The sequence below is a fragment of the Acinonyx jubatus genome, chromosome B2, assembly GCF_027475565.1.
Source record: "Acinonyx jubatus isolate Ajub_Pintada_27869175 chromosome B2, VMU_Ajub_asm_v1.0, whole genome shotgun sequence".
NCBI classification, from domain to species: domain Eukaryota; kingdom Metazoa; phylum Chordata; class Mammalia; order Carnivora; family Felidae; genus Acinonyx; species Acinonyx jubatus.
The window spans coordinates 58,472,456-58,544,544 of record NC_069385.1 but is presented as its reverse complement, the minus strand read 5'-3'; the positions used below and the strand labels follow the sequence as shown (position 1 = coordinate 58,544,544).

Sequence of the window (72,089 nt, the reverse complement as noted above, 5' to 3'; positions counted from 1 at the left end):
GTGAAAAAGACACAGCTGATAATGAGCTCTTATGGATACATACTTAAACTCAACAATAAAAAACAACATGACTAAAAATTGGGCCAAGGACTTTAACAGACACCTCACCAAAGAAGTATATGCAGTTAGAAATAAGCATTTGAAAATATCCTACCCATCATATGTCATCAGAGATATACAATCAAAACAGAAATGAGATACCACTACACATTTATTAGAAAGACCAGATTCCAGAACACTGACAACATCAAAACCTGGAGAGCATGTGTAGCAACAGGTATACTCATTCATTACTGGTGGTAATTTAAAATGGTACAGCAACTTTGGGAGACAGCTTACCAGTTTCTTACAAAACCAAATATAATATTTTTTTAAGCTTATTTATTTATTGTGAGAGAGACAGAGACAGCACAATCAGTGGAGGGGCAGAGAGAGAAGGAGAAAGAGAATCCCAAGCAGGCTCCGCACTGCCAGCTGCAGAGCCCAAGGCCGGGTTCAAACTCATGAACCGTGAGATCATGACCTGAGCTGAAACCAAGAGTCAGTCACTAACCAACTGAGCCACCCAGGCACCCCAAAACTAAATATATTCTTAAATGATCCATCAATCATACTTTTTGTTATTTATTCAAAAGAGTTGAAAATGTATGTCCACACAAAATCCTGCACACAGATGTTTTTAGCAGATTTATTTATACTTGCCTAAACCTGTAAGCATCCAAAATGCCCTGTAGTAGATAAATGGCTTAAGAAAATTTGGTTGGTACTTCCTGACAATGGAATATTATTCAGTGCTATCAGGCTATTAAAATAAATGGAAGAAAGTTAAATGCATAAAACTATGTGAAAGAAGCCAACATGAGAAGGCTACATACTGTATGATTCCAACCATATGATATTCTGGAAAAGGCAGAACTATGTAGACAGTAAAAAATATCAGTGGTGACGGGTGTTGGGGGACATAGGGAGGGATAGGTAGTGCATAGATATTTTAAGGCATTGAAACCACTCTGTATGATATTCTAATGGTGAATATGTATCATTACACATTTGTCTAAATCTATGCAATGTATACCAAGAGTGAACCCTAATGTAAACTATGGAGTTTGACTGAAAATGAGGTGTCAGTATAGGTTCATCAAATGTAACAACTACTACTCTGGTGAGGGACACTGATAATGCTGAGATGCTATGAATGAGTAGGGGCAGGGCTATATGTGAAAATCTCAGTACCTCCTGTTGAATTTTCTGTGAGCCTAAAACTACTCTAAAAAGTATACAGAGATACAGAGAAAAATATGTTAGATTCACTTATATTCTAGAACTGAAAAAGATTTAACTTTCTTTATCAATTTTAATGATTTTTATATCAAGACCCTTACAGATATATAGAATAAAATGTACAAAAATGTTAATGGTATCATTCATGTAACAACAAACACTGGAAGGGTCCTAAGTTCTCTTGTAATGCTAATTATATGCTACATAGTTATTTAATAGGTTTCCATTGAGCAACAAAAAGAAATATGTTAGGTCATTTGTTTTATAAGTTTATAATTGGATGATTCTCACAGTATTAAGTATAAAATATTTCAAACAAGAGACAGAAAAAAATTAAGAGATTGAATAATTTTATACGTATGCACATGTTTTGACAATCATTTATAGAAGCAAGAAAATGTACAGACATTCAAGGAGAATGATAAATAGTATCTTTTTAGCAGTTACTTTTGGGAAGTTTAGGGGGTAAAATAATTGGAAAGGGTTTCATAGTATTACCGATTTTTTTTCTTAGATGTTTTTGTTGTATTATATGTTGCATTTTGTGTAGTTCATAAGCGTTATAAGCTATGTTTTAATATGAGTATTTTAGTTTTGCAATGTTTCCTTTGATGTGGATGCTTCGACAGCAAATCATGTCTTAAATATTTAAAAATCAGAAATTGGATATAGAAAATCAGAAATAAAATGCAAACAAAATATTTAAAGAGGGAGGTGGAAGAAGGAGGTAGGAAAAGGCAAAGAGGAGGAGAGAAAGACAAAGAGGGAGAAGGGAAGGGAGAAAGTGTGGAGAGGGAGAGGGAAAGAGAATAAGAGAGAGATTGAGAGAATCGTGAGGAATTAAGCAATAGTATCTTTTTCATTACTCATAGAAGAAAAAAAAAACAATTTACTACTTGAAAGGATGTCCTTAAAGGAAGTCTTGCATAAAACAAACATGTTTAATTGGAATTGCCAGAATAATGCCAGGAGATGAAGAAACAGTTGCAATCTTGACAGAACCAAAATTATAGAGCTAAAGTTAAATTCCTTAGCTGTAAAATAGTAAAATGGTACAGTAGTAAGCCGTTACGCAAATACTATGTTATTCTGAAGCAATGGAATGGGAAATTGGTGCCAAGGAAAAACTGAAAGGATCATTGCATACAACCTATTTTGGCTTTGAAAACTCCATTAAAGTACTCCTGTAAAATATCTAAATGAAAATACTTATTAATTCAAACCCAGCATGAATAGCTAAAATGATAATATAATGGGCCAAATAATATTGCAACTCCTGAAAACATTTGGAATGGCATGCATTAAAATGAGTGTTGATAAGCAGTTAAAGTTTTAACTACCCTCCTGGCATGATACAAGAGGGTTGAGTTTAGCATTTGGATGCCCTAGAATTGAAGGTTGTATAGAGGCAAAAGAAAGAATGACCCAGGAGTATCTGTTCTTCTTCATTGTTGGCAGCCTCAAGAAAAAAATTTACATCCATCTTTAAAATAAAAGATGTGAGACAGATACCATATGTTTTCACTCTTATGTGGATCCTGAGAAACTTAACAGAAGACCATGGGGGAGAGGAAGGAAAAAAAAAAAAAGGTTAGAGAGGGAGGGAGCCAAAATATAAGAGACTCTTAAAAACTGAGAAAACACTGAGGGTTGATGGAGGGTGGGAGGGAGGGGAAGGTGGGTGATGGGTATTGAGGAGGGCACCTGTTGGGATGAGCACTGGGTGTTGTATGGAAACCAATTTGACAATAAATTTCATATAAAATAAAATAAAATAATATAAAATAATAAACTAAAATAAAATAAATAAAATAAAAAATAAAATAAAATAAAATAATAAAATAAAATAAAATAAAATAAAATAAAATAAAATAAAAGTGTAGGGGTGCCTGGGTGGTTCAGTAGTTTAAGCGTCAGACTTTGGCTCAGATCAAGATCTCACAGTTTCTGGGTTTGAGCCCCATGTCGAGCTCTGTGCTGACAGCTCAGAGCCTGGAGCCTGCTTAGGGTTCTGTGTCTCCCTCTCTCTGCCCCTCCCCCACTCACACTCTGTCACTGTCTCTCTCTGTCTCTCTGTCTCTCTCAAGAAAATAAATAAGCATTAAAAAGTAATAAAATAACCCTCCCCCATTCATGCTCTGTCTCTCTCTGTCTCAAAAATAAATAAACGTTAAAAAAATTTTTAAAAAAAAGTAATAAAATAAAAGATGTGTACAACTGAAATAGGAAAATGAGGATAGTTTAACTCTGGATGTTAAACCCACACTACACACAGTCTTAATAATATACATACAACATGTATATTTGTGTATGTCTCTGTGTGTGTGTGTGTGTGTGTGTGTGTGTGTGTGTTTACATTTGGATTTTAATTTTGAAAGTAAACTTGCAGGTAGACTAAATGAATTGGGCAAATAGAAGTTAAAACAAGAGCCTTACTTCTCCCTGCTGAAAATGAAGGAAGAGACTTTCCTACTTTCCTTTTTCTTAGAGCACTTACTTCAAAAATATGTGATTGTATTCTTTCTTTGTATCTTTGAAATTTTTGTGGGGCGCCTGGGTGGCTCAGTCGGTTAAGCATCCGACTTCAGCCAGGTCACGATCACACGGTCCGTGAGTTCGAGCCCTGCGTCAGGCTCTGGGCTGATGGCTCAGAGCCTGGAGCCTGCTTCCGATTCTGTTGTCTCCCTCTCTCTCTGCGTCCTCCCCTGTTCATGCTCTGTCTCTCTCTGTCTCAAAAATAAATAAACATTAAAAAAAAATTCCACAAAAAAAAAAGAAATTTTTGTAACTCTTTTTAAAAGCTAAATATGACTCTTCCCAGTTTTAAGAGACGTTTTTCTGAAGGACCTTGGAATTCTCTTTTTGAAATGTACTCATAAGGAACACAGCACCCCATCTCCAAGTTCCTGTGGAAGAATAGGAGCCTAGGTCTGCAGGGCCTTGCTCCAAGTTGCAAAATTACCTCTTGTCATAAACATAGGACAAGTTGACTTTCCTTTGGATAAAGTCAATTAGCTAATGCAGATGGTCACTGCACTTATCAAGTGAACTTAGGATGAACTGCCTATGACAAATGGTGCTTCATGTCATTTTGCTTGAGGACTAGTTATTGTTTAACTTGAGAACATGTATGTGATGGCAACCCATATTGGCAACATGTATCGTATCTGCTTGGCTATGCAAAATGGTGAAATTTCTTTCTGTCTTTGCAATTGCTTAGCAGATTGACTATGATGCACATCGCCTGCTGGTTTAATGCTTATTCAATAATAAACCTGTTTCCTTTCTCTTCTACCTTTGTGGGGAGATTTTCTGGGTTGAAAGGAGATCTTGTCTTGTTTTTAATTATATTATCCCAATAATCACCATCATTGAGTATATACTCTGCAATTAATTAAGAAATTTTAAAAAATCTCCAGTAGTCAAATTTCTAATTCTAACACTTATTGTGAACATTAAGAATGAAACAAAATTTAATCATGACTTATTTCCTATAATACCACAGGGCATTGATGTAGGAGGCACTTGTTAAAAAGCCATCTGTCTTTATTGAAATCCAACTTGTAAAAACTTCTAGCCTATAAAAATTACAAATAGTACTGTTTTTTTTTCCTAAAAGTAGGTCGAGTAATATTTCAAAAAATTTTAATTACATTCTGTTAACAGAAACTATGTTTTCCTTTCACAATCAGTGTGTATGGCAGGAAAACAACTAGGGACTGATGTGTCACTTTTTTATTCCCCATCTCCAATCAGAATGACCATAAAGTAGTAAGAGGCTACTCTCTCTAATGCAGCAGAATTGTAGGCTGATACTTATATGATTATAACTGTGTTTATCTTTCTGGGTACAACCCTCATAAAAGAAGGATATTATTCCCTATCACTGTAAGTAGGAATCTGGAGAGAAGGAGAATGAAAGAACAGACATGAATATTCCATTATATGATTAAAAGTAGACTTTGGTGTTCAGCTTTCTCCAGAGGATGACCATAACAATTAGCAAATTTTTTAAAAGACTGGTTTTAACTGGTTTTAACTGGTTGCCCAAATCCATCACAATGTATTTTGGTTGCTTAAACTAAGGATATTCTTTCATATACAAAAGCAATATATAAGATATCAAATTATAATTTAAAATATTTGAACTTGCTATCATTCTCCCTGTTATTTCCCTTGTTCAAATTATTTTTAAATTATTTAGCTTATTTCTAATGATTTCAATCTCTGGGTAATGAAAATAGCAAAAGCACAGATACAAGGAGCACATATGAATGAATTATATAGCTTTTGTTATTGAATGTTAAAACTAGTCTATCTTCAGGTAAAATAGCAAAAAATAAAAAAAAAAGAAGGAAGTAAAAATGTATTGTGGTAAACAATTATTTTTAATTTACACAAATATACAATTAAATTTCATGAAAAAGTATACTTATACACCAGAATCTGAGACACTAATTTGTTTTCTAATAAATTTTCTATCATCTAATTGTGTGACTCGTGTAATTGTGTGACTAGTGTAATTGTGTCTGTAACTGTGTACTGAAAAATCCCAAAACTCTTAAAATAACATCTTCTGAAAAGAGAAGCTGTTTATATCAAATAATCTCTACTCCTATGCAGTCAGACAATATTTAAAAAATCAGAATCTTCACATTTCTATTATCTTTGACACAGAAAGTTCTCTAAAATATATCTGAACACTACTTATGTTGCTATTTTACCTTCAAGCAGTTGTATCAATTCAGAATAAAATGCTATTTCTGAAACATCTACATGGGAACAGTGGTAGAACTTAGGTGCCAAATTGTTGCACTATTTCTAGCAATGGAGTAAAATGAATGGCTTCCATATATTTTATGATTCTTTTTTTCTTTAGCTTTGTCTAAGATTAACTTTACACAAAATAAAAGTTGGGATCAGACTTTATAAAGGTAAATCAGTATAAATAAGATTTAATGTTAAATGATAGGAGAGATTTAATTAGATAAATGAAGATTAAATGTAAAATAGCAAGGAAGTTTTGGGTTTTTTTTCCATTTAAAAGCCCATCTGTCATTCCTGTTGCCAACACTAAAATATATCACAAAAAAAGATTAAAAGTCCAGCATCTTATTTTTTTTTATTTAAAAAAAATTTTTTTTTAATGTTTATTCATTTTAGAGAGACAGAGCACAAGCAGGGGTGGGGCAGAGAGAGGGGAAGGACACAGAATCTGAAGCAGGCACCAGGCTCTGAGCTGTCAGCACAGAGTCCAACAGCATCTTATTTTTAAAATATAAATTATCAGGGCACCTGGGTGGCTAAGTCAGTTGAGCATCTGACATAGGGTCAGGTCATTATCTTAAGTTTGTGGGTTTTAGCCCTGCATCAGGCTCTGTGCTGACAGCTCAGAGCCTGGGGCCTGCTTTGGATTCAGTGTCTCCCTCTCTCTGCCCCTCCCCAACTCATGCTCTGTCTCTCTCTCTCAAAAATAAATAAACATTAAAATAATTAAAATATAAATTATCTTATGATCTAAATACCAGAAAATTTTAGTAATCACAAAACTACAAAACTTGTTAAAAGGTTCTGATGATTTAATAGAAGACACAACCATGAAATAACATTGTTTTTTTTTGTTTTTTATTTTAATTCTTCAACAATTAATTTCACTATTACTTTTATGTTACTCACACATATATACATATATGCATCCTTATTTTGATATACTAATGAATACATTTGTGGTGAAATTAATATATCCTCTACATTCAACTAGTACGATAGATACTAAGCTAGCAATTTTATTTAAAAAATAAATCTTATAAAATTAATATTGAGACCCAAATGTGCATGGATCTTTTAGTTATTTTATGAATTATAGTTCCCAATTTTCCCCTTCCTCTCTGAGACTCAAATCCTTTGCTTTAAAGATGATGTATGCTAAATAATTTTAGAAATATCAAAATTTTAACTTCTGTCTCAGAGGGATTCTGTTTACCAAATATCTCCTCATTATATAGCAATGCATTCATCATTCATTCATTCGTTTAACGTTTATTGAGAGCCTACTATGTGTCAGGCATTCTTCTAGATGCTTATAATGTATCAGTAAACAAGGGAGACAAAGATGCCTACCTTCATGGAGCTGCTTTCCAGTGAGAGCACACCAAAGATATGCAATGTATATAATTAATAAATAAGCACCACGGAAGAGTGTTAGAAGATGAAAACAGTTAAGGGGAAAAAAAAAACAAGAAGAGCAATATCAGTGGAGGTTGGGATAAGAGTACTTGCAATTTTAAATAGATGATCAGGTGAGCTCTTATTGATACAACATTTAAGCCAAAACTTGAAGGAGGTGGGTAATTAGCTACATAAATAATTAAAGAAAGAATATTCCAGGCAGAGGACCTGATATTACAAGCAAAAAAAGATCACTCTTTGTGTTGCATGGGTAATATGTTATAGGAAAATAAGAGTGGAAACTGGTATAAAGCAGTGTCACTATGCAGCTAGGTGGAACAGGAGAGCTAAAAGAGACCTTCCACGCCTTACCTAGGTTCAGTTGAGTAGGACTTGATAACTTTTGTGTGCAATCCACACATCTTTTATATATAATAAAAGTGTGTGGACACACATAGTCTGAGTCCTGCTAAAAGAGTGGATTTTTTTTAATCCTATTTTGCCCTCAAATAAGCCTGTGATGAACTGAATCCATTAAAGCAACAAAAATTTTGTTCCCAGTTTAAAATACAGACTAGCCTGACAGAAGAGGCATGTCTTTCACTGAATTATTGGTCTCAATAGCCTATATAGTCCCTTTTCACACAATTGCTAATGTTTAGTTAAAAAATAAAAGCTGCAAGACATAGAAGAGGCAAAAAAAAAATTGACACTGTTAAGAGATTAAAATACTCAAAAAGATCAGACTGAGAGAGCTCACATATGTTAGAGTAATCAGACAGGGATTTTCTTTTAAGTATGAAAAATCTGCCAAAGGATATAGTGGAAAAGGCATGAAAAATGTATGAACAAATGGAAAATTGCAGGAAAAAAGATAGAAAAATTAAAAGGAGCCCAATAGAAGTAGAAATGTTGCAGTAACAGAAATGAAGATATTTTGATGGTTTTATCAGAAGACTGGAAAGAATAGAGAAAATGAAAAATGAAAAAAAATTGAAGAGGAGAGGAGAGAAGAAAAGAGAAGGAAAGAAGAAAGAAAGAAAGAAAGAAGGAAAGAAAGAAAGAAAGAAAGAAAGAAAGAAAGAAAGAAAAGAAAAGAAAAGAGAGAGGAGGGAGGAAGGGAGGAAGGAAAAGAAAAAAAAGCCTGAGATCTGTGAATCAAGATCAAATGTGAAACATGTAACTGGAGAAGAGAGGACAAAAAGAAAGCATAAGGGAGAAACAATAGGGCAGCATAAAAATTTGAAGAGAGAACATTTTCCCAATAGTTGAGTAAATTCCTTTATTTTATACACATTTTTTTTTCTTTTCATTTTGAGAGAGACAGAGATCACAAGCTGGGGATAGGGGCAGAGGGAGGGAGAGAAAGAGAGAGAGAGAGAGAGAGAATATCATAAGCAGGCTCCAAGCTCAGCATGAAGTCTGACATGAGGTTTAATTCCATGACCCTAGGATCATGACCTCAGCTGAAATCAAGAGCTAAACCAACTGAGCCACCCAGCTTCCCCAGAGTAAGTTCCTTTCATACCGTCTTTCACACACATAAGAACTATAAACTCTGGATAAAAATACAATCAATCAATATTTGTTTTTCATATGCTACTCAAGGCTTTACTAATCTAGGGGCATGGCATGAAAGTGGAGTCTATGTTTTTCTATCTGGATTTCAACTACATTTATTGAAATGTGTGTATTTTGCCAATTGTTCTGTAGTGCCATTTTACTATAAATAATATGTTTATATTCATGAATCTCTTTAAAGATTTTCAATTTGGTTTGATTACTTGTCTGCTTTGTATATTTTTGTGCCACTACTGCACTGTTTTAAATATTGCATTTATATTGTATTTATCTCTATATTTCCATACAATTATATAAGCAATTCAATGTTATCAATTCTAACCAAAAAAGAAAGAAAGAAAGAAAGAAAGAAAGAAAGAAAGAAAGAAAGAAAGAAAGAAAAAGTGGGATTTTCATTTGGACTGCATTGCATCTAACGATCCATATGAAGGAGAATTATCATCTCTATAACAGTGAGTTGTAATTCTGAGAAGGTTAAAAAAAAAAGAAAGGCAGATGGAATTACTGGGATGGAAGAATAGTAATTGTGTAAAAAAAGGAAGAGATGTTTAAATTTGAGATCACAGATTTGGAACAACTATCAGTGAAGACACATCCTGGATATGACCGTTGGAGTGAATGGATAGGTGGAATTTAGGTAAAGGTAGTTAAAATTCAGGACTACCAAAAAAGAGAGGCAGAGGGTGAGAGAATTTGAACAAATTCTGAATGGATTATATATTGAGAATACTTTCACCAAGAAAAATAGAAAATAGAAGACCTGGTTTGGAAGCACCTGAGCTAATTTCAAAGTCTTCGGTAGATGAGAGGCTATGAATGGGAGATTCATTGTTTGTAGTTACAAGAAGTGTTGTAACATGAATGGAGTTGGTGTCAAAGCAAAATGATGTTTCACAGAAGGGCAAAGGGGTATTTGAATATAAGAAGGACAGTGAGTATCAGCTGTATAGGAGTGTGGGAAAGAAAGTAATAATTCCTTTAAAACTTCATTTTTTGTTCAGTAAGGCAAAAAGATTAAAGGACTGTTCAGGTAAACGTTTGAAGAGGTAGAAAGTATATGTACCATGAAATAAAGGATACAGTGAAAAGTTTTGTCAGAGGGCAGACTAGTGTGAGAATAGCTCAGAAGACCAAAAGCAGTTGTTAATGAGAGTATGAGACAAGTGTTAACTTTAAACAGAGTCAAGAGCTATTTCATTTAAGTAAAAACCAAAAAACAAAACAAAAAAAAAACAAAAAAGAAAGAAAGAAACAAACAAAAGTTTAGTTGGGAAGAGCAGAGGAATTAAAATCAGGACAAGCAAGCTATGGTGAACCACAGGCCAGTCTGAAGAGACAAAAGAACTGTTTTATTAGGGGGAAAATGGGGAGTGTTATTCTAAACAAAGTTTATTGAAGAAGAACAAAAGTTTGATGCTATGAAAATTTCTCATTGCCTTCAGGCTGTGGTTAGTATGTTGTTGGGACAGGGAAGGATCTCCCTTCCTTAAAGGCAGGAGATAAATTCCCATGTGAAAAGTATCCACCTTGAAGAAAGTATCCACCCTTCCGTTTTTCCTGCTGGTTATGTGAGCTGCAATGAGTAAGAACTTTCCCTTTGGGGCTTACCAACTCCATTTTAAATGAGGTTTCCTTTGTTTGTTTGTTTTCACATAAGAGTATGAAACTCGGGTTTGAGAACAGGTTACCAGGAAAGGGAGAGAGACATCTTGGTTTGAGTTGGCATAAACTCTGGGGCATGCTGAACGTCTCAGCTACCCTAAGGATTCTGTGTTGTCTAGGATTCATTTGTTCTGCGAAAACTCTACTTTCAGTGAACAGATCAAACACTAGCCTCCCAGGAATAATAGTGAATTAAAGCCATTGTGCTTGAACTTGAAACCTGAAGCAATTTGTGCTTAACTTGATGTTATAAGCCTTTCAATGTTAAATTTTTAGAGGAAGATCGTTGTATATATACATTAACCTAAAGGTGAAATAATTAACAAAAATATACTTCTATTTATAAAAAATGTACTTGAGTCTTATGAGTATCGAACTGAAAACCTAGATTTTGAGATGAGGTTTCACATGAGGTAAAACAATATATTCAAACGTGTATCGCTCATCATAATTGAAGTTTTTTTTTAAAGTGTTGTTTCAACAAGTGCTGGGCTGTTAACAGCTTAGTTGAACTAACAATTCTGACTGCTTACCAACTTGACGGTGTTGAAGCTCAAACTAAAAATAAAGTAGTGTATTATTTTACAAATTAAAAAAATTAGAAAAATAAAAGACACAAGGATGATCTAGAGATAGAAAAGTATATTATGTGATATTTTGACTCAGGCTTTTCTTAAACAATAGAATAGTTAAACGAAGGTGATCTAGGAAATAGAATATACCAAGGAGCCAACAAGAGATAAAGATGAATGAAAGGAAGTGTAAAGTAAATTTTTTAAATGGTGGAAATAGCTATTGAAATGAGCAGATTTCATAAAAGGAAAGAAAAATAAGAAGACAAAAGAATTGCTGATTTGGGTAAAAGCTTGTTTTAAATACAGTGAGTCATTAAACTGAATCTGTAAAAGAAGATTATACTGGAGAGGTGATAATTAAAAATAGGCTGTTCCTTTTTTCCCCTATTAATTCAGATACCAGCATTGTCCTCATTTGCAAGTTTATGAATTTCTAGTCACTTAACCTAAGTTCTGCCTAGTTCCATCTTTAGTTATTTTGTCAAAAACTTCTGGTTCACTGAGACTTCAAAGTAAATATGTGTACACACACCCACCCACCCATGCTACGTCACACATACAGCATATGCATGTTTAACGAGTTCTGAAATTTTGTTAATTAGTTTCAAACCACCATATTTGAGGTATAGAAATAGAACATATGATTAAAATAGGCAGTTTTTTTTCATTTACTTTATAAAGTAGAAGTGTGGTTACCTAAATTTCAGAAGACTTGTATTATAAGATCATTCTATTCATACAAGTTTAACCACATGCTTGAAAAGGAGAGAATATGAAAGATGGGCAAACAGATTGATTTAAACACTGTGTGAGATGCCACTTAGTATTTAACTCAATAAATTTATGTTCTAGATAGAATTTGATCTCTATTGGTCTAGTTGCTTTGTTCCTCTAATACTACCCCACTTTGAAGACTCTGGTGTCTAAATATGTCTAATTTTAATAAGAGATTCTTAAATGCAAGGCAACTACATCTGGTGCTCAAAGAAACAGGGACATAACAGGATAATGTTGATCATGTGCTAACCTATTACCTATTTCAAATGTGGGTGCATGGTCCATAGCAGAAATAAAGCAAATGTTTACTTCATGTTCTTTCTTCTTTTCTTTCTGCAATTAAAGTATTAAATATTCACGAAGAAAACATATTCAAACACTGTCAACTCATTATAATACATTATTACCATGATGATAACATATGATGCTTTTAATGTATATTCCAGCAATTCTGAGGGCCCAGGGAGTAGCCTCTAGTCACCCCAAGGAAAAAAACAGAAGAGAGAGGAGATATGACTCTCATTTTCCTATATGCCTGCTTCAACCAGAATACTTCTTTCATCTTTCTTCATATATTTCATTTACAATTTTGTTTTTAAAAAGGATATTTCTACATAACAAAATAAAAATGAATGAAAAAATAGAAGACTGTTTTTCGTGAATTCAGGTCCAGACTTCCTAAACGTTTCCTTTCTTTTTTTTTTCAACTTAGAAGCAAATAAACAAGTGATTTTGTTACTTTCTATATGTAACTTCAATTTTGCCTGTTTGTAAGTGATATGAAAATAACATTTTCTGTATTCTCTTTACTTATTTTTTTCAGATGTTTAATTAGCTGGATGTTTTATCCACATGTACATGGAAAACTTCTGTACCATCAGTGTCTGCCCCTATGTTCCCCACACCATCATAAAATAGCTACTTGCCCTTACCTAAATTCTGTCCTCATCCTTTATTTCCGTGGTCCAGCCTGTTCAGTTTCACAAAATCAAAGACCTCTAGGATGATACTTTCATTTTTCCCAGGATCTCTGCCTCTTTCCTGGTTTTTGCATCCTTTTACAAATTCATGGAACCTTTGCCTTTGTCTTTGTAATATATCCCGAACATACTCCAATCTTAGTAGTTTTTCCCTTACCTCATTGCCTAATCCCTAAATTTGTCATACTGCTAAGTATTCCACTCTTTGTTGAGTGGGGATACTAATGGTGAGTTTTGTTACTTCAAACTCACCTTGAACAGCTGACTAGGTTTCTACATCATACACATACCTACAGTCATCTTGCTAGTCATCATGATACTGATCATATGCCTCCTAATCTACTCTCTGCTGCTGCTGCTGGAGCCTCCAGATTATCTTTCTGCAGGTGCAAATGCTTTTTTTCTCTCTGCTTTTTTTTTTAACGTTTCATTTTTCCATGCCCTATTATAATTTTGTAGTCTCATTGTTTTACTTTCAGTGACCCCTAGCACCCATCTGAAATCCTGGTCTTAACATTTCCCCAAATTTGAAACACCCAGGAATTTCATGTGCTTGCCTATTACTCATTGTTAAGGCTAACTTTACTGTTATTGTCACTCTCTGCCGGTCAATGTCCTTGCCAACTGTGGATCCTAATATTTTCTACTTTTAAGTACACATAACAAGTGTGAGTTCAATAATAAGAGACCATACTCCCTCAGCAATCTGGATAACCTACTTTGAAAATATAGAGAGAATGTTACTCTCTCTAACTTTAACTGTTACTACCCAGACCTACTCTGCCATTTCTCTTTTTACCTGGGTTAACATAATAGCCTCTGAAGTGGAAAAACTCAGTTTTCCTTTCTGTATAGGAAGCAAGAAAAACAAATCAGTTCTTTTCTACTGTGTTTCTTTATCCTGTGAGTCTTCCTTTACCCTCACACAGGACACTTTACTTCTGACATTTCTGGTCACCAAATGTGTGTGGATTTTTTCCCACAACAATAAGCAGGTCTCAGGCACCAGACAAACATCCTACAATATCTCAGTACAGACACTGCCCAGATATGGTATCAGATCCCACCAGTAAGGACTCAGCCCCTCAAGGCTCTTCCCAACTGTTGCTAGACCAAAGTAGGTCTGCTTTTTAGAGAGTTATAGACAGAGACTGTACCAAGTGGAGTTGCTTCACAAAGTCATCTTTATTTGCAGCAAATAAGGAGATCACAGGGAATAGGTTTCAAAGCTGTGACTTCCCAACAGGGATAAGCAGGCTCCTTTTATTGGGGCCTAAGAGGGACATTCACAGGGGTTTTTAACATTATAAGGAAACTGAAGTAACGGTCTTGAACTTTCTGATTCATCTGTGCAGGTGTTGGGTCCTCAAATGTTTATTTTCCTGTTCCAGCAATTTGTTAGTTTCTAAAAAATAAAACTGACAGGCAGAATCTTCTAGATGTTTCCTGAGTTCAGGAGTCATTTCTGAGACCAGGGGGTCAAGGGGTCTCATTGTTGACATCTCCACCCCTACTTTGGATCCAGTTGCAAACCTAGGTTATCACCTGTACTTCTATCTAACTCTTTCCTCAAGTTTGATTACTTTGCTGGAGTAGCTCACAGAACTCAGGGGAATATTTACTTACATTTACCAATTTATTAAAGAATATGATAAAAGATACAAATGAACAGCCAGATAACGTGATACATAGGTTGAACTCTGGAAGGGTCCAAGTGCAGGAGCCTCGAACCCTATGGAGTTGTGGTGTGAGTGTGTTTGCCCACCTGGAGTCCCTCACTATTGGGATTTTATGGAGGCTTCCTCATATAGGCATGATCAGTTAACTCCATTTCCAGCCCCTCTTCCCTTTCTGGAGAATAGAGGGGTGGAGTTGAAAATTCCAGGCTTCTAATCATGGTTTAGTCTCTCTGGTGATTATCCAGCAGCCCATCCAGAGTCACCTCATTAAAACAAAAGATGCTTCTATCACTCTTCCCACTTAGGAAATTACGCGTGTTTTGGGAACTCTGTATGGAGAATCAGGGTCAAAGACCTATATATATTCTATTTCTCACACCCCTTACCTGGTCTTCCTGCTTCTGCTCTTGCCACACAGTTTCTTACAGAACAAATTCCAGAGACCCCGGTGTAAGCCAGATTACGTCATTCCTCTGTGCAGAACCCTTCAATGTCTTCCCATCTCACTCAAAGGAAAAGTCCAAGATCGCTAATGTGATTTATGATCTGGATCCATTACCTCTCTTACCTTACCTCTCCTGGTCTCCACATTGTACCACTTCAGCCATACTGTCTTCTACTGATTCCCAAAACTGCCAGTCATTCTCTTCAGTATGTCCCTTGAGTGGGAAAAGGGTAGCATCTTTTCACATTCTTTAAAGTGCATCTTATTAAAAGAAAAAAAGATGCACCTTATAAATAATTACATGGCTAAGTTGACTCAATTTTTCTATACGTGATTCATCCACTTTTAGTGTTATGTGAGAAAACTAAAAATTATTCCTATTTAAAAATGGCAACACCATATGAACTTTTGACTTTGTTTCCTCCTATCAGCTGACAGGTATTTGGAGGATTAAAATTAATTGTAAAATATGCATTAGCAAAGTGTAATTAAAGTGGTAAACCTGTTTCTGAAGAAAAAAAGTCACAAAATCTGTTTCATGGACAGAAATTATTTTTGTATTACCTGTTGTCAGACTACTTCCAATCACTTATTGCAACTGAAGTAAGATGAGAATGAATTACACATATAATTATTTAAATGGTCCATTTTATTCTTTCCATATGGATAAAATTAGTATTAGGTTGCTATAACTATTTAGTAACTGATTATGTTAACATTCATAGATAAGACCTTCATTTTCCATTTTCTGTGTTACTCAGGAAGTAAATGAACATAGAGAGGACACGTGCTTTGTGGGAAATCTTTATAACTCTTTTGAGAAAATGATGATTCTCTTCCATTATAAATGAAGAGAATTACTTTTGTCAAAATGAAAAATCCTTTGCCTGTTTTCTACAGGGGCTTTCAATGTCACTACATGTATAGAATTATCCACTTATAAAATAGCAGAAAATTTATCTCATCAGAGGGCAGAAAAAAAAATGTTATAGATGCAGTGTTATGTAAGTGCCCAAGAAAAAATGTATTCCAGCTAGCAATAAAAACTTTTTTCGGTGGCATTTTTGTTCTTCTTGTGACACATCACATACTACCTTGAATTAAATATCTGGAACTGATTCTTTTCACATAATAACCTATCCATATTATAAGTCAGTATTTGATAGTGACAGAATATTCATTCCACTATATAAATATGCCCTTACTTATTTGAAACCATTTATCAGTGGAAGGACAATTAGTCCTTCTATATTTTGTTATACAAAGAATTCTGCTATCTATATTTTGTTATACAAATAATTCTGTACTGAACATTCATTTATACATAAACTTTCACAATATTTTGTAGTTACAGTTTTAGAATCAGCATTGTAAATCAGGGATGACACAGATATGAATAAATCACCTTCCAAAAGGATATTACTATATATATTCCCATGAGCAATGAGCAATGAATGGTATAAGTCCAGTTCTCTAGCACTTTATCCAGGTTTTATCTTTTATGGATTATCCTTGGTGTACATATCTTCTTATATTTTTCTTTGTCAATTTGTTCATCTTTTGTTAATTATCCCTTAAGAATTAATTATCAGTTTTCAAAAATGTGTTATTATATATGTGAATACTTTTTTGTTATATGTTTTGCAAATATTTAATTCTGGTCAGTCACTGTTTTAAAAATGTGTTATGGTATCTTGAATCTTACATTTTTATAATGTGTTATACCTTATAGATGTATTAATTTATCCAATTCTGTGTAATATATTGCCTCAAAACTTAGTGGCTTAAAACAAATAAACAAAAAGAGTAATATTCTCTCAGTTTCTCTGGGTCAGGAGTCTGGACACAGTTCAGTTGGTCCACTGATCCAGGTTCTCATACAAGGCTCAAATCAAGGTGATGGCTAGGGCCACAGTTTTATCTTCAGGAAAAACTCAGAGAGGACCTACTTCTATACTCTTTTGCAAGGTTGTTAGCAAGATTCAGTTCTACCCACATTGTTGGATAGAAGACTTCCATTTTACACTGGCTGCTGACTAGAGGCCATCTATGACTTGGGGTTCTCTCCATGGGGCACCTCACTTGGTGATGGCTTCCCTTTGAGTGTGCAAGTGAGAAAGCAAGAGATGGTGGGCAAGGCAAAGCCAGAGTCTTTTTGTAACCTAATCTCAAAGGTGACATGACATTATTTTTGTCATTACTATTCCTTTGAAGCAAGTCACTAGGGCCAGCTCACACTGCTAGAGAAGAGATTATACACACTATTAGAGAAGGGAATGAATATCAGGAGGCAAGGATCTCCCTAAGAGGCATCAGAAGTTGTGTAACACAGATGTTTAAAATTTTAGGTAAGCAAATTTGTCTGAATTTCCCTTTATTATTTATAGCTTTGACAGAAAAATGTTTGCAGTTTACCGACAATTCCTTTACTAGGCAAGAATATTGTTTGGATTGTAACAAAGACTCACTAATATTTGTTGAATATATGCATGAATAAGTAGATATAGCACTAAAATATTGAATACATCCTAAAAATATTGCTTTAGTGTCCTATCCAATAGAATGAAAAGATAGCCATAATTTCCACTCCTCCCTAGGTCCATGGCACTTGTAATGTGATTTCATAGATCTTTCCATCAGGAGGTGGGTGTTCTCCCTCCGCACCCAGAATCTGAGTTAGTTTCATGATTTGCTTTTGGAAACAGAAAGTGGCATCGATGACAGTGTGTTAGCTCGCAGTTAGGGTAGAAAAAGGCTTTTATGATTCTACTCTGTCTCTTTGAACTCTACTACTACCATGTGACCAAGCCTGAGCCAACTTGCTGGAAAATTAAAATTCATGTGGATAAGACACAAACTGTCCAATTTTAGGAATCCACCACCAACCAGAGCAGCAGCCACCTGATTATCAGAAAGTTATTAAAACACAAAACTGTGTCCATCCAACAACATAAGGACCACTAGCTGAACCTGAACTACAATGTTGCACCATGGAATCATGAGCCAAATAAATGTTATTTGGAGGTGGTTTATCAAAAAGCAAAATCTAAATAATATATTCTCATGAATACTTTTTAATTTCTTTTTATTGTTACTTGGTAAAATTCACCAGTGAAGGCATCTAGTCCTGGACTTCGGGTTGTTGGGAAGTGTTTGATTACTGATTCAATCTCCTTACTAGTAATCAGTCTGAGCAGATTTTCTATTTCATCACGATTTAATCTTGGTGGGCTGTATGTTTCTAGGTATTTACCCATTTCTTCTAGGTTGTCCAATTTGTGGGCATATAATTGTTCATAGTAGTCTTTTATGATCCTATGTATTTCTATAGCATCACTCGTAATGTCCTCCCTTTTATTTCTAATTCAATTTATATACATAACATTTCTTGATACATAAACATTTCACAGAGTGTTTAAAAAAAATTCTGCCTTGTTGTTTCGCTTTTATATGTTGCTTGTAAACAGTGTGAGGCTAGGCTAATTATCTTATCTTTGTAAGTTATTTGATTTGATTTTTTTCTGGAAACTTTGAGGATTTAATCTTTGGTTTGATATTTAATAGGTTTACTAGAATATCTCTCGGAGTTGATTATTCTCAGATAACATTTTCAGTCAACTAGTAAGATCTTCAGACACTCCAATAAGTTGTATTTCTTTCTCTATCTTCCATGTTCACTAGTTTCTGACTCTTTACTTCTTTATGTCATTTTTATTCTCTTGGTTGTTTTCCTGTTTTTTACAATATTCTTTATTAAATTTTTATTTGGATTTATTCTGTTTTGGGAAAGTTATAATAGAATATTTATGAGATAAGTTTGCATTTCTTCCATTTCTTTCTCCTTTTTGTCCATTTCTAAGTTTTACTTTGAATTTCTGATTAGTTTTTTTTTGTATCTCAAATGCTTTTTCACTATAGTAATTTTTTAAAGTATTAATATAGTTTTCCTTAGTTTCATGAACTCCTTATGCTTTTTATATCTTTTATAGGATCAATTTCCTTTAATTGACATGTAAGCAACTTTGTTTCATGATTTCCTGTATTAGTTTAATAAGGACTTTAGGTTTTTTCTGGGTTTTTTTGATTTTATGATATTGTGGCATTTTATGTTATTTTCTTGTTTAACCTTGTCCAAATATATCCCTTTTATATACAATTTTGCAGCCTCAGCATTCTGTCCTCAACCAATGCTTATGGTGTGATTTTCTATAAAATTTCCATAGGTGTGAGGTTATTTTTTATCAGTTGAGGAGGAAATTTTGAGGAAGTATTTACTATGGTAACAACATTATCTGTAGTTCCTCAGAATTCCTACCACAGATATTTTACATTTATTTTTGGTTCTTGATTTGTCTTGTTTATTCTTATAATCAGCATTCTTAAGTTGTAAAAGTTAAGTTCTTTTATGTTTATGATTTAAGGCATTCTTTAAACTCTTGATAATTTAAGGAAGAACAGGATGTAGTTCTAAACTACTACACCTTCAGGAAACACCAACAACTTCACTAGCTATAAACGTCTAAAAGTTTAGGGATGCATGGGTAGCTCAGTCGTTGATCATCCAACTTTGGCTCAGGTCATAGTCTTGCAGTTTGTGGGTTCAGGCCCAGTATTGTGCTCTGTGCTGATAGCTCAGTGAACTGGAACCTGCTTCCAATGCTATGTCTCTCTCTGTCCCTCTTCCACTCATGCTCTCTGTCTCTCTCAAAATAAGTAAATAAACATTTTTTTAAAAAATTTAAGTTTGATAATTGTTTCTGGAGACATTTTACTAAAGGTTTAGAAGGTAAAGGAATATTGCTGTCTTTGTTGCAAATAAAAGCAAATTATTTCTCTTAAAAATATTAACAGGGGCATGTGGGTGGCTCAGTGAGTTAAGCCTCCAACTCTTGGTTTCAGCTCAGGTCATGATCTCATGGTTTGTGAGATCAAGCCCCACATAAGCCTCTGCACTGACAGCACAGAGCCTGCATGAGATTCTCTCCTTCCCCCTCTCTCTCCCTCACTCTCTCCCTCTCCAACCTTCTCTCTCTCTCTCTCTCTCTCTCTCTCTCTCTCTCTTGCTACCCCTCCTGAGCATGTGTGTTGTCTCTCTTATCACTCAAAATAAATAAATAAACCTTAAAAAAGTCAGAAGGGGCACCTGGGTGGCTCAGTTTGTAAGGCATCTGACTTCGGCTCAGGTCATCATCTCGTGGTTTGTGAGTTCCAGCCCTGCATTGGGCTCTGTGCTGACAGCTCAGAGTCTGGAACTAGCTTCAGGTTCTGTGTCTCCAACTCTCTCTGTCCCTCCCCAACTCAGGTTCTGTCTCTCTCTCAAAAATAGACATTAAAAAATTAAAAAAATACAAAAACAACAATATTAAGTTCACATATGAAAATTTTCAAAATCATCAGTCTAGGAATAGTCTTGTGAAATATCTCATAATCTGATTCCCAGGCTAAGCTACCACCATACAATGTCTTTAATATACAAGTTAAAACTCATGTTGAAACCCTTAAATTCCAAATGTACTTTCACATATTTTACCTAAAATACCACTGTAAAAAGACAGTTAAAGATATACAGTAGAATGTGAGGAGGGGATTCCCCAAACCTACATTTAAATAAAAATATTTAGCTCTACTGTAAGACTTTGTGCCAGAAAAGGGTAAAATAATGCAGCAGGTGGTGTTTTATTTTCTTTAAAAGCAAAGTACTTAATTTGTTGAAATAAGTCATGAACACATAAGAAGTTAATGAAAAATTATAACAATTTCAAATGTGTAGATTGAATTGTAATCCCTTGATATTAAACCTTGGATCTCTGCTTTATCTTTTATTCTCAGGAATTGACATATTTGGGCACATTGTAAGTTCTCAACATATTTATTTATCAGATGATGGGGCCAATAATCACAATCTAAGGTCTAATAAATGCAAGCAAATCCAACTAGGGAGACTTAAGGTGCAGGTATTATTCAAATTGGATCATGAAAAATAGGTCGGAATTACAGAAAGAAAGGAACAGGAGGAACACACCTGGTATGAGAAATAATGTGCAATGGTAGAGAGAACTAGGTTGACATCAAAATCTTTCTACTCCTTCTCTATAGAACAGAACTGTAGCTGACCATACAGACACCCATATTGAAAGTACACTTTAGGTCCTTCTTTCAGGAAGGTGCAGTCACATTACTAACTTCTTGTCAATGAAATATAAACAGAAGTTAAATAAGTCACTCTCAGCATTAACCCACCATGGGACTGGGTTCCTCTATAGTCTTTTCTCTTCCAGTAACTTAGATGTTGGAAACTGTGATGTGACCATGAAGATGAAAACAAAAATCTTAGTAAATGATAGAGGAACAACACTGAAGGAACTGCATCATTGAGTGAGTTTGCAAAGATGTCCAGCCTATTCAGACTACTTACTTTGAGGCTGGTACATGTGAGAACTAGATTTTATCATCTTTAAGCCACTGTGTTTTAGGGATCTCATGTTTACAATGCTTCAAACTCTTAACTAATGTTAACTAATCTTAAATAATATAGCGAACACAAGTATAAAAGGGAGGAAGCACCATAAAACTTTGTTGCTTTGATTGGATTAGTTGATTATAAGCTTGAAAAAAAGAATGTGATGGAGGGAAATTCATACAGATAGGTATATCATCACTTCTGAGAAGTATATTTACAAAAGAAGGATGAACAAGTATACTTTTCTAATTGTAGAAAAGTTACTTAAGAGCAGTGGATAAAGATGTACAGATTCCTATATGTGGAGTCTGTTACTATAAGGCTGAGGAGTCTGGAATTTCTCTCTTCAGACTTTGGTTCATAAACTTGCAAGCATAACTGAAGAAGGTAGGGTGTAGTTAGCAAATTAGAAACATAATTCACTTTCACTTCCATAAATTAACAAACTTGACACATTTGTTCAAAAAATAACATTATCAGTCTGTTTTTCTTTGCTTTCTCTTCTTGTATACAGACACAAAGCAGGAAACATTTCACTTTATTCCTAACTTTTCTTAAGGAAAATAATGTAAATGTTACTATGAGTAATAATTGATATACACTATTATTGCTAAAAAGATAATAGCACAGCATATGCTCTATCCAAAGGAAGTGATTATCTATTAATACTCACTGACTCTGGCAATATACAAATCCAGCCTTAAGTTTCTCTATCTTCTGTCATTTGTTTGTTTGTTTGTTTGTTTGTTTGTTTTTCAAGGTAAGCCAGGATTCTGGCCTTTTAAACATAAAATTTCCTCATCTTAAATGTTGGTACAAAATTATAGCTTATAATGCTGGGCTAACCTTTACTGTGACAACTAAACTGACCATGTCTGTAGGCCACATTTGGTCGATAGTCTACCAGCCTATGCTTTTTGAGAACGTTCCAGCATGGGATAAATCATGAAAATGCCATCATTTGTATTTGAATTTGATTTTGATATTATTTGAATTTGTGTTTGAATTGATACCTAGATGATTTGCAGTAAGCTGATATTATTTGTGGTGAAAGAAAAGAAAGGAAATAGTATTTTTGTGCTCAAAATAGTTATTATGTAAAATGCTTCACATAATTTATTTCAGTATGCTGACAAAAATCCTGCAGTTCAATATTTTCTGTGGTAAGTAAATTGAACATGAAGGAATTCAAATAATATAGCTTTGGTTTGAGTAACCCAAGAAGCAGAGGTTGAGTAAATATATTTGAGTGCAAATAGTTATTTTTGGAAGGTGATCTCATGAAGCACTGGTAAGGAGGTGATACAGAGGAGGAAAGGAAAAGAAGTCAATATAGTCTGGGCTAATGAACATATTACCAGGGTAGGCTATAATATGCCTCAGAATTGGTACACCCTGCCCCTATCCTCCCAAAGGACAAGGAAGCTGGGTTATGTGTCCACCATACCTACCTGTCATTTGTTGAGGACTGTTTCTAAGAATGTTGATTGTCTGGCTCTTCTGACATGCCTCATGCTGCTGCTGGAGAACAACCCTGTGGCCAGAGATCATCCTCAGGGCCAGTGTTGCAGGTGCTGCAGAATAAAGCTGCAGGCATGGATAGATACCCTGAATGTTGAGGGGATGTGGAGTCCCAACCTTATCCACCACACGACCAAATTTGCATAAGTGTTTAATGTAGGGATGGGAACCTAAACTGGCAAAGGAACAAATGAAAGAGATAAAGAAGAAATATTAAGATCATAGGTAAAAACTAGAACAATATGGCATTATAGAATTGAAGGGTGATTGGAATGAGAGATTTATAAAAATTAATAAAATCAAATAACTTATCAATTAGTGCATAAAATACACATTATATTCTCTGGGAAATTATCAAAAGTTCAAATATTCCATACCCACATGGAAATGTGAAACATAGACCAAATGATAATTTTTGTCTTCAGAGAACTTGAAATTACACAAAAGCATGGTCAATAGAAGACAGTATAGATTGTCCTACTCTTAGCTATGGGTTTTAACTTTTTAAGGTAATTTTATTTTCCTCCATAGAAAGTCAGGTCTATTTTTATTTGAAGTTTTTAGATACTTACTTAAGCTGGTATTCAGTGCAAACTGACCTGGCCTATCTATTACTTTGTCGCGGTGCACAAATCCATAAGTTTTCTCTGACATCCCTTTTCAAATATTCAAATCTGCTCAGGTAATATTTCTTAATTAAGTCCACTGATTGGCTAACTCCTTGTTTTTTTCTGCAAAATATTTCTGAAACTTTTGTTCTGTTTTATTTTTATTTTATTTTATTATTTTAGTTAGGGACTCCAGTTGAGAGAAGAAATAGTGTTCACATAGCTAGATATGTATTGATTCTATGATAATCATCGTAACAATCAAATATAAATAAAACTAATTTTTCCAGGTCAACTTCAGAAACACCAGAACCAATATAGCAGAGTCTGGTTGTACGTTGCTAACTAGCACAGGAGGGAATAAATCTTGCCAAGCAGCAAAACAACAGTGCTATTTGCGCACTCCCTGGAGGGAACAGATGATATTGACATTGAGCACATGCAAGGTCACAATATGGAAAATAGGTTTAGTAAGTTCACTCCATAATAACTGAGATTTGCATGGGCTCACTGTTGCCCACACTTTTCTACTAAAAATTTAGGTAATGTATTATTTTTGTTGACTAGGTGATTTTTTTCAGTTTGTGGAGTCTCAAATTCTGTGTCCTTAAAAGCATCTTTCAATCAAAAAGCATAAAAGTTTGTCCCAAGTCTTGGTTACATGACCCATGAAAAAAGTAAAAGAACACTAGATCTGTCAGAGAGAGAGAGCTGTTGCTTAGTAGCACATAGTGGAGTGTCACTTTAGAAAAGAAAGATGTATTTATATGTGGAGGTAGATTTCCCAGAGAAGCAGTTTACACCATGCTCTGCAAAGTATTTATCTGGCAGTCAATAAATGACAGTGATGATGGTGATCTGTTAGACTTACAAGAGCACCTGGAGGAACTATCACGCCTGACTGATAAGCTGAGAAAAAAACAGTGAGAAATAGAATTGGGACCATGAGAGCTCCACTTGATAAACTGCCCAAAGCTCACAGTCCATGAGAAAAGAGTGAAGTTACTCTTGGGGATTGATTAATTGGAGATGGCAAATAATCCTGGAATTTGTCAATTTTTACCAGTCTGCTAATAGATACTGCCTAATGAGCACTACATTTTGCTTCTAAGTTATTTACCATTATTTAAGAAATGATAGGGGAAAAAAATCTTCCAAAGGTCAACTCATCTTAACATAAAATGTTACCAACATAAAATGACAAAACCCACTATATATTAGGATACTACATAATAAGATATTTTCATAGTGATTATGATGAATGGAAAATAAAAACACAAAACTAAAAACTAAGATTTCTGGAAGAATGGAAAGTAATATGAAATTAAGATTGACAATTGACAATCTTTACATATCAGGATGGAAAATATGACCTATTATTTTTTCTTATGGTTTGCTCTAAGGGATACCCATAGGTAACTACCCTCCCTGGTGTGAGGCCTCATCAGTCTACAACTCTGTGCTACATTACATTTGGCGGGTTCAACGCAAGGGAAGAGGAAAACTCTCACAAAGCCAAATCATACAGAACTTCACCAGGGAAAAGAACGTGAAACAAGTTCAGGATAAGGCAAAGAGCTCAGGGAACACAGTTGAGAAGAGTTTCATCTATAAATAAAAGCAGCAGTACAATGTTGCCCCAATTTATATTTGTAGACACTGTTCTTTGATGATTGCCCATACAAGCAGTGCCAAGGTTTGACTCCTGATAGATTTACAGAGCATTATTTTGCACTTGTTCTATTCTCTGTTTAATTCTGAATTTCAAGCTGCTCAATAACATAGAGGAGTTTATTGCCATGGCTACAGTGAGGTGTGACTGTTAAAATAGATCAGAATGTTTATTTTTCTAAGTATTCATTTTAAACACTTGTTTACAGTTTCTTTTCATTTTAAATTTGTTCATATCGTACCATGCTGACTGTCCATTTCCCTTTGTTTTTAACCACTTACACCAAGCAGAGATTTAGCTAGTATAACTAAAATTGCCACATTCAAAATGGATGCTGTAAGTACTACCCTTGACATTAGCCACCTTTATTGTTATAAGACTCTCATCTCAGTTTAGATTTTTTTTATTTTTTTTTAACGTTTATTTATTTTTGAGACAGAGGGAGACAGAGCATGAACGGGGGAGGGTCAGAGAGAGGGAGACACAGAATCCGAAACAGGCTCCAGGCTCAGAGCTGTCAGCACAGAGCCCAACGCGGGGCTCGAACTCACGGACCGTGAGATCATGACCTGAGCCGAAGTCGGCCGCTTAACCGACTGAGCCACCCAGGCGCCCCTCACCTCAGTTTAGATTAATATTGACTTTAGATTTAACATGGTAAGAGAAAATTATTACCACAACTATATCAAGTCAAGGAAAGATATGCATCATGAAACACATTAACTATTTTTAATTTTATTAATACATTGAACTGCATTAACTATACAAATGTAGACCTTTGTAGCAAGATAATAGCAGTAGAAATATATATAATATTTTGGAAAGCACTGCTTCAAAGTAGATTCCCCTTATTTTCTTATATTCTGGGCCTTAGAAATCTGAGCATAAGAAACATGTTTTACCTAAGTTCTTTTTAACGTGAGAAATGTATTTTATTAATAACCATTATCGATAATGCTAACAAAATGTCTTTAGGCTATCCTATTTTCTATATCTATTCATAAGTAGTTCTTCGATTGCATAGTATAACAAGTCTTTGATGTAGATAGAAAATGTTCAACTACATCTGTATTACAGATAAAACTGACTGGTCTCAGATCTTACGTTAATATATGGCAAATTCAGGATTGAAATCTTGTGATTGTTTTGCTTTCTGCAACAACGAGAGTCAAACAATTCACCTCATTTAAAGTAATTGGTAAAAATAATTTTGTACTCCATTCAGACCTTGGCACATCAGGCACTGAAATATTAGAAGAATAGATGTTTAATAATGAAGGACTGTTCTCTTTTCCACTACATCTTTACACCAAAATACTTTCAGAAAGGTTTGGCTTGGTTCCTTCTTTGTTTGTTTGTTTGTTTGTTTGTTTGTTTATCATATTAGAGTAATCTCCACAGAGGCTAAACCCCTCTCTCCAGCTACTAGTGTAACATCTGTCACGTAGTAAAAAGTCAATGTAGCTTTTTTTGAATGAATGGATGGTTGGATGGTTCTCTGATTGCCTGCTCGGCTGGATGACTGCATTTTTTTATTTATATCTTGGGATCTTGGTATTTGAAATTATTATGATTGCCTGAAATAAACAATGAAAACTAAGGAATTCTTCACTTCGCCTACAGCAGTGATAATCGTGATGGTTAAATTATTCATTTCTTGACTTTGCTTCTCAATAATTATTCAGTGTGTGTAGGTTGTGTTCCAAAAATCTGCATTTTAACACACTCAAATTTATACTAATGCAGGCTGTAGATTATGTTTTGAGAATACTTTTATATGGTATATAGGTCTGATTAGAGCAGACTTTGTTAAAATTTCTTGAGCAAATCTAGGATAAAGTTGTCAGACTTCAGATTCCATACATCTCAAAGTACTAAGTTGATCGCTGAACTGGCAGAAGTTAATGCTATAAGCATTAACAATAAAGATAAGAAATCTGCACTGAACATTTGATGTGTGCGGTATTTTAGAGTGTAAGGTACAGTTCTTGATTCAGACAGCTGGGTTAACATCTTGGCTGTCTCCTTCAATAGTTGTATCTCTTTGGTTACATTAATTAATTTATTTCTTCTTTAGTTGTTTTATTTGTACAATGTGGAAAAAATAACCTTTTCTTTCATTTTAGATTTTTGTAACAATAAAATGGATTAACCAATGTAAAACATTTAAAACAATAGCTGACATTTTATAAGCTTTTACTCAGCAATATTTTCTCCCCCAAATCTATGTTCTTTTCTTCCATTTCCCTAATATCCTTGAGATGCTAACATTAGAGATTCATTAAAAAAATGCTTAATGGACTTTAAGACTGATTAGCAAATCCTTTTCATCTTATACATAAAATAGACTTAGAGACGTTGAGAGGTTTGATGAGATAGCACACATCTAGCCTAAGAAAAATGTGACTAAAGCTCCAGATTTTCTGATTCCTACCTTAAGTGTATCTTTCAAAATTCCTTTGTCAACCGTACTGACTGCCTGAGTTCGACCCCAGAGCTATAGGATGAGATATTTTGGGGGGGTGATGGTGGTTAGGGGTGTTGTAGAATCCACAGATTCATTGACTGAAATTTTAAGTATATGAAAGCCAAAAACGCATCATAAGCCAGCATTTCTATTTTCTTTAATAAGCTGATAATGTGTGTTATACACTTATTTACTAAGTAAATAATAATTCAATAGGACATACCTCATCCACCTTACTGAGAATAAACCTCTTCTTGCCTGTATCCTTGATTAAACAGATGGTAGAGTATAGAAAAAATTAGCTATAAACATTCAAAAAAAGAAAAGCTCCTAAGGGTAAATATAAATGAAAATTGTCATATAATACAGAAAAAATGTAGAAATATTCATTTTCAGATTTCTGCCTTTTGTTATTCTGATTTGTTTCTGCTGTTGGTTATTTTAAAATTTCATTATCGGTTAAAATGGATAAATGTCTTATTTTGGAAAAATAATACTTTAAAAAAGTGCACACTAAGATACAAATGCAATATAAAGGTTGATATTTACTCATAGATAAACTAAGACAATTTCCAAAGGTAACTAAAATTTTTCATGAATTTTATAACTTGTATTCTTTCAGACATGCAAGAATGGGCTCTCTCTACTAAATACTCTGAAGTAACTTTGATCTAAGACTTAAAAATCATAGAGGGCACCTGGGTAGCCCAGTCTATTAAGTGTCCAATTCTTGGTTTTTCCTCAGGTCATGATCCCATGGTTCATGGGATCAAGCTCCACATTAGACTCTCTGCTGACAACATGGACCCTGCTTGGGATTCTCTCTCTCTCCCTCTCTCTCTGCCCCTCCCCCCTTTTGTGTGCACTCTTTCTCTCAAAATAAATAAATAAACAAAACAATTTAAATTATAGACAAAGCTACCTTTAGACATAGCAATACAAAAAAAAATATTAGAGTTTCACTCTTTTTATCACATATTGCATGAGAAAAAAAAAAGGATAAATGGGAAAGAAATAAAATTTGAAATATGGATGAAGAGTCAGGAATCCTCTAGTCCACTGATGCCATTTTACAGATAAGTAAATAATCAAAGAGTAGAGATTTAACTATAATATAATAGCAACAGATCTCTATATGTTTAACACTGTTATTCATGTGCATTGCAATGGATATGCTATTTACATAATTGAAGCAATAAATTCCAGGTTTTAATGAAAGATATCATCACATTTTTTAATATATAAAGAATATAGAATGTTGTATATACTTATATAATGTCTTAAAATACATTTAAAATATATAAATACATAATTATATGTTTATTTATATATGTTATTTATATATATGTTTATATATAATTTAAATATGTATGATTATATATAATCAACATAAATATAAAGTCACATTATATATGTCTGTGTATATATACACACACACATGCAAACACACACACAAACACAGTTATACTCACAACACAACACTCAAATACAGCAATACTCAAACAAGGCTGTTAATATTCTGTGATTGAATCAGAGACAAAAGTTATCTTAACCAATCATTAACAGAATAATATTGGCACAGAGATTAAGTCTCTTTGCCACTTTTCAACTTTAGGTGTTTTTTTTTTTTCCTCAAAATTTACTAAAGACACAAAGATTTACTGACACAAAGATTAAGTCTCTTTACCACTTTTCAACTTTAGTTGTTTTTTTTTCCTCAAAATTTACTAAAGATTTGAACTATTTGATATTCTGGTAAAAGACAAAACAATGGAGACTGTGAAAAGATCAGTGGTTTCTAATAGTTCAGAGAAAGGAAAAAGCAAAAGGATTTTTTTGGACAGAAATTATTCTGTATGATACTCAAATTAGTGGACATATGATCCTATATATTTGTTCAAACCGTTAGAATGCACAACACAGAGTGAACTCTAATGAAAACTATGGACAGTAGTAAATAATCATATATCAATATTGGCCCTTCTATTGTAACAAATGTTCCACACAAAAGCAAGATGTTAATAATAGGGGAAACTGGAGAATGGGGTGATATGGGGGGTATATATGAACTCCCTGTACTTTCCACTCAGTTGTTCTGTAAATGTAAAGTACTTTAGAGATAGTTTATTAATTAAAGAAACAAACTAAAAAAGTTACTAATATAAAACCCATTTTAAGAGTTTTAAGAAAAATAATTTAATCATAAATTAGTTACAAAACTTCTTTTTTATCATGAAAATTTAAACAAAGAAATACTATAAAAACCTTCTGAGATCACAAAAAATTGTCCCCAGAACTTCTTGAAAACTATAGTTACTAAAGAATTTTAGAAGGATTTGGAAACACACACACACACACACACACACACAATACAAATATACACACAAACTCAGTATGACAACATTAAAGAGTTATGTATTTGGGGAACTTTTTAAACTTTATATAGTAGAAATTATTAAATACATTCTGCAAATCAGTATAATAATTGTGTATTTAAAAATGTTTTATTTGAGGGGCGCCTGGGTGGCGCAGTTGGTTAGGCGTCCGACTTCAGCCAGGTAACGATCTCGCGGTCCGGGAGTTCGAGCCCCGTGTCGGGCTCTGGGCTGATGGCTCAGAGCCTGGAGCCTGTTTCCGATTCTGAGTCTCCCTCTCTCTCTCTGCCCCTCCCCCGTTCATGCTCTGTCTCTCTGTCCCCAAAATAAATAAACGTTGACAAAAAATAAATAAATAAATAAATAAATAAAAATTAAAAAAAATAAAAATGTTTTATTTGAGTACAGTTGACACACACTGTTACAATAATTTCAGCTGTGCAACACAATGATTCAACATCTCTATGTGTTATGCTGTGTTCACTGCAAGTGTAACTGCCACCTGTCGCTATATGACACTATTACAATATTATTGACTATATTCTCTATGCTGTACCTTTTATTCCCATGACTTATTTATTCCATACTGGAAGTCTATATCTCCTATTCCCTTGCACCCATTTTGCCCATCTCCCTACCTCCCTCTGGCAAATATCATATTTGTTTTCTATATTTTTAGAGGTGATTCTGCTTTTTGTTTGTTTTTACATTTTTTAGAGTACACATATGAGTGAATTATTGTATTTGTTTTTCTCAGTCTTACCTATTTTACTTAGCACAATACCTTCTATGTCCATCCATATTGTTACAAATGGCAAGACCTCATCATTTTTATGGCTGCATAGTACTCTATTTTGAATTTTAAATTTTTTTAATGTTTATTTATGTTTGGGGGCGGGGGCGGAGGGAGACACAGCATGAGCAGGGGACGGCAGAGAGAAAGGGAGACACAGAATCTGAAGCAGGCTCCAGGCTCCAAGCTGTCAGCACAGAGCTCAAAGTGGGGCTCAAACTCACAAACTGTGAGTGATCATGCCCTGAGCCAAAGTCCGACACTTAACTGACTGAGCCACCCAGGCGCCCCTGTAATATTCCAGTGTGTGTGTGTGTGCGTGTGTGTGTGTGTGTATCACATCTCCGTTATTCCTTCATGGACCCTTAGGTTACTTAGGTTGCTTGGTTATTGTAAAACAATGCTGCAATAAATATAAGGATGCATATAGCTTTCTAAATTAGTGTTTTTGTATTCTTTCAATGAATACCTAGTAGTGGAGTTCGTATGATATTTTTGTTTATAATTTTTGAGGAGCCTCCATACTGTTTTCACAGTGGCTGTATCAGTCTACATTTTCACCAACATTGCATAATGATTCCTTCTTCTCCACATCCTCCCCAACACTTGTTATTTTTTGTCTTTTTATTATTATTATTTTTTAGCCATTCTGACAGATGAAAACTCATTGCAGTTTTGATTTGCATTTCCCTGGTGATTAGTGACATTGAACATCTTTTCATGTGTCTGTTGGCCATCTGTATTTCTTTTTTGGAAAAATATCTATTCATTAGTGTAATTAATCATGATTAGTCAATGTTAGAAACTTAAAACTCACCTTCAAAGACCTTTAGTTAGATCTTTGAGACATTTTGTTGTGTTCTTTTTTCCTCAATTAAAAATATTTTAATAAACAACACATATTTAGAGAATGACTACTTTTAGTTAAGTTTAATTGAATGAGGAGTTCATTATTCTTGCTCTGGGAAAACCAAATATTGCCTACCTCTAGGTTAAGATTCTCGCTGGATATATGCTACATAGATAATGCCTTTCAAAGTGACTTCTGAAATTTTTTTTGTTCTCTTCTACTTTTTTTAATGTTTATTTTTTAGAGACAGAGACAGAGCATGAGCAGGGGAGGGGCAGAGAGAGAGGGAGACAAAGGATCTGAAGTAGGCTCTGTGCTGATTGCAGTGAGCCTGATGCAGGGCTCAAACTCACAAACCGTGAGATCATGACCTGATCTGAAGTTGGATGCTCTGCTGACTGAGCCACCCAGGTGCCCCTCTTCTACTTTTTTTTAAATTAAAAATAAATTATTTACACTTTAGCTTTATCATTTTCATTAAGCTATTTTGAAATCCAAGGTGTTAGTTTTTCCTACTTCCTATCTTTGAATTCTGGGTGCAGCCAAGTTCCGCCTTCAATATTTTGGTGGTCTGCATGTTTGTTGACCTGAAAGTTGCTGCAACATGGTTTTATTTCCTTATAGACCAATGTCTAGTACAATTATATGGCCTTTAGAGTAGAAAATAAACAATATATGTCTACTTCATTGCTTTTACTATTTGAAAATGTAGCTCAATTGCCTTCAAACTCATTAATTTCCTCTGCCTCTTCAAATGAAATGGTGTCTCATATAACACCTGAACAAGAGTGAATTATTTCACTTCAGAAGATGAGGAGAAATAGTTATGCCCTATTGAACTTTTAATATAAACCAACTGCTCCTTGAAATGCTTAATGATTAAAGAAAAGACCTATAGGGAGCTTCCAGACTCGATCTCTCTTAGAAGAATAAATAAAACAGACAGGTAATTAAGAGCAAATTCAGTTCTTGGTTTCACTGCTCAGTGTGTATGCTCACTATGGGTTAGCAGACCATAATACCAAGCTGGAGAGAGCCTCTGTCTGGTACAAGACATATTTACTAGTTTTCACTTTGAAAATGTCAGCAATCGAGAATCTTCAACTTTTACTAACAATCCAAGACAAAGCTGATCTACTCAACAACTACATTTTATCATAGATGTGTTAAAATGATATGAGATTTGTGTGACTGTGTGTGTGTGTGTGTGTGTGTGTGTGTGTGTGTGTGTGTGTGAAATTATTTCTTATTCAGAAGAAGTAAGCTTCATATATATGTATATGAACATGTCAGAAATTTCCTAAGGGCAAATATTTGAAGATTAGTTCTTGTTCCTTTTGTTATTTCCCCAAATATCTGCTAATTCTCAGTGCCTAGCCACATTTCAGTTATATTATCTAGAGAACCAGTTGAACTTCCTTTTTCTTTCCTTTTATTACACTGCTTATAACCTCTGTTCTGCTCAAATGTTCACCTCCCATCTTTGTTTCACTCATGACAAACTTCTCTAGGGGTAGAATGAAAATGATTTAGACTTTAATTTTCATTGAATTGAATCAGATGGATTTGGAAATGACTCCTGTGGTTATGTAGTTTTTGTACTACCCTACTACTCAATTAATACCACTTACACACTAGTCTAATTTAATGCCCACTTCCCAGTCACAATCCTGAAAGTTGTGTTGTGTGTCATTTTGACATACAAACATATTTACTCTCACTAGAATCTCTCACATGGGTTCAATAAGATCATACTGAACACAGTATGGTTAATTGGTATTTGGAGCACAAAGTACTTATCCAACACCCATTTTTTCCCCTAACTTCTCCAGAATCAGAACTCTGAATGACTTATTGCCAGATGTTTGCCTCATTTCTTAGTTTTATTTGAAGATTGGTAAGCTCAATTGGATATAAGGAAAATTACTGGGTTGGTTTTCCAAGAAAGTCCTTTAAATAAAGATGACTTTTTTTCTTCATGACCATTTTCAAAAGCTGTCTTATTTCTGTTTTTGTTTGAAGCATAGAGATGATGACTGAAGCTGCACAGGAAAACACATGAACATAAGATGAGCTTGACAGTAGAATAACACACTTAAAATGATGCGTGTGCAACAGGAAACTGGAATGTTGATACCACAGACCTTCCATAACAGCTATGATAGTCTCCCCACTTTGTAATTCCTTTACGGGAGAAAAATACCAACCTTTATCTGTTGATGTTATTGAAATAATTTATTCTAGGAGACAAATATAATTCCCAATGCACACAACTGTTTTGTGCTGGTTTTGGCCTATTGACGGTAATGCTACCAGCTAGAAATGCCTGAAAGCATTCACCTGGCTTACGTTGAGCTTCCTACAGACATCTCTTTCCGAACCAATGTTAGAACCACTGGACTGACTCTTGGGGTTCCTACTGTGCTTGCTTGCAAGATGCCCTTCAGCAACAGCCATCAGGAAACTTTGAAAAAATAAATGTTTATTAGCTACAAGACCTGGAAATTACACAATACACCTGAGGCTCTCTGGTGGGGGGGGGGGGGGTAGAAAGAGAGAAAGAAAGCAAGAAAGCTCATGCACAGGGTTTCTGTTTTTATTGGGGTCAAGGGTAGGGGCCTCCGATTTCACAGGCTCATTCTTTATTGGTGTATTTAAAACATAAGAACATCATAAGATTTAAAACATAAAAGTGGTGATTTAAAGTGAAGGAAACAGAAAAGACAAGTGCTCCCAAAGATGAGTAATTGAAATCAACCATATTTTCTAAAACAAAAGAAACTCAGGCAGAGGGGAGTGGTCTGACTCTATCTAGCCCGGTGGCTGGTAATGTGCTTTTCAACATAATTGTCTTTGAAATGGATGTCAGCAATTCAAGTTTAAGTCATCCTTTTGCATCACAAAAACAGGAAAAAAAATGATCATTTATATAAATTCTTAAGTATCTGGCACATACTGGGCAATGTACAGTTAATCAGTAAAAGTGGCAAGCTGTTAATACAATTGGAGATGAGAATTCTTTTCAGGTCATTCTCAGTATTTGAACTGCCATAATTCTCAGTAGATTCAGAAAAAAATCAAAGTTTTCCCAGCAGTGCAGTGCAGATTGGAAAACAAGCAAAAAAATCACAAGTAATAAATGCAACTCAAATACTGCAGAGAGCATGTATTCAAAGATTGTGTATTAGGAGAACCTATATTTAAATTTCAACCCTTAAAAATTATAAACAGAAAATTGAGAATTGCTTCAGTTTGTAAATCTCACAGAGAGGGGCACCTGGGTGGCTCTGTTGGTTAAGGGTTGGTCTCTTGATCTCAGTTCAGGTCTTGATCTCAGGGTCTTAAGTTCAAGTCTCTTGTTGAGCTTTGCGCTGGGCATGGAGCCTACATTAAAAAAAAACCCTCAAACAGAAAAATGCTTTACCAATATCAAAACCAGTATAAGAGGGGTACCTGGGTGGCTCAGTTGGTTGGACATCAGGACTCAGGTCATCATCTCAAGGTTTATGGAATCAAGCCCTGCATGGGTCTCTGTGCTGACAGAGCAGAGCCTGCTTGTGATTCTCTCTCATCCTCTCTCTCTGCCCCTCCCATACACTCTACATAAATAAATAAATAAACATAAAAACAAAAACAAAAACACTATAAGAAGTTGAGATTCAAACATAGATTTGGAAGTCCCTGATGCCTAGGCTCTTTTGTCTTATTTCTCTTTGGTACAGCTTAAAGATCAGGAGAATTAATAATGGTAAAATATGTTTGATGATACTTGATAAAAGTTAATTTTCTTAGGGGAAATAACAAATGACTTCCCTGTACATTATGGGTAGAAAAATGATGATGGTGGTGGTGGTGGTGGTGGTAAAGAGTCCACAAAAATCATAGATGGAAATATTCCAATTTCTCCAGTAAAATACAAAGTTATACAATTCTCTGATTCATAAAAATAAAGTCATAAAACATTTACTGTTTTCTTAGTTTTAGCTTTTGATAAAAAGTGTGACTAATTATTTAACAAGAGTGCATATGACTCTAAATTTTAAGTGTGAAATGAAATTTGGAAATAAATAACTTGAGATATGGTATAATTGATGCAGGCAGGCTGGTCTGAGGACCCAGAGGGGGTCCTGAAGAACTAGCCAGAAGTCCTTGGCTTCAAGCAAGATAGAAATCAAACGTGAACCAGCAGTTTGTAAATCTCACAGAGATTTACATACATATACATATATGCATATATATACACACACACACATATATACATATATATGTATATATACATACATATGTATGTGTATGTGTGTGTGTGTGTGTGTGTGTGTGTGTGTGTGTGTGTATATATACACATCTTTATATATGGAGAGACAGAGGGAGAGAGATGGATAAGGAGAGAGCATCCAAGAGACTTGGAAAGGAAAATAGAATGAGTCTGTCTTGCTTGAGGTCTGGGGTTTTTACTGGCAATTGTGGTCTGGTGCACATGTCCTCTTAGGCATCCAGGAATTGGGCAGAATAAGGAGAGGGTCCAGGTGTCCTTCATAAGTCACTAATTCCCTGAAACCAGGGGATTTGGTGTCAAGGTGGTTGGAGTCAGTGGTCTTAGAGAACTTTTATGAAGACCCTGCCTGGTCACACCTTAGATGTTCTGTATAGTGCTGGAAGCCTCCAAAGATACCATTATCTCTTGGTTCCTTACAAGGAAAACATGTTATTTGTATTTCAAAGCATGTGTAGAGTGGGGTTGGAGTGCAAGCCCTAGGAAGAATAGAAACTGGATAGGAAGCAACAAAACAAAAACAAACAAACAAAAAGCTTTTTTTCACTCATGGGGTTCCTTCAGTTTCCCTGCCTCATAATTATGTCAGCTATGATTGAATATTGCCCAAATTCTCTACACATTTCTATATTCATTCATTTTAAGTATATCTTTTCAGATTCCCTTATCAAAGAGCAGAGTCTATATCTTCACTCCTTGAATCTGAAATAGCCAGATGACTTTTTTGCAGTGTTATTTCTGAAACTAAGCCTCAACAGGATTTTATACACTTTCTCCTAGACCTTTGTCTTATTCATGAAAGTAAGTCAGTACTGTGTAGCTGTAGGATAAATACCACATGGAAGAGAGCTGAGGTAACCCAGCCAAGAACCATAGGACTCCCAGAGGCAAAGCCACCTAGCTTCATTAGCAGTGCTTAAGGGAGACCAGCAGCTACAGTAAGAACCCCTTCCCACAGGCTAATTTTTAACATACCAAGAACAGTGAATTATTGCTTAAAATACCCAGTTTTGTGGTGCCTTTTCACGGAGAAATATTATGGCAATAAATTACTAATACAACAGACTAAAATGATTACATCATTCTGAGACACTAAGGAAATGTTATAATTGTGCTATAACAAGTTGAATTATAATACTTTTCTTTTAATAAAGGAAGTAGAAAGTGAGTTTGGCAAACATGGGTTTCGTTACAAATTTCATCATAAAATAGAAAATTAATTAGCTTTTTGGGGCATTGCTTTCCTCATGTTATAAATTGGAACTACCAATTTTATGTTACCAATAGTAACTACCCATTTGTTGCTGGCAAATAGGCCTGTATATTAAAAGCAAAATAATTAAAACAAAATAATCTAAATCTTTTCCAATGCTTTAGCCATTGACCTACATGGAGATTCTGTTAACTAACACATAAGCTAGGCATCTCCTACTAAATGTATTACCAAAAAAAAAAAAAAATCATTGGAATACTATTTAAATATCATCATCATCATTAATTGATAAATGCAAGCAAACATTCTCACACTCAGAAAATGGAAATTATTTTAATAATCCTTTAAAGAAGGAAGAGTTTAAATACGGAATCGCATATTTTTATTTAAATTTAACACAAGAAGACGTATGGATGGATCACACAGAGCATTTTTAAATGCTATAGAAGGTATTCAAACTTTTAAAACATGTCAACACATAGGATATCTAGCTACTTTTTGAGAAGCTTAGTAAATTCTATTCATACAAATAATCTTGAAAGCAAGACTTCATTGATTAAAACAAATACATTAAAGATTCTTAAGTAATAAATAATATTAAGAAAGCTTTTGTATTGAAGGATGTTTTTTCAAAAACATTTTTTCTTTAGAACATATAAAAGAAAATAAATATATTATATATAATAATTATACTCCCTGACCAGGTGTGATTTATTCCAGAAATGCAAGATTCTTTAAATATTCAAAATCAATCAATATTATCAACCAAACTGATAAGCTACTGATCACATCAATTGATATAGAAAATCATGAGGGACTTAAAATCTAGAAGTAATAATCTAATTCAACAAAGTCACAGGACATAATAAAAACATACAAGAATCAGTTGTATTTCCATGTACTAAAAATGAACATTTGGAAACCAATATTTAAAATACTTTACCATTTAAAATTGTTTCAAAGGACATGAAATACTCAGATGTAAATCTAACAAAACATGTACAGAATTTGTATGCAGAAAAATCACCAAAAAAGTTAATAAAGGAAGACACATATTGTGCTCATGATTTGGAAGACGTGATATAGTTAATATGTCAACTGTCCCCCAGACTCATATTTCAGATGGGCACAATGACTATTAGAATCCCAGCAAAGTTGGTTTTTTTTTTCAATATATAAACATATTCTAAACTTGACATGGAAATTAAAATATACTAGAATACCTAAGACAATTGTTTAAAAAAATATGAGAGGAAACTATCTAATTTTAGTAATACTATGTATCTGTAGCAATCAAGACAAGGTGGTATTGAAAATGGATAGACACAGAGATCAAAGAAGGAGCAGAAAAACTAGAAATAGACCCATACAAGTATGCACAATTGGATTTTGGCAAATTTACAAAGACAATTAAGTGAAGTATGGGTGACATTTCAACAAATATTAAGCATGGCATCTCATGATCTGTAAAAGAAAATATTGATAAGTTACACTTCATCAAAATTTAAAATGTATGCTCCATGAAAGACCCTGTTGAGAAGATGGAAAAACAAGCTACAACTGGGAGGAAATATTTGCAAACCACCTACAGGACAGAAAATAAACATCTTTAATATTTAAAAAACTTGAAACTTAGAAAAAAAGCAAGAAATTCAATTAAAAGTAGACAAATACTGTGAGCAGATATTTCACCAAAGATGACATACTGATAGCAAGTAAGCATATGAATATGTTCAATATCATTAAGCATTAAAGAAATGAAAATTAAAATCATGGCATATTCGAAAGATTAAGTTAATGAGATAATGATAATACTGAATGTTGGCCAGGTAAAGGATATATTGAATTTCTCATAAATTGCTGATAAGACTGTATAATGGTATAACAGACAGTATTTGGGCAATCTCTTGTAAAACTAAAATGCACTTACTATATGACCTAGAAGTCCTATTCCTGGGATTTATCTCAGAGAAATGAAGCCTTATGTTCACACACACAAATTGTACATGGATGTTCATGGAAGGTTTATTTGTAACCTAAAATTGTAAATAACCCTGTTGTTCTTCAACTAAAATGGTTTAACAAACCATGGTGTATCTATACCATAAATATTACACAGGAGTAAAAAGGAATGAACTGTTGAAACATACAATCACCTCCATGGATCTTAAAGGACCCAGGATGAGTAGAAATGCCAGTCTCAAAAGGCTGCATACTATACATTTCATTTATATCAAGTTTTTAAGCCAACATAGGGATGGAAAACAGATTAGCTGTTAATGTAAATAGTTTAAGAAGAGTAGGGTTGGTGTTACTACAAAGAGGTAGTATAAAGGAGTTTCTTTGAGATGATGAAGTGCTGTTTCTTGGTTGTGGTGGTGGTAAACCAAATCGATATATGGGAAAGTTTCATAGAATTACACACACATAAACTCAAATAAGTGCGTGTAAAAGCTGTTGATATATGAATATAATCTGTAGTCTAACAGTATTCTACCAATATCAATTTCCTTATTTTCCTTTTGTGAAATAGTTATGTGAGATGGCACTATTAGAGAAAGAATGGAGATAGGTCAACAGGATTCTCTGTACTATGTTTGCAGATTCCTGCATATTTATGATTATTTCAAAATAAAAAATACCCTCTAGGTTTTTTTAGATTTTTTAACGTTTTCTTTTTGTTTGTTTTGTTTTTGAGAGAAAGGGAGAATGAGAATGAGTGGAGGAGGGGCAGGGAGAGAGGGAGAGAGAGAATTCCAAGCAGGCTCTGCACTGTCAGACTGGAGCCTGATGTGGGGCTCAAACTCACAAACCGTGAGATCATGAGCCAAGTGGAAACCAAGAGTCTGATGCTTAACCACTGAGCCACACAGGCGCCCCTCATGTTCTAAATTTTTAAACAATTTTTTAATAAACCAGAGGGGCATGAATGGCTTAATCAGTTAAGTATCTGACTCTAGACTTCTACTCAGGTCATGATCTCACACTTTGTGGGATCAAAGCCTGTGTTGGGCTTCACTCCAAAGCTCAGAGTCTGCTTGGGATTCTCTCTCTACCCCTCTTTCTGCCTCTCCCCCACTCATGCTTGCTCTCTCAAAATAAATAAATAAACTTTAAAAAATTTAATTAACCAGAATTTAATACCTCATATTGGTTCATCACTAGTCAATGGAGTTTCCTCACATTAGCCTGCATTTCTAATGTTCCAGATATATGCATTTATAACTAACCGAGGATACCTTATCAAGAACTTTTCTATCTCTATAGCATTGTATGTTCTATATCCTTCAACTTCCATCTCCACAGGGGGGCTAACTCTAAAAGTACAGGCCAATATGATCTATTCTGGAAAATTCTCTTAGACTTACTGTAAATGGTATTGTAGTGTAAGTCTACTATGAATACCTCTCCCCACATCCATACAAATACCTATGTACAAATCCCTACCATGAAACTTGTTTTCTTATTACAGAGTATATGTTTCTGAGAGAATTAGAGTGCAATATACGGGTAAGAACTATTCTCAGTATTTCCATCTTTTCATATGGTACATAGAATATAGTGGTCCATATTATAGAAGTTGATCATGACAGATTAAATAAATAAACAAAATATTTTGGAGGGACACTATGATCTAGAAGTTGACTTTAATTATCTGGATTAAAAGATAGACCTGATTTTTCAAAATAGATCTGGAATGTTTTTAATATAACATTGCCTTTCAGATCTTTTTTATTGTTGTTGTTATCAATTGTGAAATCCTACAGACACTGATTCTTTTAGTGAATCAAATTATTGAATATTGAACTCTTAGGGAATTTTTTTGAATATTTTAAGCATAATTCTTATGCCACATATATCATTTGTCTTCTACAGTTCCTTAAATTATTCATATAAATAAGAGTTGTATGAAATTGTTTTGGGGAACCCAAATGTAAGAGCACTTATTTTACTTTCTAGTGAAACTATATTTCAAGAGTTTAATTCTGGGAGTGCGTGGGTGGCTCAGTAGGTTGAGCGTCTGACTTCAGCTCAGGTCAAGATCTCATGGCTCATAAGTTTGAGCCTCGCCTCAAGCTCTGTGCTGATGGCTCAGAGCCTGGAGCCTGTTTTGGATTCTATGTCTCCCTCTCTCACTACCCCGCCCCCATTCACTCTGTCTCTCTCTCAAAAATAAATAAACATTAAAAAAATTTTTTAAGAGTTTAATTCTGAAGATCATGCTTGTTGCTATATATCATCTATTACTGTATACACATTTATTTCTGTTTTTGTGCATTTCCAATGTTACTTTGCAATGGTTAAAGTGCTTCTTCATCTTAACTTTAGACTCAAAAACACACCTTGCTTTTATTTACTGTAAGTTTTATCTAATTCTATCTACCAGAAAATTTAAATTTAAATTTGTAGACTATAAATGGAAAATTCAGTTAGAAGCTTTGTTTCTTATTCTTCATTCTAAATACCTTCACCTGCAGTTAGAGGAAGTAAATACTTTGTTTTCTAGAAATGTTTGTATAGCAAGACATTCTTTGTATCACCTGTTGAAATTTCACATTCCAGTAGTTTAATAGAAGAGCTAATTTGTTTCTAAGTATGCAAATTCTTTTTTATATACTGTAGTTTTGATGTACAGGTACAGCATATTGTAGCACATGAGTTTTTTTTTAATTGAACAGATGTTAAGATTACAAAACTTTCTCATAGTAAAATATTTGGAAAAAACATGGATATACAAATAGATTCTACAACAAAGACTGTTGAAAAACTGGAAAGTGTATGCATATCAAAGTGTCTAAACATAAGAAGATAAAATTGGTCTTTTCCGAGATGTCTTTTTATATATGATATGTCTGTGAATATCTCTATATACACATAATTGTAAGTGAATACTAAGTAAAAAAATATAGCAACTATTCTAAAAGGATTTAGGAATGGCACAAGCTGTTAGGGGAGAATTGAATTTTTAGAAAGTGAAAAGGAACTTTATGACATTTATGTATCTACTTGCTGATAAAAATAGCTTTTATTGTTTAATTTTTTTTCCACTTTCAGATTCTATTGTCATTGGATATTGTGAATACTTAGTGGATAATAAAAAAGTAACATAAAGTTTAATGTAGGACCATATTGCAACTAAATAAAGAACTGATCTCTCCTGTAATTTAGTTCTCAGTACTCACTGCTCACATATGTGCAGGCAATGGAATTGGGGTCTTCATTTCTTCATTTCATTCTGGAGACAATGGTATCAAACCACACTTCCCCACCACCTGGAAATCCTAAGTCCCCTATTGTGGTTTATTTTCTATTGCCCTGATAGCTCTTTCACTCCTTTCCCAATCCTGTTAAATTCCATTTAATCCCCTCACTCTCAGATGATCTTTGTTCTCATGTCAGAGAGGAAATAAAATGCATTAGATAGGAACTGGATCAACTTCCTCAAAAAGACAAAATAAATAAATAAATAAAGACAAAATTAAAAAAAAAAAAGAAAAAGTAAAACAAACAACAACAAACAACAGAAGAAAGAAAAGGGAAAAATACACAACTGGATGAGTTTCTCCTGCAAATAAAATCTAATATCCTCATCTCTCTCCTGATTCAATGCTTTTCTGTCTTCCCAGGGATTTCTTTACCAGCACACTTTTACCTTTATTCCCTTCTTCTCTTCTTGATTTTTTTTTGGTAAGTATTTGAGAATATTCAGATTGTTTCATCAATAGAAAAAGTAAATACTGCCTCTCCCTAGATAACTACCTATTGTGCAGGCCCATCTGGCAAGCTGTCAAACCCCCTCCTTCATTTTATAGCCACTTTGCTGCATGGTATAGTTTAGCACACTAGCCATGTACACTACTTTTCATTTGCTTCAAGTGAGAACATGCACACACGTGCGCGCGCACACACACACACACACACACACACACACACAACCTGCTTTCTCTTTACATTTCTGGCCACTCTTGCAGAAACATTTTTTTATATTATTTTTTATTTTTTATAATTTACATCCAACTTGGTTAGCATATAGTGAAATAATGATTTCAGGAGTAGATTGCTTAATGCTCCTTACCCATTAAGCCCATCCCCCCCTCCCATGACCCCTCCAGTAACCCTCAGTTTGTTCTTTATATTTAAGAGTCTCTTCCTTTTTGTCTCCCTCCCCATTTTTATATTATTTTTGTTTCCCTTCCCTTATTTTCAACTGTTTTTCTCTTAAAGTCCTCATGAGTGAAGTCATATGATTTTTGTCTTTCTCTGACTGACTCGTTTCACTTAGCATAATACCCTCTAGTTCCATCCACGTAGTTGCAAATGGCAAAATTCCATTCTTTTTGATTGCCGAGAAATACTCCTTTGTATACATATATACATCATATCTTCTTTATCCATTCATCCATCGATGGACATTGGGCTCTTTCCATACTTTGGCTATTGTTGATAGTGCTGCTATAAACATGGAGGTGCATGTGTCCCTTCGAAACAGCACCCCTGTATCCCGTGGATAAATACCTAGTAGTGCAATTGCTGGGTCATAGAGTAGTTCTATTTTTAGTTTTTTTAGGAACCTCCATACTGTTTTCCAGAGTGTCTGCACCAGCTTACATTCCCACCAACAATGCAAAAGAGATCCTCTTTCTCTGCATCCTCACCAGTATCTATTGTTTCCTGAGTTGTTAATGTTAGCTATTCTGACAGGTGTAAGGTGGTATCTCATTGTGGCTTTGATTTTTATTTCCCTGATTATGAGTGATGTTGAGCATTTTTTCATGTGTCAGTTGGCCACTTGGATGTCTTCTTTGGAGAAGTGTCTATTCATGTCTTTTGCCCATTTCTTCATTGGATTATTTGTTTTTTGGGTGTTGAGTTTGATAAGTTCTTTATACATTTTGGAAACTAACCCTTTATCCGATATGTCATTTGCAAATATCTTCTCCCATTCTGTTGGTTGCCTTTTAGTTTTGCTGATTGTTCCCTTCGCTGTGCAGAAGCCTTTTATTTTGATGAGGTCCCAGTAGTTCATTTTTGCTTTTGTTTCCCTTGTCTCCAGAGACATGTTGAGTAAGAAGTTGCTGCGGGCAAGATCAAAGAAGTTTTTCGTGCTTTCTCCTCGAGGATTCTGTTGGCTTCCTGTCTTACATTGAGGTCTTTCATCCATTTTGAGTTTATTTTTGTGTATGGTGTAAGAAAGTGGTCCAGGGTCATTCTTCTGCATGTCGCTGTCCAGTTTTCCCAGCACCACTTGCTGAGGAGACTGTCTTTATTCCATTGGATATTCTTTCCTGCTTTGTCAAAGATTAGATGGCCATATGTTTGTGTGTCCATTTCTGGGTTCTCTATTCTGTTACATCGATCTGAGTATCTGTTCTTGTGCCAGTACCATACTGTCTTGATGATTACAGCTTTGTAGTATAGCTTGAAGTATGGGATTGTGATGCCTCCTGCTTTGGTTTTCTTTTTCAATATTGCTTTGGCTATTTGGGGCCTTTTTAGGTTCCATACAAATTTTAGGATTATTTTTTTCTAGCTCCGTGAAGAATGCTGTTGTTACTTTGATAGGGATTGCATTGAATATGTAGATTGCTTTGGGTAGTATCCACATTTTAACAATATGTTCTTCCTATCCAGGAGCATGGAATCTTTTTCCATTTTTTTGTGTCTTCTTCAGTTTCCTTCATAAGCTTTCTATAGTTTTCAGTATATAGATTTGTCACCTCTTTGGTGAGATTTATTCCTAGGTATTTTATGGTTTTTTGTGCAACTGTAAATGGGATCAATTCCTTGATTTCTCCTTCTGTCGTTTCATTGTTGGTGTATAGGAATGCAACCGATTTCTGTGCATTGATTTTATATGCTGCAAATTTGCTGAATTCATGAATCAGTTCTAGCAGTTTTTTAGTCGAATCTTTTGGGTTCTCCATATAGAGTATCATGTCATCTGTGAAGAGTGGAAGTCTGACCTCCCTCTGGCCAATTTGGATGCCTTTTATTTCTTTGTGTCATCTGACTGCAGAGGCTAAGACTTCCAATACTATGTTGAATAACAGTGGTGAGAGTGAACATCCCTGTCTTGCTCCTGATCTTAGGGGGAAAGCTCTCAGATTTTCCCCATTGAGGATGATATTAGCATTGGGTCGTTCATATATGACTTTTATGATCTCGAGGTATGCTCCTTGTATCACTACTTTCTTGAGGGATTTTATCAAGAAAGGATGCTGTATTTTGTCAAATGCTTTCTCTGCATCTATTGAGAGGATCATATGGTTCTTGTCCTTTCTTTTATTGATGTGATGAATCATGTTAATTGTTTTGTGGATATTGAACCAGCCCTGCATCCCAGGTATAAATCCCACTTGGTCGTGGTGAATAACATTTTTAATGTATTGTTGGATCCAGTTGGCTAATATCTTGTTGAGGATTTTTGCATCCATGTTCAGCAGGGAAATTGGTGTATAGTTCTCCTTTTTAGTGGGGTAACTGTCTGGTTTGGAATCAAGGTAATGCTGGATTCATAGAAAGAGTTTGGAAGTTTTCCTTCCATTTATATTTTTTGGAACAGCTTCAAGAGAGTAGGTGTTAACTCTTCCTTCAATGTTTGGTAGAATTCCCCTGGAAAGCCATCTGGCCATGGACTCTTGTTTTTTGGCAGATTTTTGATTGCTAATTTGATTTCCTTACTGGTTACAGGTGTATTCAAATTTTCTATTTCTTCCTGTTTCAGTTTTGGTAGTGTATATGTTCTAGGAATTTTTCCATTTCTTCCAGATTACCCATTTTATTGGCATATAATTGCTCATAATATTCTCTTATTATTGTTTTCATTTCTGTTGTGTTGGTTGTGATCTCTCCTCTTTCATTCTTGATTTTATTTATTTGGGCCCTTACCTTTTTCTTTTTGATCAAATTGGCTAGGGGTTTATCAATTTTGTTAATTCTTTCAAAGAATCCGCTTCTGGTTTCATTGATCTGTTCTACTGTTTTTTGGTTCAGATAGCATTGATTTCAATAGCATTAATAATAAATAATCTTTATTATTCCCTTTCTTCTGCTGGCTTTGGGTTTTATTTGCTGTTCTTTTTCCAGTTCGTTAAGGCATAAGTTTAGGTTGTGTATCTGAGATCCTTCTTCCTTCTTTAGGAAGGCCTGGATTGCTATATACTTTCCTCTTATGACTGCCTTTGCTGCATCCCAGAGGTTTTGGGTTGTGGTGTTATCATTTTCATTGACTTCCATATACTTTTTAATTTCCTCTTTAACTGCTTGGTTAGCCCATTCATTCTTTAGTTGGATGTTCTTCAGTCTCCAAGTATTTGTTACCTTTCCACATTTTTTCTTGTGGTTGATTTCTAGTTTCATAGTGTTGTGATCTGAAAATATGCACAGTATGATCTCAATCTTTTTGTATTTACTTAGGGCTGATTTGTGTCCCAGCATGTAGTCTATTCTGGAGAACATTCCATGTGCACTGGAGAAGAATGTATATTCTGCTGCTTTAGGATGAAATGTTCCGAATATATCTGTTAAGTCCATCTGGTCCAGTGTGTCATCCAAAGCCATTGTTTCCTTGTTGATTTTTTGATAAGATGATCTGTCCATTTCTGTGGGTGGGATGTTGAAGTATCCTACTATTATGGTATTACTATCGATGAGTTTCTTTATATTTGTGATTAATTGATTTATATATTTGGGTGCTTTCACACTTGGTGCATAAATGTTTACAACTGTTAGGTCTTCTTGGTGGATAGTCCCCTTGATTATGATATAATGCCCTCCTGCATCTCTTGATACAGTCTTTATTTTAAAGTCTAGATTGTCTGATATAAGTATGGTACTCCGGCTTTCTTTTGTTGACCATTAGCATGACAGATGGTTCTCCATCCCCTTACTTTCAATGTGAAGGTGTCTTTAGGTCTAAAGTGGGTCTCTTGTAAACAGCATATAGATGGATCTTGTTTTCTTATCCATTCTGTTACCCTATGTCTTTGGATTGGAGCATTGAGTCCACTGACATTTAGAGTGAGTACTGAAAGATATGAATTTATTGCCATTATGATGCTTGTAGAGTTGGAGTTTCTGGTTTCTGGTAGTGTTCTCTGGTCCTTTCTAATCTTTGTTGCTTTTGGTATATATATATATATATATATATATATATATATATATATATATATATATATTTTTTTTTTTTTTCATCTTTTCTCCCCTCAGGAAGTCCCCCTTAAAATTTCTTGCAGGGCTGGTTTAGTGGTCACAAACTTTTAATTTTTGTATGTCTGGGAAAGTTTTTATATCTCTTTGTATTTTGAATGACAGCCTTGCTGGATAAAGAATTCTTGGCTGCATATTTTTCTGATTCAGCACATTGAGTATATCCTGCCACCCCTTTCTGGCCTGCCAAGTTTCTGTAGATAGGTCTGCTGCAAACCAGATCTGTCTTCCCTTGTAGGTTAGGGGCTTTTTTCCCTTGCTGCTTTCATGATTCTCTCTTTGCCTGTGTATTTTATGAATTTGACTATGATATGTCTTGTTGATGGTCGCTTCTTGTTGAATCTAATGGGGGTTCTCTGTGCTTCTTGGATTTTGATCTGTGTCTTTCCCCAGGTGAGGAAAGTTTTCTGCTATGATTTGCTTACATAACCCTTCTACCCCTATTTCTCTCGCTTCCTCTTCTGGGACCCCTATGATTCTGGTGTTGCTCCTTTTTAATGAGTCACTGATTTCTCTAATTCTTAAATTGTGCTCTTTTGCCTTAATCTCCCTCTTTTTTTCTGCTTTGTTATTCTCTATAAGTTTATCCTCTATATCGCTGATTCTCTGTTCTGCCTTGTCCATCCTTGCTGTTTCTGCATCTATCCGTGATTGGAGCTCACTTATAGCATTTTTAATTTCTCTGGGTATTTTTTACTTCTTTTATCTCTGCAGAAAGGGATTCTAATCTATTTTCGACTCCAACTAGTATTCTTATTATCATGATTCTAAATTCTGGTTTAGACTTCTTGCTTGTATCTGTGTTGGTTAAATCCTTGGCTGTCATTTCTTCATGCTCTTTCTTTTCGGGTGAATTCCCTCATGTTGTCATTTGGAAAGGAAAAAAAGAATTAATGTGGTAGAAAAATTGAAAATAAAAAAATTAAAATTAAAAATATTAAAATTAAACTTAAACACACACACACACACACACACACACACACACACACAAATCGAATAGATGCTGCTAGATCCTAGGTGTGTTTTGGTCTGGGTGTTGAAAGTTGTTTGACAGATTAGAAAAAAAAGGAGGGGGGGGAGAAAAAAAAAGTAATCATTTGAGAAGTTGAAAAAATGAGTACACTGAAGTAGACTGAAGTAGACTAAAATGAGATGATGGAGGTAAAATAAAATTTGAAAAAATATATACAAAGGTAAAGAATATAGTAGAAAAAATTAAAGAAACATATATTTTATAAAAATTAAAAAAATATGATTTTTTTTCTTTTTCTGTATTTAGGAAAAAAGAAAAAAATGAAAAAGATAAAAAAGAATAAAGAAAAGAAAAAGAAATCATTTGAAAATTTGAAAAAGTGAATACACTATAGTAGATTAAAATAAAATGATGGAAGTAAAATAGAATTTGAAAAAATTTACATAAAAGCAAAAAATATAGTAATAAAAATTAAATAAAAACATTTGTAATAGAAATTGAAAGTAAAAATGAAGTTTTTCTCTTTCTGCATTCAAGAAAAAGAAAGGAAATGAAAAAGAGAAAAAAGAAAAAGAAAGAAAAAAAGGAAATTGTTTGCAAATTTGAAATGGTGATACACTGAAGTAGACTAAATCAAGAAAAAGAAAAGAATTATGAAAGAGAAAAAGAAAAAAGAAAAAAGAAGAAAGAAAATTGAATAGATGAACCTGCTAACAGATTGAAGTAGGACTGAAATTACTTCATTTTCCCCTAGAAGTCAGGCTATGTAGCTCTTTATAGTCCATTAATTAAGCCAGTAGTGAGACTTGGGTTCTTGAAGAGCGAAGTTGGCCCAGGTGGGCATTGCTCAGTGTAACAGCTCCTCTGTCCACTAGATGGCGCTGCCAGCCTACTGGGGTGGATTGTTGTAGTGCTTGTAGGTGCCTATGCGCATGTACAGGAGCGGTAAAAAATGGCGCCACCCAGCTACCCAGTCTGTTCTCCCGGATCAACAATCGCGCACCTGTCCTCTGTCTTCAGCTCTAGTTCACTCCCTGCTTTTTCACTCTCCTTGACCAGGCCCCTGGCAGTACCTCTCTCCCGAGTTTTGTCTCAGATGTGGCTGTTTTCCCTGGGTTCTTACTTCTGAAGGACTGTGGTTTTGACCCGTTCCACCCCTCTGTGGGAGGGTCTCACTGAGCAATGGCTGAATGAGCAATGGCTGACTGTCGGCTGCACCCAGGAATGCTTGCTGGACCCTGCTGCTGCCAGTGCCCCGAGACTGCGGCCAGGTTCCAGCCCACCCCAGAAAAAATCATGAGACAGTGTAGCAGCAGTGTTTCAGGGATTACGGAAAATCACAACACACATCTAGCACCAGGCTTCACCCTTAAGGACCTTGTGCCAGCACCAGCGAATGTGGCCATTTTCTGGGGTCTGCTGGGACCAGGTGCTTTCAACAGTCTCTACAAAATGTCCTTCCAGCAGTGGAACCGCTTTCCCCTGTGTGGCCTGAGAACCTCCTGGACCCCACTCTGTTCCTGGGGATTCACCCTTCCCACCAGAGTACCACAAGGTATCGAGTTGCAGAGATGCAGCCTTTGCACTCCCCTTGTTTGCAGTCTTAACGGAATTTAAAACCCTCTCCTTTCTCCTTTCTCCCTTTTTAGTTTAGTCCCTGTGGCTGTTTCCAATTTTCCACTTTCTCTCCAGCTGCTTTTGGGGAGGGGTGCTTTTCCCATATTCTCCCCACCTCCCCAGTCTCTGTCCCCTCTCTGCTACCTTTCGTGGCTTCTCGCTCCCCAAATTCACCTCTCCGCCCCGCATACATGAGGAATTCTGTGGTTCAGGTTGTGCAGATTGTTGTATTAATCCTCCAATCAGTTTTCTAGGTGTGTAGGATGGTTTAGTGTTGGTCTGACTGTATTTCATGGATGTGCAACACACAAAAACTTCCATGCTGTTCTGTTATCTTGGCTCCTCCCCTTGCAGAAACATTTTTTAAAACCTCTTTTTTCCCCCCAAACATTGATTTGTATTTCCTAAATGTCTCTGCTAAGTCTTCATCTTAATACCACAAATATTTCCTGGGCTGTCTCATTGATTTCCATGGCTTTAATTTTCATCCATTTTTTTAACTCCTCCCAAATCTGCCTTTGCATTATAGCTTCTCCTAGATTTGGGAATGGAATATTGAATAATGCATTAGACACAACTCTCTGGATGTTAGGAAGGAACCTCAAATTCATCATGTTCACAACTGAAATCTGGAATTTCTCTCCCAAGGGCCATTCTCCTATGCCTCCTGCTTATTGCAGGGTACGTATCAAACCTGAAGTGCCTAAAATAGAAGCAGGAGCATCATCTAGGATCTTGAAAAAATCTGCCCTGATATTATCCCTGATAGGATATTGTACAATTATTTAAAATAATTGATTTAGAAAAGAATTATACACAATATTTGATCGACTTAATGTTCTGCCTTTTCTAGTATTCTTCTCTGAATTTAAAGAACGATTTCACTTATTTTTTCAATGATCTCATTTTGGTTAAGATGAAAGAAACTTTCATTAGTCTGGTTGTGAATAAGTACCATAATTTTTCCTTATTTAGTAGAGCTCACCTTCAGTCAGCCTGACTTTCTTTTTTTTTTAATTTTTTAATGTTTGTTTATTTTTGAGAGAGAGAGAGGGTGCGCAAATGGGGGAGGGACAGAGAGAGAGGGAGATACAGAATCAGAAGCAGGCTCCAGGCTCTGAGCTGTCAGCACAGAGCTTGACGTGGGGCTCAAACCCAAGAACCATGAGATCATAACCTGAGCCAAAGTCAGATGCTTAACTGACTGAGCCACCCAGGAGCCCCAGCCTGGCTTTCTTTTTTGAATCTTATTCCAAGAAAATACTTCAAATAATCTTCTTAAGAAACTGAAAAATAAATGGTGTAAGTTGTGCTATTTATATTTATAATACCATTCATTATGGATATACTAGCAAATATATATTTTTAATTCTGATCATGCATTACTAACACACATGAAACCTGCATATAAATATGAAGTAAACTAAAACAAATTTCATATCAATGAATCCACCCTTATAGTATTATTGGCAATCCTATTCATAATATGTGAAATACGTTTCTTTTGCCTGATTTCCTATTTGGTTATTTATGTTATTTTACACGTTGATTTGTTACAGTTGTGCTGAATACTAAACCTTTATGTACTACAAGTTTTTCCCACTATCTCAACATGGAGCATTCTTATGAAAATTTTCTAAGCTGAAATGGTGTAAAATTAAGAAGCAATTACCATTAATTTATATGGAAAAAGTTTTGAGCATTCCAAGTGCGAAAAATTAACCTCTCTTAGGCTTTTCTGATCCGTTAGGCCACATCTTGCTAACAGATGCATAAAATAAATCAAGATAAAGCACAGAGGCTCACGGACACCATTCAAACTCTGGCAGCTTGATGCTGAGATGCTGAATGTAGTTCCCAGGGAAGGCACTTGGTGACACCACTCTCACTACTTGGGGTCCGGGCTACCTCTGTAATGGCTCACTGCAAACTAAACTCTGAAAGCTATTTTTGCTTTTTGCCTTTTATCCTTTTGATTTATTTCAGATAGCAGGGAAAACTTGTACTGAAGAAGGTCTTTTGTGAAGGCAGAGTGGTATAATGTGACCTTATATCCGTGGGAGATACCTGTATTTTCATTGCTTATTATTTCTCCCATTTTTTTACTTCTCTGTTGACTTTTAAAGAGATATTTTTATAATGAACATTTATAAGTGAAGTATAACCCCATCTTTAAAGATAGCTCTACCATTTCTTTTCTCATTTTTCAGGAGAATTAGGAGCCCTCAGAGCAGTAACCGTTGTTATTTCTCATTTTATTTCTCTCCTTTCAGTTTCACGTTCTGATCAACAGAAAAGTATCCATTTTAGTTCTTTTACAGCAGAGAATCACTGCTTCTCAAATAAATAAATAAATAAATAAATATATCTGCCTCTTTAATCATATTGTTCTTTAATGATACATATTTATTTTAATATTAAGAACTGATAATTTAATAAATATATGTTATATAGACATAAGAAATTGCCATCATAATATCTTTGACCCATTTGGAAACACAAGTCTTATATCCACAATAACTTCCCACAATAACTTATCATAGTGCTTTGTTTTATCTGTGCATTATTCTATAATTGCTTTGGGTACCCCAGTAAGATTCATATCTACCAATATGGTTTTAGTATAGTATTATATATAGAAACTTAAAAATAGTGTTATAATTTTCTTTGTATGATCAAAACCCTTTATTAGTTATTTTATTTTTTAACACATTTTACCTCTCACTTATATTTGAGTCATACTTGTTATATGAAAATATTCTAAAACTCTTTGATATGCACAGAATGAATGATATGTTATAAATCAAAACCATGTTGCTGTCACTACCTCAAATATCTGCTTAGATATATAAATGATTACAGTGTTTTTTAGTACAAGAAAAATTAAAACAAAATAAGCCATATATCTGTTCTGATGTGTCAAATACAGTCATTTTTTCTCAAAGTTCAAAATATTATACAAGATATAATTTTTAAAAATATTCTGATATTAAAATATGGTATTTATATCTTCTTGAAGATATTTATGAATTCAAAAGTAGAGGGTTAGCTTAAATCTCTATACTACAAAGTATTTGGTACATTCCTGTTAGAGTCAGCATCAAGGCAACATTTGCCCTTACTAGTGTTACTATTCATTATTGTTCTACTATTCATTTATTGCTAATGCAAAACAACAAGATGAATAAATAAGGTTAATAAGCTAGGAATAAAACAGTTGTTATTTACATATTATATGAAATATGATCACATAGTAATAAATCCCAACAGAGCCAACTAACCACTAATCTTAAATAATTTAAAAGATCTAAAAAGTGGTAAGTTAAAAAGTCAATACAAATAATAAAAAAAGTTAGAAAAACATATAAATAAAAATGAAAACTTTTGTTCACTGTCAGAAAGTCTGAATAAAGCCTTAACATTGTACAGATGTCAATTATTTCCACATTATACTGTTACCCATAAATCAAATTCAACCCAAAACATAATTATATAATTTGTGGAACTTAACACATTAATTCTAAAATTAATATTGCAGATTAAGGGGCTAAGAATAGCCCAGAAAATTTTGAAAAAGATCCCATTTTTTGTCATGAAATTAATAATATTTTAATATATCTCTATGAAATATATTTACTTTTTTCTTCAGGATAGCCTCTTTTATACGTTTCATCATTTATTTCTATTTCTGTTATTTATCATATTTTTTACTGATCTAAAGGAGTTCCTCATATATTATTGATAAGACATTTTGTTTATTGTACATAGAAAATACATGTATTCTCCCTCTTGTGCTTGTCATTTAACTTCATTTATAATGTCTTTTCTCCTTCAAGGCGTTTGAAGTGATTTTGCATTTTGCCTGGGAAAGAGTTTTGTACTCCATGACTATGCTATATAGTATTTGTTTTGTTTTGTAAATTATTAAAATTTTGACTTAATACAAGGTCCAATTATGTAACTATGTGACAGGTTTTGGAAAATACTTTAAGTGAATTTTTGAATATTATATAGTCTTGTTTATTAATTCTTCCTATTGATTTTGTTGAAAAAAACTCATTACATAATTATTCTTTGTAATTTGATGACCATAACTGTTCAGTATACAAAATTTTAATGACTACAGTATCTTCTTCCTAATATGTCACAACATTATCATAAAATTGCACATTAAGAACTATATATTTAGTCTTAATTAGAATTTATTTTCTTCCCGTTGCTTCTTAAACTGGTTGCCATTCTCTTTTTTTTTTTCTTTTATTTTTTTTCAACGTTTTTTATTTATTTTTGGGACAGAGAGAGACAGAGCATGAACGGGGGAGGGGCAGAGAGAGAGGGAGACACAGAATCGGAAACAGGCTCCAGGCTCCAAGCCATCAGCCCAGAGCCTGACGCGGGGCTCGAACTCACGGACCGTGAGATCATGACCTGGCTGAAGTCGGAGGCTTAACCGACTGCGCCACCCAGGCACCCCGCCATTCTCTTTCTTTAGTTCATTTTTATGTTGCTAGATAGGATTGTCAATATTTTTCCAGATATCATGATTAAATTGATTAGTTTCCAAGTTTTTTCATATTGAAAGATGAGTTTATTATTCATTTGTTGGTGTAATTGAAATACAGTAAAACACATAAACCAAGTGTACTGTTCAATGAGTTTTACAAATGCATATACCTATGTGACTGACAGACTTATGTACATTTGTATCTCCTCAGAAATATCCCTCAAGCCCCTTCCTCCCCAATCTCCTTTCATAACAAAGTGGCCACTCTACTGGTGATCTTCACCTCAGATTAATTTAATTAGTCTCTAACTTCATATGTACTCTGTTATTTTTTTCCATTGGACATGTTTTTGAGATTTTTTTTTTCAATATATGAAATTTATTGTCAAATTGGTTTCCATACAACACCCAGTGCTCATCCCAAAAGGTGCCCTCCTCAATACCCATCACCCACCCTCCCCTGTTTTTGAGATCAGTCATGTTGTTACATTTAAATTTTTTTTTTCAACGTTTATTTATTTTTGGGACAGAGAGAGACAGACCATGAACGGAGGAGGGGCAGAGAGAGAGAGGGAGACACAGAATCGGAAACAGGCTCCAGGCTCCGAGCCATCAGCCCAGAGCCCGACGTGGGGCTCTAACTCACGGACCGTGAGATCCTGACCTGGCTGAAGTCGGACGCTTAACCCACTGCGCCACCCAGGCGCCCCAATGTTGTTACATTTAGTATTTTGTCTTTATTTACTGCTGAAAAATACCCCCTTTTGTTGATATACCATCATTTGTCAATTCAGTCTCCAACCTGATAAATATTTGAATTTTTAATTTTTTAAATGTTTATTTATTTTTGAGAGACAGAGAGAGACAGAGACTGAGCAAAAGAGGGGCAGAGAGAGAGGGAAACACAGAATCTGAATCAGGCTCCAGGCTCTGAGTTGTCAGCAGAGAGCCTGACGTGAGGCTTGAACCCATGAACCTTGAGATCATGACCTGAGCCAAAGCCAGATATTTAACTGACTGAGCCAGCCAGGCACTCTGATATTTGAATTTTTCTAATGCATTACTTTTTATTGATTGATCCATTGACTTATTACAGGATAAATTTCCAACTTGCTGCTTTAAATGTTCCTGATAAAGAAAGCATAATTTGCCAGATATCTTTTCAGGTAGTAGCTTAATTAGCCTAATATTTATCCCTTTGGGTTAATTCTGCACCTTGTTTTGGTTGTTACAGTTGTTGTTGTTGTTGTTGTTGTTGTTGTTGTTGTTGTCTTTACACTTGGAATTTTTTCTGGGCTCTGTTGAGAACGATGTTCAATTTCTTAGAAATCTTTTCAAATTTTAGATTGGACTTTTGGTTTCTTTTTTGGTTCCTCTTTCCCTTCTCCCCTAACATCTTAGTATTTTCTACAAATACTTTAACTTCTCACATTCACTAATGGCCCCATTCCAGTACTCTAATGAGTTTTTCTTTATCTTTTTATCATTTCAAAGGGGTTTTGGATGTGGGGGCAGAGATAAAAGTATTCATTCTATTTGTTCAACATACTGCTCATCTTTCCATAGTCCTTGTCACTTTGTATTGCAATTTCTAAATAACTTGTCTTATCTTTCATTATTCAATAAACTCAATGAGAGTAAAGTCATGTTTGTGTTTTTTAAAAAAACACTTTATTGTGGTATGATTGTCATACAAAAGCTGTACATATTTAATGTATACAATTTGGTGAGTTTGGAGATAAGCGAATACCTTGAAACCATCACCACAATCTATGCCATAAATATCTTTCACCTCCAAAAGTTTCATTCCACTTTATTTATTTATTATAATAAATAATCATTATTTTTGTGTGTATAAGAACTTTTAACATAAAAGTTATGCTACCCTCTTAGCAATTATCTTAATTGCCATGAAATTCCCTGAACTTAGTACCTTCTTGGTGCACACTCGGTGCTCAACAAACACTTGTGTAATGAATAAAGGAGGACATTTATAAAACTTATTAAAGCACTAACATTGGTTATGAATATGCAGTGTAATTACAGCTAATCTTAAATGGCATTATCTTCATTTTGCTGTCAAAATAATTCTAATGGACAGTTATTTACATAAAAAAAGAACTGATAACTTAAGGATAGTTAAGAGATCATGCAATACATAATATACAGTATAAGTATTTATGAAAGGAAATTAGAAAAATGGTTAAAAACAACCATGTCAGAATAGTAGAACCTTGGATGATTTCACATTGTTGTTTATATTCTTAATAAATTATAACTTTCCAACAACAATCCCACTCTAATTTCATGCTAAGAATAACATAGATGATAGGAGAAAATGTCAATAGTTTTGTTTTTTTTCTCAGTATTTACCATCTTTTAGCAGAAAATAACATATTTTTGGAGTTTTATGCCTCAAGAGAAAATTTGGGAACACTCCAATGGCATAATCTTTGTACAATTTATTGATTTAGAACTTTTATGTGGTTATAGTTGTCTCCTTGCTATTTCCACTCCCAGGATGATGTTATAAAGGGTGTATCTGTGACAATCATGTGGCAAGACCAATTTGTGTGATGTAAAATCTTAATTTGTTGGTTAAAAAATGTTCATTTACTATGTTCCTTTACTCTTTTCTTGGTAAGGACTTTGATTGTTCAATAACAATTAAAAATGGCCTCAAATATGGGATAGAGAAAACCTAGGGAGCAAATCAGCCAGCCAAAAAGTCCAAAGAATGCCTAAGAGAAATACTTGTATACATTTTTGGTTATGGAAAGACCAGGATACTAATGTACCATAGTAAACTTATTATAGGAAATATAGGGTAGTGATTATATATATGTATACTTCGTAGCGTGTAGGGATTTTATATATATATAATATATATATTATATATATTATATATATATAAAATATATATATATGTTTATATATATATGTTTTTATATATGTTTAACATATATATATATATATAATTTTACATATATACAAACACACACACTGTACTTGAATGGCCCTTGTGGTGTATTACACAAATAAATATACAAGTAAAATTTTATTATTGTTTGATTTAACAGTAGCAGCCTCAATACATATCTATGCAGTTCATTTTATCTAATTTGTAATAGGAACAGAAATAAGACATTATTATTTTTTTATTAAACATGCTAAGTCATATTCCCTTAAATAAGTTATACTAATTGTCTCTATGTTAACAATGTAATTGTGTTAATTGTTCATCCAAATTTACAGAACAGACTGCTTTAAATATTAGTGGTATCTAGCTAAATCCCACCCTCGTCTAAGTGTGTGAAACCCTCCAAAACTTTCTGACAAGTGATCTCACCATCAAAAATAAAACAACTGCAAACATTAGTTAGGTAAATGAAGTAATTGTTGTCACATGTAATATTGTTCTGCCTAGTCTTGAACTGAAATCCACTTCCTTTTAAATGCTGTTCATTGACACTTGCCATATTTCAACTTTTTAAAAGCATGTTCTAATGAATTTCAGGGGGAAAATCACATAACGTCTCCCATACTGAAAATAATCTTACAATATTCCCTCTATGGCCATGACTATAGTGATTGATTAGTGTATTTTCTTCATATAAATATAAATATGAAAAATATATATATTTTTGGCCTCAGTTGCATACATCTATATGGAAATACTCTGTAAAACATATTGTTTGGACTTCGTTTCACTAAATAAATTCTTGGTGTGTCTGAGCAAACTTGAGAAAAGTTGCCACAAAATTATTTATTTGCATGACAAAATTAATTCCCAAAATTAAAACTAAAATGATGTCCAGTATATTCATGCTATTGAGTTTATGAGATGGTTTGAATTTTGCATATTCTTTATCAGATGAGGCCATTGTCATTTGGTTATTTTTTTATTTAAACATTGCTTTCTCTATTTTAACATTATTACTTTACTTTTTTATGTAAAAATTACTAAATTATGCAAGTTATTAATTCAAGAAATACCTTTAATCTTTATGTAATTTGATCTAAATAGCCAAGGTGTTTAAGATAAATTTTAGGCTTTCTAAATGTAGATATTTCTCACACGTATTGAAAAAAAATATGTTCGTGCTTTTTTGTTACTAAAAGTAAAAGAAAAATCATTTGCCATTTTCTCTGCTTCAGGAACTATTCTAAGACCTTGACTTACATTAATCCATTTAATCCTCTCAAGAAATGTATGAGATAGGCATTATTATTTTCACATTTTATAGATTTGAAACGGAGACAGGGAGGCTAAATGACTGGTCTAAGTTGACATAACTAGTCTAGATTGGCCTGTAGCAGGCTGCTTCAGTGTCTAAGCTATTAGTCACCACCACACTAAAGGTTTTTACATTGATTCCTATGAAAAACAAACCAGCTGGACATAACCATTGTATGATCTCTCCCCTTCCTTCCTTGTAATTGTTTTAAATTTGAAGGTAACATTCAATTAACAAATTAATTTGATATTTTGTAATAAATGGACACTTCTAAATTAATAACTCTGGAAAATAGAAAGCCCCTCTAGATAAATGTAGCCTGTGTATCATGAACTACTTATTTACTGTTTTTTTTTTCTCCAATAGAGTTTGTTGCATATAATATAACTGAAAAATAGATACTTTTCATTATCATAGCACTCTGCCTGACAGTTTTGGAGAGGATCATGTATTTCTGACAGGGGAAACTCACAGGAGAAGTAAAACTACATTCTACTCTGAGTACCAAATATGAAAGTTAAACACTTATAAACTACAGAGGATCTGTATGTATAGATCAACATCAAGATGAGTATTCTAACAATTATATACTCAAATCTGATTGAAGATTTTAGGAAATAGAGATAAAATCATTGACACTATCAATAATCTTATTAATATTTTTTGTCTAGATTCTGCTAGGTTTCTAATGGAATATACATAGTTTTTTAGAATAGATGTAACCATTTGAACTTAAGAGTTAATATAGTTAAATATTTACTTGTTAGTATTCTGAAGCTCTTTTACAGAGAAGAATCAATGCTTATAGTTCTTTATATGAACCAATTGCGCAAATTATTAGAACTACTTCAAATGATTTTCATAGTAGAAAACAAAAACATTTTTAATGTACTTCATGTTGTTTTGATGATGTTTTTACTATTTTAAAATTTTATTTATCATTGTATTTACTTTAATTTAATTATTATTTCTTTCTGTGTCTTGAGAAATTTTCCCTATGCATATGGTTGAGAAGATAGTCCCCATATGTTTTCTTCTAGGATACTTGTATTTTTAGTTGTTATGTTTGATGTATTTTAAAATTAATTTTATTATCATGTGAGATAGGGGTTGAGATTCATTTATTTAAACATAGTTATCTAGTTCTAACAGCCATCATTGAAAAACTTTTCTTCCTCTATTGAATAATTTGATGCATATATGGGAAATCAATTAATTATAAAAGTGTGGGTCTAATTTTATACACTCTATTTTGTTCCATTGTTCCATTTAAATATTTTTATATTTAAATACCATATTGTTTTGATAATTGTTGCCTCTTATTATGTATTGAGTTGGTCTTCTAACCATGGTTTTTCTATTTCAAGACTCTTTCATGACTCTTGATTTTTCACATTTTCACATATACTTTAAAAGCACCCAAACATTTCCGTTAAACATGCCCTCAGAGATTTAGTTTGGAATTGCTAAAATTAAACCTGTACATCAATTTACAGAGAATTGAGTTTTTAACAGTACTCCATCGACTAATCCATGGACATTGTATATCTCAGCAATGTTTTATAATTTCCAATGCAGAGATATTTCACATATTTTGTTAAATTAATGTCCATTTTCTTTTTGTCACTAATGTAAATAAATTGCTTTTGGTATGCATAAATACAACTGCTGTTAATATATTGAAATGCATGTAGTATTGTTTACTGATCTTTTATCTGTGACCTTGATAAATTCACTTATTAGTTTTAGTAGTCTAATTGTATATTCTTTAGGATTTTCTATATGAGCCATCTTCCCTTTTGTGAATAAAACCTGTTTTCTTTCTTTCTTCTCAATCTATGTCTTTTGTTCCTTCTTCATGCCTTATGGCATGAACAGGACCTGCAGGTACAATGCTGAATAGAAGTGGGAAGAGTGGACAGCCTTATTTGGCTTTTGACCTTAGAGGGAGAGGGTCTAATACTTCATGATTTATGTTTGGTGTTAAATGTAGGTGTTTGTGTGTGCCCTTTATTGGATTTAGGAATTTTTTTACATTTCTAGCTTGCTGTTAGTTTTTATCAAGGCATGGGTATTAAAAAGTTGTCAAATGCTTTTTCCCACATCTATTGAGATTTTCTTTTTTCTCTTTGGCATAGATATTAACTTCCATAGTTTTAATTTCAAATATTTTTATGTTAATATTAACATAAATCAATGTTTGGTTTATGTTAAAACAATTTTATACTCACAGGATAAACTCTGCTTGATTATACTATATTATCCTTTTTATATATTGTCAAAAATTTTTTGCTAAAATTTGTTCAGGATTTTATCTGTATTCACAGGATGAACCCCCAGTTAGTCTTGGTGTATTATTATTTTTCTTTCTTTATTTTTTTAATGTTTTAAATGTTTTATTCATTTTTGAAAGAGAGAGAGAGAAAGACAGAGAGAGAGATCAGGAGTGAGGGAGGGACAGAGAGAGAGAGGGAGACAAACAGGTTCAAGGCTTTGAGCTGTTAGCACAAAGCCCAATGTGGGGCTTGAACTCACAGGCTGTGAGATCATGACCTGAGCTGAAGTTGGATGCTTAACTGACTGAGCAACACAGGAGCCCCAATTTCTTGATGAATGTGATTTGATAATGTTTTAGTAAAAGATTTCTGCATTATATTATGGGGGATTTTGCTATGTAATTTTTTTCTTATAAAATCTTTATTGAATTGTGTTATCATAGTTGCTTTGGCTTCAATAAACAAGTAGAACAAGTAGAAACAAGTAAACAAGTAGACAAGTAAACAAATAGACAAGTAAACAAGTAGAAAACTTTGCTCTCTGCTTATACTTTCTAAGAATAGTGTGTAAACTTTTTCTTTTTTTTTTTTTGATGCGTGTTAGAATTTATAATTAAAACTATCTATCCCTGGAGTTTTCTTTGAGAGACCATTTTCTCGTAGCTGCTTTTAAATCACATTCATTTTTTTTTTCAACATAAGGCTATTCTGATTTGGGAGTGTGTGTTAATATTTGTAAATTTCTTTCAGTGACTGTGTCAATATAGTTTAAGTTGTCAAATTTATTGATTTAAGGTTATTTATAAATTTTTCTTTGCCTATACTTAAAATCTGAAGGATCTATATTACTATTTCATTCTTCTTATAAGCAATTTTTATTTCTTTTCTCTTTTTTATATTAACTTGCTAGAGTTGTATAATTTTTCATGACTTGTTTATAGAATCAACCTCTTAAAAAATATCTACCATTTGTCTGCCTTCATTTCTTGATTTCCAATGTAAGTGTAAATTTGTTTTCATGTACTTGCTTTATACATTTATATGTTTATATATTATCTTTATCATTTAGTAGAAAGAGTTTGCAATTATTCCTGCAATTCTTTGAACAATGAATGGGTTCTTTTTTGAACAATGGATTAGTTATAAATGTGTTGTTTAGCTATAACATTTGTGGCTTTTCTGGATATTTTACTAAGAATTAATTTTATTTTAACTCTGTTGTTGAAAATTATCATGAATTGCTTTATTGGCCAGCAGGTAGTACATCTTTAGGAAAAGTCCATGTGAACTAGAAACAGAGAGTGAGCAGGGGAGGAGCAGAGAGAGAGAGAGAGAGAGAGAGAATCCCAAGCAGGATCCATGCTGTCAGTGCAGAGTCCCCACATGTGCTCACTAACTATGAGATCATGACCTGAACTGAAACCAAGAGTTGGATGCTTAGCCGACTGAGCCACCCAGGTGCCCCTGTACACTTTTTTCAATCAAACAATGAGAGAAACATAGAATCTCAAACTATGACTGTGTATTTTTCTATTTCCATTCTACTTTATTTATACAAATATTTGTATTTATTATGAAACTCTATTATTAACCACATACACACATATTGTGATTATTATGTACCCAACAAATTGACTTTTTATTATTATGAAATTTCTCTTTCTATCTACGGTAATATTTCATTATTGAAAGCCTATTTTGTCTGATACTGACATAGGCACCTTAAGTTTTATATTTCATTTCTTGGTACAGTATATTTGTTTCCTCCTTCGACTGTCAATGTTTCTAGGTCTCTATATTTAATATGTGTCTGTATTTAATGTGGATCTTGCTTTTTTTATTCAATATGACAATTTTGTCTTTTAATTCTCTATTTTATGTAAAAGTTGACATAACTGGATTTAGGCCTACATTTTTTTCTTTTTCATTTTTCTTGATAAACTTATTTTTGCATTTGGGTTTATTCCAGATTTTAATTCATCATACAAACTATGCTAGCATTAACACTTCAATTATTTTCTCATCTCAATAACATATGCCTGCCTGTGTCAAACCCACTCCTCCTTCCCCTTTTACCCAGACCAGGCAATTATTCCCAAACTTAAAAGTGACTGCAAGCTTTGATCACCTAACAAATGGCTCATCCATCTCTGGAACTTAATTTACTAACCATATGAAAATGTGTTAAGGAAACCTAACTCAAAATTGCAGTCAGGCTGTCAAGCATATACTACTCTATGTAGCTTGTATAGTCCAGCAGGAAGAAGGAAGATTTACTCTTAGGGCAACAGCAAGCTGTAGATACCCTGCAATAGCCAGCTATCCTGGCCTGCAGCCAATGAGAGACCACCACCATTTCTCACTCTCATTTTCCTCCAATGAACTTTTCTTTGAAACAACCCTCCTCCTCCCCAACTTCCTCTTTTCCTCTATAAAAGGATGCTCTCCTTTGTTCTCTGGACTTCCTTATGATTCATCATAGTTTGCTTGTCCTGAATTGCAATTCTTCTGCTATTCCTTAATAAATCTGATTTTCTGGCTGAATTGCTTACCTTTTTCTTTAAAAAAAATGGCAGCCAACTATAGCATCTACTACTCTTCATAACTTTATTATTTTTTAATCTTTATTTATTTTTTAGAGATTGAGAGGGAGCAGGGTAAGGACAGGAGAGAGGGAGACAGAGGATCTGAAGCTGACTCTGTGCTGACAGTGTAGAGCCCAATGTGGGGCTCGAACTCATGAACTGTGAGATTGTAACCACAGAATAAGACAGACACTTTACTGAGTGACTCAGGCGCCCCTTCAATGACTTTAAACAAATGTATTATTTTCCATGTATCTTGTACTTTCTTATTGCTGCCAGAGTTATGGTCATTTGTGACTTTCTACACAGTAATCAAATATGAGTATTTGATATGAGATATCTCCTCCAGCAATTTTTAAAGGAAAGTTATTGATTTGTATAGACAAACAAATAAAATAAAACAAGATTTACAACCACACAGTCCTGGGTTTGTCTCTTAGTTTCTTCACTTTCTACCTGTGACATGGAGAAGTTACTTAATTTTTGGAGCCCCAATTAGCACATCTGTAAATCCCATTTCTTACAACCAATCATATATTATTCTGAAGATTAAATGAGATCTTATGTGTAAATTAATTTACAGCTACTCAGTTCCTATACTGTGGTAGAACCTCAACAAATATTTGAACTTCTGTGCATACATAAATTTGTGTAATTTCTGTATAACTTTATTTCATTAAATAAATACAAAAATATTAGCTTGTTTAAAATTTAAAATTATTCAAAGTCCCATGTCACTCTGTGCCCCACACCCACAACTATGGTGGGGGCATGAGCTGTGGAAGGGCCCTGTGCAGCCCTCCTGTCCAGCTCCATAAAATCTTTCCAGCACCTGCCCCCACACCTATGCCCATGTGTCCTCTGGCAACTTGTTGGTAGGCAGTGGCTGGGTGCAAGAAGCAATTCACAGAGCCACTGAAAAAGTGATAAATTTGGAGGAGCAGAAGGAACCAAGCTAGATGATGATTTCAAAGAGATAGAGAGGAAAGTGGATCAGGGCTGTGATGGAAATAATGATGGGGAAATGATTGAATACCTTCAAGCCATCCCAGCTTCCAGAGATAAACTTATTGTGATCAACACCATGTCAAAATTCTGCATCCAGGGGAAAGCCAGGATAGGGCAGAAGTGCTGCTGGCAGAGGCCATGATCAAGTCTGGAAGAGGGCTTAGAGATGATTGCAACATTGGCCTAGCGATTGATGAGGCGGGAGGTCATTCAAGAACTTTTGGAGGTTTAAGACTTTTTGTGCATGGAAGTCAGGTGGAACTTGACCTCCTTCGGAACCTTCATGACAGTGATCTAAGGAAAATTAAGCTTCATGTACAGAGGTTGGAGGGTCAAAGCTTGGCCTTTGAGTGTAAGAAGAAATGACAAGGCAAGATTCCAAATCAAGAGCTTCACAAGAGTCTGGAGAAATTTGATTAGTCTCAAGATGTTGATGAGGTAAACATGTTCAACAGGTGAGCCAGCTTTCTGCACTTGTGCAAATCCATCTGGAGTACCACAACCAGACAGTCCGGATCCTGCTGGAAGTCACCCTCAGACTGGAAGAAAAAATAACACAAGCTTCATCTTAGCCTACAAGAGAATATCAGCCTAAACTACAAATGAGCCAGGAGCTTCCAGCTGGAGACAACAGTCAGCCCAATGGAAGCTTCTCCCTCATACACACTCATAAGTGCCACAGTGGATCAGCCCTGCGGCTGATTTGTGTACAATTTTGAACCTGAAAATGAAGGGGAAATGGGTTTTAAAGAGGATGCTATCATCAAACTCACTAGCCAAATTGATGAGCACTGGTATAGGGGAATGCTTCATGGCCATTCAGGCTTCTTCCCCATCAACTACGTGGAGACTCTGGTTGCCTTGCCCCATTAAGATTTTAAGTGAACAGGCTCACCTCCTCTTGATCCAGATATTTAAGTTTAACTACTACTTTGGTAATGTTGCTCACAATACATTCCAAGTGCAGGTTGAAGTGGTCCAAGTCATCAAGTTCCACTGACTTTCTTTGGTTGACTTGTACAATCCCACAAGAGTGATGGTGATGAGCGGTATCTTCTTAGCGTGTAAGGATGGCATGTGCTATTTCTACTTTCTCTTCAGCTGCTTTTGCGGGGGAAGGGGTGCATTTCATGTACTCCCCTTCATCTCCATCCTCTCTCCACAAGCAAAACCAGCTCCCTGCCCTCCACAGCTTCTCTCTCCCCCAGTTCACCTCTCCGCGTCAAGCACCTGCTGAGTTCTGTGGTTCAGATTGTGCAGATTGTTGTGTTAATCCTCAAATCAGTTTTCTAGGTGTGAAAGATGGTTAAGTGTTGATCTGGCTATATTTCATGGACACAAGATGCAAAAAAACTTTCATACTGTTCCACCATCTTGGCTCCTCCCCAGTAGGTATGTGTTTTTAAGTAGCATGTGTGACTGGGTTAAGAAGCCTTTCTTCCAGCTAATGTGCTGGTAGTACCTTTTGCCAGACAAATTCTGGCAACTCCACACTCTGCATGCAGGGATAGTAATCTACTTGGAAGGAAGGTACATTAATTGACTTTTCCTAACACTGTGATTTTAGAACACACAAACACATTTGCATTACTTTATGTGTTTATGTGTAGTAACTCCAGAATGCAAGGCATGATACTCTCTGCTACTCTTTCTCCACCACCTAGAAGCAACCTGTTATGCAGTCATTACAGACAAGTGAAGCCAGAGATTTCCCTCATTCAGATTAAAATTCTCTTTTTCTTAGTTCTTGTATTTCTACTGTTTCTTTCTGGATCCATTTTATTTTGATTATCCTTAATCTTATTAATAATGTTTTGATTCTTCTCTATTTACACCGATAACCCTTCAGAGGTTAGTCCTTAAAGCACAGATGTTATGTCTTGTTACAAACTTCAGCAATCATATTTCTAATGAAATAGCAATTTTAATTTTTTGATTTGTAAGCTTAGGTATTTCACAAATCTTTGAAAGAACAACTTCAAGAGATTTATTTCAAACTCAACAAGTACTTGTTGACCTGTTTTCTGGGGAGGGCAGTCGTTTTACATATAATATTTCATTTAGTCTTAATAATACTCATACTCTATGACAAAGGAGTTGATAATCATAATTCTTATATTAGATGTGAACCTACTTCCCTAAAATTTTAACTCCATCTGAGAATCTGTGAGTACTCACTACTGTGCTGTTCTATATTTATGTGGCTTTATGATTAAAAAGGGGATTTCTTAAGTTAGCCATTTACATGCAAATAGGTACTGTATTACTAGAATGCCTCTCTCTAAATATTTTGCTAAATAGTTCTTTTTTTTTTTTTTTTTTTTTTTTTTTGCTAAATTATTCTACTGCAAATGCATTGTCTAGCCTGGGGTTATTTTAATTCTTAATACCAGCGTTATACTGACACACTAAGTATTATAAGTTCCTAGTGTCTCCTTCTGTTATTGCTTTGCTAGGTTTTGTTTAATTATGATATGCCCACCACTGTGGAAATGTTCTACTCTTGCATGTACGCACACACATTAGTACACATGAAAGGACATGCGTGCATGCAGGCAAACACACACACGCATACAAACCTCTTGTTTTTTTGATCAAAAGATTTGGATATAATGAACTGCATTAGGAAAAACCCAGTCTACTTTGGATAAAACTTGGCAAGTATTTGACAGTATATATAATTGAGTTCAAATTGTTTTTGGTTTATAAAGTAAACCCTGGTTCAGAGACAGGTTGATAAATACTACAGTAAAATTTAAGTCAACACTTAGTTTAAAATGGAGCACACTCTATAAAGTTGGAGCTTATAAACAACAGAACGATTATAAACAATATTCCAGACTTCTGGCCAACTCAAATTTCACTGACAACTTGTAGGTGGAAAAAAAGTAAATAATCTCTACAAATCTTACAGACTTCAAACCAGATAAACAGCATCATTTATTAAAATGCTGGGAAGTTGATAATGATGATGATGATGATGATAAGCAAAATGGATAATAGTGTCTGGGATTTTGGAGGCCTTCCACCTACACTTTCTGCATGTATAAAGAGAAAAGCAAGCATCTGGCATACCAGATGGTTTATATTTGTGATGCCCAAGGAAAAAAGACTATGGAAGACAGAAAGACATGTTCCTACTGATACTAATAGTTTAGTATTCAAATTATGCTACAAGCATTTTGTCTCTATAGGAGATTAATGTTACTATGCATCAAAAAGAAATTTTAAAAATGAACTCTTAAGGCAAGAAGCAGACTGAATTTAAATGTATTTTCTTTGTGGAAAACTGAATCACCTAATTATATGAGGAATTTAACTAATTCTAACAGTATTATTTTTCCCAGCTTCTGGCCACCCATAGCTCAGGGAGGAAAGGCCCCTCTAAGTCTTCACTCTGTGTTTCTTCCTGAATCAAAACATGACAGGCTGACCATCCCTTATTTCCTGACTTATTTTAATGTTTGTCTACGGAAGGATTTTCTCACAAAATATATAGGGTCCTATGTTCTACAGTATGTTTTCGGTTCAGGGCATCAATTATTGCAAGTCATGTATTTTAGCACCACTTGCAGAATTTGGGCTTCCCTAAGGATTTTCTCAAACAATGGGATAATTGATACCAACCACTTATGCCATTCAAGAACACAAGTGATCAAGCACAAAAGGGATTTTAGATGACAAGAACTCAACATATGATGAGAAGAAACTGAAAAGAAAATTGACTGAATTTGGTGAATCCAAAACTAGATTTAATATGGTATTTAAGCCCAAATAACTCAAATTTTGGAGTAAACATAAATATTACATTGTTGTGTGATTATTTGGTTGAGGTATTATGGCTAGATCTTCATGAGTGATGGTGAGTTCTCTTCCTGAAAAAAAAATCAGTGTCACTACTCAACCATTTACAAAAGTAAGTGCTCAAGACTAAGGCAAAAAAATAAGGGATAAAATGGTAGATTTAGTGTCAGGGGCAGTTTGAGCTAACTCTATCTCATGGAAAAGTTTTGGGTGATTTCAAATTAGGGGACTAAAATTTCCTTAGTTACATGGAGTCAAGTCATGATTGAGGTAATGGGCTGGTCTGTAAAGAGCCCCTGAAGAAATAGTAATTCTGCATTACTTACTGCATTGTCTTTTCCATTTATTCCTTCAAATCATGAAAATACTTTTAACCCAGTGTGTGCTGTGTTGTGGGGAAGTAAGAAGTGTTTGTTCTCTGTTTGGGACTAAGTGAAATTTTACTCATTCGTCTTCATCATCTTCTACCTTAATGCATTTCCTGTGATTTGTTGATGAGAGTCTTTTTCTCAAATATTTTTGTCAGAGGAGTCGCTTACATCCGATATTCTCTGTCTTTGTGATGATCTCATTATATTCCATCCACCCTGATAGAGGAATATCTAGGCTAGATATGGAATTCTAGGGTTGCAGTCATCTCTTTCTCAGTAGTATATAGATTCTCCTCTATTTTCACCTAATTTTCAGATTCAAGATGAGAAATGCAATCATATATTTTTTTCCTTATTGTACAAAAAGTTCTCTTCTTCTATAAGGCTTATAAGATTTTTTTTTCCTTAGGAATAAGAGTTTTAACCAGACTGTGCCTAAATAAATATCCATTATTAAAAATACAGCTTATGACTATATAATCTCCTTAATTCCTCAATCATAGGTCTGCCCTCTACTCAGGAATATTTCTTCCCAGTATTTCCTAATTTTCTTCCTCACTTTTTATCTGCCTTTTTTTTCTTTTTGAAAATTTAGTTTTCACAAATGAGAGCCCTTGGGTTTATTGGCTGCGTTTGTATCCCTTTTCTCATAATTCCCCTTTTTTCCTCTGCTTTTTGAGATCATTTTAAAATTTTCTATTTCATATAATTAATTCCAGTTACAACAGTGTATATGTTTCTTTTTTGGTTAAATTATTGATTTTTATTTGTCTTTGTTTTGAACATATGTTCTTGACTTTCAGGACATACTTTTCCTGCATATAAATCTTCATAAATGATATGTATATGTATTTATCTTTTTCATCCAACAATTTTGTTTCACTGGTCTACATTTCAAAATTCATTGGATGTCTTTAACCATTATTTATCTCTTTTAGCTTGGTGGAGTTCACACATCTTGATTGGACACTCTTAAGATTGAGATTATGGTAGGTAGTAAGAGGAGAAAATGTTTTCTGCTCTTATGGCGGGTCTGTGGTGTAAAAAATTGAAAAAAAAATTAAAATTAAAAGAAAAGGGCTATTGGGGTCCTATAAAGGCTTCTCTTGTGTAGCAGGAGAACAGTCAACCAAAACTATTAATTCAAGCTTCATTTAAAATGCTATAATATGGAGGACACCTTGGTGGGTCAGTCGGTTAAGCGTCTAACTTCAGTTCAGGTCATGATCTCACGGCTCCTTGTTGTGCCTTGCATCAGGCTTTGTGCTGACAGCTCAGAGCCTGGAGCCTGATTCAGATTCTGTGTCTCCCTCTCTCTCTCTACCCCTCTCCCACTCATGCTCTGCCTCAAGAATAAATAAACATTAAATATTAGACAATAAACATTTAAAAAATTAAAAAATAAAAATAAAAAATAAAATTAAAAAATTAAAAATAAATGCTGTAATATGGAAAAGGTCAAGATGAGTGTTCTATAGGAAACCAATTGCCTAAAGTATTAATGGGATATATTGGAGAAAGTCAAAGTCTTGTTCTAAGAATTTTTCAGCGTTCAATTTATTGCAGGTGTGGGAAAAGTAAGATTGTGTTAATTGTGGTAAGGATGCATAAACAGTAAGACTGGGATCACAAGTTTGCCAAGACTGCATTAGGATTTAGTAAGAGGGGAGGGAAGACAGAATTGAGGCTAAGGTCTTTTGTGGACCAGTAAAAATGTTTCATTTCTTGAGCATTTTTCACGCTTGTTTTCCTGCACAGTTAAAGCATTAAAACAGAGTGGTAACTCATTGTGGTTTTGATTTGTATTTCCCTGATGATGAGTGATGTTGAACATTTTTTCATGTGTCAGTTGGCCATCTGGATGTCTTCTTTGGAAAAGTATCTTTTCATATCTTTTGCCCATTTCTTCACTGGATTATTTGTTTCTTGGGTGTTGAGTTTGATAAGTTCTTTATACGTTTTGGATACTAACCCTTTATCTGATATGTTGTTTCCAAATATCTTCTCCCATTCTGTCGGTTGCCTTTTAGTTTGCTGATAGTTTCCTTTGCTGTACACAAGCTTTTAATTTTGATGAGGTCCCAGTAGTTCATTTTTGCTTTTGTTTCCCTTGTCTTTGGAGACGTGTTGAGTAAGAAGTTGCTGCGGGCAAGATCAGAGAGGTTTTTGTGTGCTTTCTCCTCAAGGATTTTGATGGCTTCCTGTCTTACATTGAGGCCTTTCATCCATTTTGAGTTTATTTTTGTGTATGGTGTAAGAAAGTGGTCCAGGGTCATTCTTCTGCATGTCGCTGTCCAGTTTTCCCAGCACCATTTGCTGAAGAGACTGTCTTTATTCCATTGGATATTCTCTCCTGCTTTGCCAAAGATTCCTTGGCCATATGTTTGTGAGTCCATTTCTGGGTTCTCTATTCTGTTACATTGATTTCAGTTGTCTGTTTTTGTGCCAGTACCATACTGTCTTGATGATTACATCTTTGTAGTATAGATTGAAGTCTGGGATTGTGATGCCTCCTGCTTTGGTTTTCTTTTTCAAGATTGCTTTGGCTATTTGGGGCCTTTTTAGGTTCCATACAAATTTTAGGATTATTTTTTCTAGCTCTGTGAAGAATGCTGGTGTTATTTTGATAGGGATTGCATTGAACATGTAGACTGCTTTGGGTGGTATCGACATTTTATTTTATTTTATTTTTAATTTTTTAAATCTTTATTTATTTTTGAAAGAGAGACAATGTGTGAGCAGGAGAGGAGCAGAGAGAGAGGGAGACACAGAATCTGAGGCAGGCTCCAGGCTCTAAGCTGTCAGCACAGAGCCTGACGTGGGGCTCGAACTCATGAAATGTGAGATCATGACCCGAACCGAAGTCGGACATTCAACTTACTGAGTCACCCAGGTGCCAAGCATATCAACAATATTTGTTCTTCCTATCCAGGAGCGTGGAATCTTTTTTCCATTTTTTTTTGTGTGTCTTCAATTTCTTTCATAAGCTTTCTATAGTTTTCAGTGTATAGATTTTTCACCTCTTTGGTTAGATTTATTCCTAGGTATTTTATGGTTTTTGGTGCAACTGTAAATGGGATCAATTCTTTGATTTCTCTCTTTGCAGCTTCATTGTTGGTGTATA

The 72,089-nt window shown here is 34.4% G+C and overlaps 1 pseudogene; it reads left to right on the top strand.

The window, feature by feature from the left end:
- The first annotated feature begins 35,716 nt into the window (after positions 1-35,716).
- On the top strand, positions 35,717-65,758 carry LOC106975267 (endophilin-A1-like; annotated as a pseudogene).
- The last annotated feature ends 6,331 nt before the right edge of the window (positions 65,759-72,089 follow it).